General features: G+C 31.2%; 6 protein-coding genes and 1 pseudogene across 10 annotated transcripts in view; 2 read left to right on the top strand and 5 right to left on the bottom strand.

The window, feature by feature from the left end:
- Nucleotides 1-1,992: 1,992 nt before the first annotated feature.
- LOC137819358 (probable linoleate 9S-lipoxygenase 5) lies at nt 1,993-9,288 on the bottom strand. Its single transcript, XM_068623174.1, has 9 exons — nt 8,888-9,288; nt 8,099-8,382; nt 7,201-7,441; nt 6,431-6,772; nt 6,093-6,178; nt 5,698-5,787; nt 4,660-4,958; nt 3,829-4,092; nt 1,993-2,987 (listed from the first exon to the last, which is right to left on the bottom strand). The coding sequence occupies exons 1-9, from the start codon at nt 9,105-9,107 to the stop codon at nt 2,210-2,212; spliced, it is 2,604 nt and encodes an 867-aa protein (XP_068479275.1). The 5' UTR covers nt 9,108-9,288; the 3' UTR covers nt 1,993-2,209.
- A 2,062-nt stretch (nt 9,289-11,350) lies between these two features.
- LOC137818487 (serine carboxypeptidase-like 20) lies at nt 11,351-17,067 on the bottom strand. Of its 2 annotated transcripts, none has more exons than XM_068621943.1 (15): nt 16,786-17,067; nt 16,472-16,618; nt 16,221-16,366; nt 15,722-15,798; nt 15,453-15,575; nt 15,242-15,344; nt 15,126-15,163; nt 14,954-15,055; nt 14,400-14,480; nt 14,074-14,319; nt 13,245-13,310; nt 13,052-13,173; nt 12,185-12,298; nt 11,947-11,992; nt 11,351-11,584 (listed from the first exon to the last, which is right to left on the bottom strand). In XM_068621943.1, exons 2-15 carry the CDS (start codon nt 16,615-16,617, stop codon nt 11,501-11,503), a joined length of 1,494 nt encoding a protein of 497 aa, XP_068478044.1. In that variant the 5' UTR covers nt 16,618; nt 16,786-17,067; the 3' UTR covers nt 11,351-11,500. The 2 variants fall into 2 exon arrangements, with proteins under 2 accessions (XP_068478044.1, XP_068478043.1); XM_068621942.1 differs by having other exon boundaries at nt 16,875-17,067.
- Nucleotides 17,068-24,060: 6,993 nt separating this feature from the next.
- Nucleotides 24,061-27,903, bottom strand: LOC137818862 (small ribosomal subunit protein eS6-like). Its single transcript, XM_068622491.1, has 6 exons — nt 27,752-27,903; nt 27,580-27,644; nt 26,523-26,580; nt 26,307-26,415; nt 25,757-26,029; nt 24,061-24,591 (listed from the first exon to the last, which is right to left on the bottom strand). Exons 1-6 carry the CDS (start codon nt 27,755-27,757, stop codon nt 24,353-24,355), a joined length of 750 nt encoding a protein of 249 aa, XP_068478592.1. The 5' UTR covers nt 27,758-27,903; the 3' UTR covers nt 24,061-24,352.
- Nucleotides 27,904-31,713: 3,810 nt separating this feature from the next.
- LOC137818860 (G-type lectin S-receptor-like serine/threonine-protein kinase RLK1) lies at nt 31,714-34,367 on the bottom strand. The gene has a single exon (XM_068622488.1). The coding sequence runs from the start codon at nt 34,300-34,302 to the stop codon at nt 31,768-31,770; it is 2,535 nt and encodes an 844-aa protein (XP_068478589.1). The 5' UTR covers nt 34,303-34,367; the 3' UTR covers nt 31,714-31,767.
- Nucleotides 34,368-44,547: 10,180 nt separating this feature from the next.
- Nucleotides 44,548-47,365, bottom strand: LOC137818861 (G-type lectin S-receptor-like serine/threonine-protein kinase LECRK3). Its single transcript, XM_068622490.1, has one exon. The coding sequence runs from the start codon at nt 47,198-47,200 to the stop codon at nt 44,762-44,764; it is 2,439 nt and encodes an 812-aa protein (XP_068478591.1). The 5' UTR covers nt 47,201-47,365; the 3' UTR covers nt 44,548-44,761.
- A 2,930-nt stretch (nt 47,366-50,295) lies between these two features.
- On the top strand, nt 50,296-56,962 carry LOC137818964 (uncharacterized; annotated as a pseudogene).
- Nucleotides 56,963-64,512: 7,550 nt separating this feature from the next.
- Nucleotides 64,513-71,784, top strand: part of LOC137818768 (gamma-tubulin complex component 2) — a 9,698-nt gene continuing 2,426 nt past the window's right edge. Inside the window, exons 1-16 of one of the 4 annotated variants that reach the window (XM_068622371.1) lie at nt 64,513-64,769; nt 65,462-65,596; nt 66,103-66,234; nt 67,566-67,649; nt 67,728-67,826; nt 67,944-68,035; nt 68,630-68,702; nt 68,788-68,940; nt 69,083-69,202; nt 69,310-69,363; nt 70,429-70,512; nt 70,670-70,744; nt 70,831-70,962; nt 71,045-71,170; nt 71,248-71,355; nt 71,668-71,730. In XM_068622371.1, coding sequence (XP_068478472.1) covers nt 64,707-64,769; nt 65,462-65,596; nt 66,103-66,234; nt 67,566-67,649; nt 67,728-67,826; nt 67,944-68,035; nt 68,630-68,702; nt 68,788-68,940; nt 69,083-69,202; nt 69,310-69,363; nt 70,429-70,512; nt 70,670-70,744; nt 70,831-70,962; nt 71,045-71,170; nt 71,248-71,355; nt 71,668-71,730 — 1,593 coding nt within the window. In that variant the 5' untranslated portion in view covers nt 64,513-64,706. Of the gene's footprint in view, nt 65,078-65,461; nt 65,597-66,102; nt 66,252-67,565; nt 67,650-67,727; nt 67,827-67,943; nt 68,036-68,629; nt 68,703-68,787; nt 68,941-69,082; nt 69,203-69,309; nt 69,364-70,428; nt 70,513-70,669; nt 70,745-70,830; nt 70,963-71,044; nt 71,171-71,247; nt 71,356-71,667; nt 71,731-71,784 lie in introns of all 4 variants that reach the window. The other 3 variants (XM_068622373.1, XM_068622374.1, XM_068622372.1) reach the window with 3 other exon arrangements.

Genomic DNA, 71,784 nt, shown 5'->3' with positions numbered 1-71,784 from the left:
AGATCTTGGAGACCTAAAATATTTTCTAGGGATTGAATTTTCCCGTTCCAAAGCTGGTATTTACATGTCCCAAAGAAAATATGCGCTTGATATTTTGCAGGATACGGGACTCACAGGTGCTCGTCCAGACAAATTTCCAATGGAACAATACCTAAAACTCACACCAGACGATGGAGAGTTATTAAAGGATCCAGTCAAATACAGGCGACTCGTGGGACGACTGATATACCTCACGGTTACTCGGCCTGACATAGCATTTTCGGTTCGGACCCTAAGTCAATATATACAGGATCCACGGAAACCTCATTGGGATGCCGCAATTCGAGTTCTAAAGTACATCAAAGGATCACCAGGACAAGGATTGTTATTGCCATCCGAAAACAATCTGACATTGACAGCTTATTGCGACTCAGACTGGGGAGGTTGTCAGACAACTCGGAGATCAGTATCTGGATATTGCATTTTTCTTGGTTCATCTATTATCTCATGGAAGTCAAAAAAACAGACAAACGTATCTGTTGCAGGATTTAAAGGTGCCATGTAACTTGCCAGCTCAACTTTTCTGTGACAATCAAGCGGCATTACATATAGCAGCAAACCCAGTATTTCATGAACGCACAAAACACATTGAGATAGACTGCCACATTGTGCGAGAAAAATTACAAGCTGGGATAATCAGTCCTTCATATGTACCGACACAGTATCAGCTCGCAGATATTTTTACGAAGGCATTGGGCAAGGAACGATTTTTGACGCTACGACACAAGTTGGGGGTTATTGATCTTCACCTACCAACTTGAGGGGGAGTATTAAGGAAATAATAATTATAAAATTATATGCAATTATTGTATGCAATATTTGACGATATTGTACCCAATTATATGCAATTAATTTAATAATTATAGAATCTCATGATTAGTATCCTACCTAATTAGATTGTAATTTGGGAGAGAGAAACTTCCTATATATTTCCTATACATGACTGATGTAATATACACATATGAGAATAAGAAACATCTTTTTTTCTTACCATTTTTTATCATTTTCTTATAGTAACCTTTCGGATTGGTGCTTCCGGTAGTATGAATGGCAATGTTAATCCAAAATAAAACAAATGTAGAACATCCATAATTAAAAAACCATTCCGGATCCGCCAATTTGTAATTCAAAATATGCTTTCTGGATTCAGAAATCCATAATTGAAAAAAATCATTCCGGATCCACAATAGAAATTAGGCTTCCAGATTCAACAATTCGAAAATCAACAATTTATGCAAACTTTGCTTCCAGAACACCCCTCATCCAGAAAGCAACATGATTCACTTCCGGATTGATGAATCCATAGCACACTCTTAGATCCCGATTTCAAATAAAAGGTGAAAATTAGTTTCAATATTTATAAAATTTTCGGGGTGCAGAAAGAAAAAAGTAGGGGTGTAGGAAGAAACTGTCTACTGAACTTTAGATATTGCATTTTTATTTGTTTCTTTACATTTCCCATTATTTTTCTTTTCTTTCATTTAACTTTTCAATTTGTCTTTCACAGTTTTAACATTTACTTTATATTTTAATTTTCGATTTTATATGTAAATACTTTTGCAAGTGAAATTATCTACTTGGCATAAAATTTTAACTGTGAACATAATGGAAGGAAATATTTTACTCTTTGACTATATTCTTATTTCTCAAAGGTTTAATAAGCTTTAAATGGGAAGTTCTACAATAAAAATTCCCAAATTTATTACTTAACTCAAATTAAAAGCTCTCCTGGTCCTACATTTAAACACAATATTTGTGTGAATTTGTTTTTTTTATCAAGCACAAATATTTTAATTTATTTCATGTGTTTATATTGAAATTTTATATATTTCACTTGCATGCATTTGTGAGATATCTAAGTACTGAAAAAATATGCAAAAGTTCAATACAACTATGAGACATAGAAATATGTAACACAGAAGCATGTGCCTTGATGTACCAAAAATAGAAGTTGCCATAAAGAAATGATATTGATATCATTTTTATTTGTAAACTATAAGAAGCAACTTATAATTTCTCTTTTGTTTTCAGAAATGTTCTAAAGTTAAAGTTTGCATTAAAGATCTTAATAAGTTTTCAATATAACAACACCAAAAACGTTTAAAGAAATACACATAAGTTTTATCCATCAACAATGAACACTTGGTGCACACAAAGCTGTAACAAGAAGTCAAATTGATATGCTGTTAGGTATTCCCCTTCCTGTGATTCCACTTGTTGAGGCAGAAGAAGTAGCTGCATCAGGGTACAAAAGAGTGTACTCAATGTTTGCAGGGCCACGTCTATTCTTAAGCTTAGGATCCCTATTCCTTTGCATGATCCTTGCTTGAATCTCCTTTAAATCTTGTTTGAACTCAGCAAATCTGTTCTGAATCACTTCATTGTCTATCCACCCTGGTGATTGCTGGCATCCCAAGTAGACCTCATCACAAGTGTGCCTTGAGAGAACATCCACCAATGCCACTGCAAGACTAGTCTCAAACCTATCAGGAAGCATCTTGAGGAAAAACTTATCTGGGTCCTTCAGGAACTCACCAAACTCCACTGTCCCTTCTACAGGAACAAACTTCCTGCATAGTGTGGGGCGGTTTGGAGGGTAGCCACTGTATGCATATTGACCATAGTTTAGAGATGCATGTTTGGCAGAAGCAATCCATATGAGGGTTGTTAGTGCTTCCACAAGGCTTGAGAGTGTTGTCATTTGGTCCCACCCTGTGTCATTGTGTTTGTCACCATGCCCTTGAGTTCTGATCTCTGACCACCAGGCTTGCACTTCAACATCACCCTCAATGGCCTCGTTGTCTTTGTAGAAGAATGAGCAAAAGTCTTTAACCCATTCTTTGATGGCTACCCATATTTCAAGTCCATCAGTGGCATAGGGATAGTCCACCAACAGAAGCTGAATCCCTGTGGGGTTATTCATGTCAGGATCTTCTACAGCCATGCCCCTGCAAAATTAGTTGTTGTTGGATTAGCCCTGCATGAAGGTAAAAGTAATGGAACCTCTATATTTTCCCACCCGGATTAAACTATTCACCATGTTACTCTAGTTTTATGTTCTAGTCTATATATGAGAAAACTGTAAGTTCTAGTTCTTATATTATGCATAAAAGTTAAGTTTTCACCCCAGTTGTTAGCACCATAGAAAACTTACTGGCAATGTAAAACTACTACAAAGACTTTTTGATGATGACAAACTGCTACAAGAAATAAAGGGACCAAGTGAGTAATCTTTTAGGTTAAATGAGTCATCTGGATTTTATTGGTGATACTCATTTAAGAGTCAGTCCTTCTATATAAGAAACTTAAGTTTTAGTTCCCAAAAGGACATATACTATAGGGACTAGAACTTGGAAAACATAGTGCAACAAAAAGGACCAATGTATAATACTAATAAGGATATATAAGGACTAAAACTTATGTATTTATTTTACACAAGGTTTGATTTGTACATTGGTGTCACATACATGAGTGTTGTTAATTTAGATTTTTCAACTATCATTAAAATACTTAATGTTTCTGCAATTTTATATTTTGTTTGTAAGATTGGTTAAAGTTTTCTTGTGTTAAAAAAGTTAGATGCAGGCGATGCTCAGTCATAATTTGCTGTTTCCTCTGCACAATTCAGGGTTCCATAGTTTTTCTATTTAAATTCTTGCTATAAAATTACAAACCTCGCCAAATCAACTTGTAAGGTGAAGTTTGCACCCATTTATACATTATAATTTGGTCTTTATCTCTAGTCAACGTGGGTTCTTCAATAATTCTTAATGAAGGTTTGTGATGTACCTTTCGAGTAGATCAGCAGGGAGTCCTTGCTCATTGAAGCTCCACTCTTTATAGAGGTCACATGAGATATGCATACAGATTTCACCTGGAAATAATATTCTCTCGAGAATTCCTCCAGAGTTTAAAAGGATGAGTCTTGCCAGGGCATTTATGTGCATGGTATCTTTGAAATGAGGATTCAACAACCTATGGATTGGATGCATAACACTTAGCCTTCTTTTGGTGGCAATGATAAAGGGTTCAACAACTGCATGGGTGCATAACCTGCATAAGTTTTCATTGCATAATACTTAAATGCCCAAGAAAACGTGATAATAGAATAAGTGTACTACTGAATTTCTTTGTAGTTCATTATTTTCTCAAATAAAACAATATTTCTTTTGCATTTGAAGGCAAATGTTTCCTCAACATACAAAGGATCCTTTTATTTAATTTCATTGCACAGTTGAAGTATTCATTGGCTACTAGCTATTGTTCTTATGCGTGATAGAATGAACAAGAATTCTAGAAACCATAATTGGGAAAGGATTACAATATTAGAAATTTTAATATTCTGTGAAGGATTGTTATTGGCTTATTGCACCTAAATTTTGACAACTGAAAAGAACAAGGAGTCTTAAAACATGATCATTCACTTAACCTTAAATCTATCAAAAACAAAATCTTTTTCCTTTCTTTCTTATCCCTGTCACATGATTTGACATTTTACAGAAGGTGATGCAAAAAATGAAATGTACAGAAACTAATGTAAAACAAATTATTTTCAAGAATCTATGTAGAGTGAAAATTGAGTTAGTAACTGTGATTGCAGAAAGATTTCATTCAACTCACCAATGGCTAATTAGTTGATGATAAACAGCATCATTAGCTAAAACATGAGTTTTAGCAAGCTGCCAAAGTGCTGCTTGTGTTCCCTGCTTGGCTGGAAGAAAAACTCTATGGATTTCAAGGTGAGGAGATGGGCCTGGCAAGCTAAGTTCTATTGCCAATGGCTTAAGCATGCCATCACTCCTTAAGAATAGTAGGGTCCTTGATGCATAAGCACATACCCCATTTCCGTTTATTCTGTTCAAATATGGAATGAGATAGTCATGGTGGTTCAGCATGAATATTCTTCCCTGCTCCATTGCCTACACAATTTTATAAGGAAAAAGAGGAAAAGAAATAAATAACACCCCCATTGAAGAAAAATGACCCTTAACTACCAGTCAATTTAGCCAAGTTTTAGTTTTCTTTGTGCTTTATTAACTCCAATAAATGTAATGAGCAAAACTCCAATAAACAGTTACTGTTTGTATTCTCCAATCAGATTTGGAGTTTCATCTCTGTAATCTGAGTAACAAAAGTCCATTAAATGTCATCATATATTACTAAGGTGAAGCTTCAAATGTGATTGGAGAACAACACTAACAGTACCTACAGGTCCAATAGTATCTAAGTTTTCTTCTAATACAACATGCATGCAGAAAGTTATAATCTGTGTTATTTAGTGGTATTATTTAAAATAGGATGGTATAGATTATAGAATGATACTATGTTTCAGTAAGGAATGGAATGAGTATCAACATGAACAACTCAACCACTTACTCTATTTCCTTAACTAATCATCTCATCATAACCTACACTTCAAATGATTGTTGTGGCAAATATCTGAACCATGATACTTATTGTTTGAAAAGAACTTAAAGTTTTACAAATTGCATTTTAATTTTCTAATTTCTTAGCTCGTGAAAGGTTATAAAAAGTAAATAAGAATTGTGACCACAACTTGAGGGTTACAACTTGAATACTATTTAATATCTTCCAAAAGAAGTAAGAAAAAAAGGTTTATTTTCTCAATGTCAAAGCTTCAAGACTTTGACTACTTGCCTGAGAAAGTGTCCATCCTTCTAGCTTCTGTTCTATGATTGATTTCTGTATTGAACTCGGTACTCCGTATTTGTTTTGAGGTGGAAATGTCTGGAAGGAATATTGAAACCAACAATAATTAGGTTAAAAGTCACGAAATGGTTGTTTCAATTAGACTTTTACAGTTAAACTATTGAAAACCACTCTATGACTTTTACAAAATATTATAAAAAACAATAATTTTACCATACATGCAATCAGATGACAATGTAAAAAACCTTTACACTGACACTGAATTTGTAATTGTGTTAAAGGATTATATGTTTCCACTGTAAGAAACAGTGTTTTGCTTTTATGTATCATCATATAACATAGCAGAGTGTTTCTAAATCCTAGATCATAAGTGTATGAAGTACCGTTAAGCATTCTATTCTGGTGGGGTGAGTTCCTGCAAGCATTTGTCTTCCAAACTCCATATCATCTTTCCAAGTCAAATCATTTTCTGAAAAGCAAAAGATCACAAAAAACAATGTCATGAAACAACTTAGCATAATTAGTAGTATCTTTGACAAAACAACAATTCTATTCATTATAAGAGAGAACTCTAGAAATTTAACTAGGTTACAAATTTCCTAATGTGTTGCCTTTCAATCTATGATTTATTTACTGTACAACTGATCTCCTAAATCAACTGACATTGTAACCAACTAACTGAAATATTATATACAAATAAATGGTATCAAGTTTTCTTTACCTGATATGATTTGAGGGATAGGCAATTGTTCACGATTTTCCATGTTTGCAATAGTTATTTCCTTCAAGTATGCAAAAGGTATCAGTTTCTTTAAGTTCTCTTTCATCCATCCCTCAATTGTTTGGCTCCCATTGCTAGAAAACATGTCAAGTAACTCTTCGAATGATTGAAAGTTTGCAGAATTTCGCTCTGGTAATAATTCTGCTTTTGGTGACAAAAAATGTACCATAGCATGGAAACAATTTGATTTCAACTCCTTCAATTTATTAGGGGCAAATCTCTCATCTGATGGAACATATATGCCAAAGTTCATTGGTTGTGGCCGGCTCTCACTTGATGGACCTAAAATTTCCCCATATACACATGAAAATAGGAATCAGAATCAACTCAAAAGCTACTCTATATATTGCAGACACAATGTAACACATACTCTTAAATTTCAAAGGACTATATTCTTATTTAGGTTCATTTTTCCACTGAGGTCCTCCAATCACAGATGCAAAGGCAAAAGTACCAATGGTAATGAAACTTGAAATGTTAAGACTAGTCTGTAAAACAAATGTATTTTCTGAGGATTTATCCTTTTTATTGATGTTCTATAAAGTAATGAAGTAAGGGTGCATCCATCCTTGATTTAACAGTACCTTGTTAGGCTTAACCAACCTTAAACCAAGGGTATTAAAGCATGTTATTAAGCTGCAATTCCACTGGTTCATGCCAATTTAGATTTCTACCTTGAACTGAATCTAAGGGGAAAGTAAAGTAAGTACCTGCTGCACTCAGTTTTCGACCTGTTCTTCCTCTACGAGGATATGGAAAAAACTTTGTGCCACCAAGAACTGGTCTAAGGTGTTCAGGACCTTTTTCAGGATCTCCAAGATCATTATAGTAGTCATAGTCATAGATTCTATCACATTCCTTTCTTTCTCCAGTTCCATTACCCCTCAATTTATCAAGCTCTTCCTTTCTTAGTTCCACTAATGCTCTTGGCGTCTGACTTGGAAGATAACACTGTCACAACCACATAGTTATGCACTTTCATGTAACATAAAATTTCCAAGTATAATAGGAAAACAAGATTAAACTAATCATTTGGTCCTACAACTGACACTCATTTCAGAATCAGTCCCTGCCTGAAAAAATATGTTTTAGTCACTACAAGACAACTTTTTGGTCAATAAAACATTAGAAACTTAGGACCTATTCAGATAAGTTTCTCCAGAAGAACTTAGGACCTAAAAACTGTTTTCTGCAACAACTTCACACTACTTAGCAATTAATATTTCATTGAAAATCTATTATATTTTGAAAATAGTTCCCAATAAAGAGTTTAAAAACCAAAAAACAGAAACAATTGGGAAATATTTTCTCATGTAGTTTTGTTGTCATCTTGTTTAATCTCTTACTCAACTCCATACCCTGCTCTTTGCCTAACACCTTCGACCAACTGTGTAGCAACCTTGTTTAGTTACATCTTGAATACTAAAAAAACTATTGAAAATGTAAATCAACACACCCTTAGTAATAGCAGGACCTATATGTACTAATAAGGGCATTTAAAGAAAAGAAAAAAGCTCAAGGTCTTCTTTTCATATAGGGACTAGTTCCTGCGTAGTGTCACTTATGATCCAAATGATTAGCTTAAAGAGAAAATAATATAGAACATACTCTATTTGAGAAGAAGAGTCTATCAGATTTGGTCTTCTTTATTGGATATATCCATGAATTGATATCATAGTGAATGATGCCGTTGCTAGAAGTCTCAATAGATGCAGACTGAAGGAAGAACTTCTTCTTGTACTTGTTTTGAATAGCAAAAGCTCTTGGAGTTCCAAAATTTGAGTCAACATGTATCTTAATTTTATATATCATGGTTTGTGCATCATGGCTGTGTTTCATGCTCTCTCCTTGCTTGAAATATGCTTTCTCGCTCAATTTCCCTTTACCAGTCTCTGTCCAGTGCAACACAAAGTTGGAAACACAATATGTTCCCTTTATTAAAACATATCTTCCAAATATACTAAACCATGCAATTTAAACAAGTTCTTATAAAGCAAAAACAGTTAACTTTTAATTTGTTTTCTTAATTAAAAAAGTTATAATCTAGTATTCATGTTTTCTATATATAGCCCCTCTCATCAAGATGGTTTGTTCATACATTTTTGTCTCTCTAAATATCATGAATTTTTCTCAGTTTTACCTTCACTTTCAAGAGCTAGAGGGATGGATCTAGACAAGCATAGGATGCAACCTTCTCTCCTACCAATCTTTACATAAAAAATTATCATTTTGAAACTTACTGATGTATACAAGTCAAAGTTTCCTCCCAACACACCCTCTAAGACAGTTTGTTCATCATTTTTGGAGTAATACTTGCTTATTTCCAAAAGCTCTTTTTCTAAAAGACTATTTCTTTTGAAAAACCAATGTTATGTGTATAGAAAGGTGTGTACTTACCAGGATCAACATCAGTCCCACTATAAATCTGAACAGAAATTAACTTTCCAGGTATGGATTTGCTTTGGTTGTGTGTGATAATGAACTTCCCCTTGAGAGTTAGTTGTTGAGTAGCTTGGCATATAGGATTGAAGTTATGAGCAATTTTGGTTGTGACTGAAGAAGAGTGCCTTCTGGGCACACTACTTGAAGCCATTTTTGGCACTTCATTCATACTCATACTTCCTTCTTACTTTGTTGGTGTTTCTAACAAAAATCTGCAATAACAGCATCTGCATGAGCCATAGTAATCAAATTATGGTGCTGGTTTAGTTGTGTTCAATTCAAATACTTGTCTTCCTGTTAGTAACATTGCATCTGATACCTTACTTTTGTCTTCACCATGAGGTTTTCTTGTGACTAAGAAAATGGCACCAACTAGTTTCTTTAAATTTTAAGTTTTCATTAAGATTCTAAAAACAATCTTTCCTAAAACATTTCAAACATTTTCGTTTTTGTGATCAAAATTTTCATTATGAAGTGTTTTGGAACTTTTTCCAATGTAGCAACTTCTCATATCTTTTACTCTAATAATAATAATTATTCAAATAACATAGTTTATTATACTAATTTATTAAGTCATTGTGAATTAGGTTTTCGGACAACCAAATTCTAAATGTGAATGAGTATGATTTTACAAGAAAATTAGTTAAACAGGATTCTAGTTTACTTTCTTATTTAAAAATGATGGAAAAAGAATTTATCATTTTGAGATTTTAAAAGGTAATTATTTAAAATGTGGAAAATAGTCCTTTTGCAAAAACATATTTAAAAAAATTATAGAGAACATAATAATTTAAAAAATAATTATTTAAAAAAGAAAATTTGTTAACAAAATTAACATTTATAAATTTTGAAATAATTTTGTTTTGTAATTTCAGCACGAAAGCTTCATTAAAAAAAGGAAACGATTTTTTTTAAAAGTAGTGGAAATTATTTTATATAATTTAAATTCTTGATTTGTGAATAATAAATATAATAATTAAAATATTTATAAATGAATAATTATTTTTTAAATTAATTAATCAAAGAAATTATATAAGTTATGAAATTAATTATTTTATAAAGAACATTATTTATTTATTTTTATCCCTGTTGTTATTATCGTAATTATTTTAATAATTATGTCTACGATTAAAAATAAATTTAAAATTGTATAAATAGAAAGTTGAAAATTCACAGAATGCATTAAATATAAGATTAATTTTTACATTTTTACATTTTACATTTACATTTACTTATTTTGTATTTTATGTATAAATAAATAACTATTAGTATTACATTGTTTAATTGAATACAAAACTAAATAATCACTTCTCTAAATATTTAATTTTCTAAACAAATTAAATTTCCACATTTTTTATTTTTTAATTTTTAATTAACTAATTCTTAAAACATTTATTTTTCTAAATACTTGTTTCTTGAATTATAATATTTTTAAAATAATTATTTCTTAATATAATTAGTTTTTCAAATTATTTTTAATATATATTTAATCTTCTAAAATATTATTTCTCAATATATACCTTTCTAAAATTTTATTTTCTAATATATAACTTTTTACGATTTTATTTAAAATATTTATTTATTATGTTAAAATCATCTTCTCTTAATTTTTGAATAAAAAAACAAAAAGAAATGAATGAAGAATAAAAAAAAGAAATTAAAATCCAGTTCAAAATTCGATTCCTCAATAACTGAATTCTAAACTAGTTTTCTAAGAATTTTACATCCAAGTATCGAATTTTGAAATGAACAATAAACCAATGGCAATTGCTTCTTGCACCATATCAATGCACCCAATTTTAGTTGAAAAGACGAAAAAGCCCTTCAACAAAATGGAGTACATCTAAAAATACATTCTGGACTCTTTTTTTTCAGAAATATGTTTCCGAATTTTTTTTCCAAAATAATTTTTTTTATTACGAATTTTCTTATCGAAAATGGGATTTTAACTTTTGTTTCTGAATTTTTATTTATGGAATTTAATAATCTCCTTCGGATCTATTTTTCTAAAATATATTATTTTCAATTTTGAATTTTTATTTCCGGAAAAAGGGCATTTTTGGAAATTTAAAACTGCGTAGGGTGCAGGTTAAAAAGATTAGGTGTAGGAAGCAATTGTCTAAACTAATTGGTAAAAGAAAAGTAGAAGTGTGTTAGTTTGAAAAAAAACCGTATTAATTTTATGATTTATTCTTTATTTTCATTTTAGAATCAAATTTTCTCAACAATTTCCAAAAAATTCTAATACACTCAATTTGTTAAAAGAAAAATTGTTTTAACATTAAAAAGATATTTAAATGTTTGAAAATATTAATTGATGATATTGTTTTATCTTCATTAAAATTATTTTCAAGTCAAAATCAGTGAAAAAAGAATTTACCTAAAGTTAATATTCCAAAATTATGAAAGACTTCTACATAAAATATAACATCTAGTCTAGTTTAATATTACTGATATAAACATAGAATACATGTATAAATCTGACAGCAAACATCCAGAAATCATCATTATTATTAATAATAAATTGTATAGAAGATCAGAAGCACCATTGTGTTTCTTGTTTCTTTCTCATATTGGAATTCCAGCCAAAAAGCGTTTGTAAAAGTCCAATGCCTCTACTGGTTTATATTCAGGAACAGTATGTCCAGATCCCTGCAACCAAAGTAACCAAATATTATAAACAACTCAATCAACAATAAAACTATTACATAGTTTTTGAAGTCTATAATTAAAAATGTCACATGGCATTATCTGTCTTAATCAGTCCCATTTCTTATTTAATAAGACCTTCATAATTTCATCTCATCATGAGTTTATCAGAAATTTGTATGCATAAACACTTATCATGAATTGAAAAGTAATCATCTGAATATGCTTGTATGATAAAAAAATTATTGTTTATGTATTCTTAAAGAGGAATTTCAGGTGAGAGGTAACACATGTTGTTATCTTGATCCTAAGCATGGGCAAGGTTAGCTCAATTCTCTTGTTTTATATGTTATGTATGGACAAACCTTTATGGTCAGAAAAGTAAGGTTTTTGTCATATCCTTGTGTATACCTGCAACCAATCAAGACAAGCAATTAGATGTTTTATCTTTTGTACTTTTGATCAAACATGTTTTGTATTCTTGCATTTTTAAAATGATAAATGTTGCTTGTTTCAAAAAGGTTGTTTCTTCCATTTAACTTCAAATATTTTATGATTTATCAAGTAGGGATAAGAGAACAGGGAAATGGAACAAGGAAATACCCAGCAACTTGACCATTGGAAGACCATGGCCTCCATTCATCAACAATCTTGTATCCAATCGATCTTGTCCAGGCCTGACTCCCAGTATATGGTACACACATGTCATGATCACCACTGCCAGAAACATGAAACTTTTAAATTTTCTACCAATTAACACCATGAAGCATTTACCAAAGATAACAGCAAAAATAAGTAGACATGCAATGAACTGTGACAAGAAAAGTTTATCAAGTTAAGAAAGTAGATACTAGCAGTGTCAGTCATTATGTGGTCATAATCATAACATTTGAGAGCCTTAGTTATTTTTGACATCTTCAAAAGTTTTCATTCTACCTTTTCAGAATTTTCTCAAAATGGAGGAAATAGCATAGAATTCTAGTATGGTATTTTCCAGAAAGACAGTTTTCTTTCTGTATGTTCAAACCCTTAAATACACTTGATTCCTGCAGTTCTGCAATGGCTGTGAAATCTAAAATGTTAAAGAATCTAACAATGTACTTCTTTTGACATATTCCATGGCATAAACCTCAAAACTCGTTGTACAAATGCATCATAAGACAGAGAGGAAAACAATAAATAGAACAAGCATATAGCTTTGTGAAACTGATTAGAATTTAGCAGCACATTTGTTGACATTCAAATAAAGTAAACGGTGATTCAACAACACTCTCCAGTGGCTATTCTAAAACATGTTCACCTATGTATTTTCCTTTGGTAAACATTGGCAGAAAACAACAGGGACTATTGCATCTGAAAAGGTGTCCAAATTTGCTTTCATACAATCAACTGGGACAGTTAATTGCCTAAATTATTGCAATGGAATATTCTCAGTTACCAGAATATAAAAAATGTTATCTGGAAATTCACCTGAATATAAGTGCTCTATAACCTTTGGAAGTTAAGTTCTTGTGGTAGTTGATCATGCTCCCAGCATCATGATCAAAGGTAATTCTGTCTGTGCAAATATCCCAACTACCTATTTCACTTTCCTGTTTCATCAGAAAGATCACAATTTAGTGTTTTCATATCTAAAGTTTAGGATTCTTACAAGAAACATCACCTGTGCAGCATGAATTGCTGTCCTGACTGCTTCATCGTTCAACCATGCGTTTGCAACCACGTCGTCCTAAAGATAGTATTACATCTTGTTACTAGCTAAAACATTCAATGAAAAGGTGATAGATACACTAAAAATGATGCCAATTATAACATGAATGTAGACCCCAGGAACATTTTGACCAAAGCAGATATGATAGCATAAGACAGACTGACAATAATATTGCCCCTTCAACATTGAAATATTTTGTCACAAGCTAGTACTTTACTTCTAAACCAAATCACAACAAATGACACAAGAATGAAACAAGTTGTTGTCAGAAATATAATAGCTTTGATTTTTGGTAGGGAATGAACAATAACTTCAGATAGTTAAAGCCCTCAATAGTAATGACATTTAGAAGGTAAAACTTAGTTTTCTGTGAACTCCATTATGTGCCAATGGAATCTGGCATATCCTTATTTGTTAGAAATGTTTCCAGTATCGCTTATTTCTAGTCTGAATTGAGAAACAAGCATTACTTCAAATATATAAGCTTTAGAACAATATCGAGGACACTTTTAAGAGTTTCTCTAACTAAGTTTGGCACATTCTCTTTTTCAGGACTATTTTTCATCAATTTCTAATTCAGAAATCACCACTGGTTGTTTTAAAGATGAAAGAATTACAAGTTCTATTTTGATTTTGGCAGAAAGGAATCAACAGTTCTGAGGTGTGTACAAGTAGCCATGAACTTCATGAAATAGTCAAGCAAAATTAAAACCATTTGGTAGTTGGTAAGTAGATGTTGAATGGTAAAAATAGATACATAGATAGCAGCGATGGAACCTACCGTGCATGGTGGAGAAAGCTGCAAATTCATCAGCTGGGGCCAAGTTGGTACAATTCCATCTCTCACAGGTGCTCTTAGGGGCCAAGCACGACCGAACATTCTTTTCCTCACTGGGAAAGGTTTTTCAGTCTCACCCAACTTCCGGAAGCTAGATGGCAACCTAATATAGGATTCTGTAATATTCACTGCCTCTGTGCCATGATAGCATGGTTCTAGGATGTTGTAAATGTTAACCCCATCAATCAACTAAAACAACAAGAATCATCAATGAGTTCCAAATTCACTTAGCTCATTTCTTGCCAATCATTTATATATAGTTAAATCACCTTATCAACTTTTGCAAGCTTGATAAAACAACTTTCATTGGTTGGATTATAAAAATTTCCGTTGCACTCACTGGTCACCTCCTGCAGATAGTACCACTTATTAAATGAAACATATGTATATGACAACAAAGCATAGCAAGCTTTCAAACAGAAAACAGACTCGTTAAAACCAAAAATTTAAAGTTCTAAACGTGTTCTTAAATAGTGCATGGTAGACTCTTATCAGTCTACAAATTGGGTTTACGAATCGAGTTTACAGAACTCCCACAAGTTTGAGTAGACTCGTGAATCTGATAACCTTGGTGCATATTGCTTTGTAATACATATTGGAAAGTTTCCTTAATTGCAATCAATATCATTCCTAACCCGCCTAAGTTGGAGCTTCTTCTGTCTGGCATTCGTTGCAGTCTCCAGCACCTTCCTTGTGCTGGGTGTGACTAAGTGTGTTTAGTTCCACATCGTCAAATTTTACATATTTTATAAAACAAAGACAATCAAATAATATAATGGTCTATTAATGGTGACCTTTGCTATAATGAGGGATTAATTTTCACCTCAAACAGGTCATCTGAGATAAGTCCCATCCCATGTACAAATGGAATAAGAGCATTGCCATCAAATTGTTCATCTGTGACACCATTTCCAACCATGTAACCCTGCACACAATGACCATGAGATTGCATCCACAGGTTTGAAAACATAAATTGAGCCATCAAAGATAAAGACCTTGAAATTTAGCTTGGGCTCCACACCAGCCTCAATTCCTGTGGAACATCAAGAAACTGCATCTTATTTCTGACTCTATCATTCAAAACTTTAAGAACACAACTTACAACTACTACCTTTCACAACTTCAGAAGCAAGTGTAGGCACATACACTCCTGCATAGGACTCTCCAGCAATGAAGAACGGGTTGGAAAGAAACTCAGGGTATAGTTCAAACCACTTTTTTTTAAAACACACAAAAAGGTATATATGTTAGAGAATTGTGATGAACACAAACTTCTTGATTCAAATATTTACTCAGTATCTCCCAGTTGTTTCCTTAATTACCTTAAGGAGAAAGTCATGTGAATCAGAGGCAGTCTGTGTGTCTCCAGTTATGTAATCAGTTGCATTCTTTGAGTATGAAAACCCCACACCAGCAGGAGAATCCAAATATATAACACTGGAAACCTATAATGCAACACAGAATTGATAACAAGAAAACACAACCACTGAATGATTGATGAATTACAGAGACTGAACCCAAAACATAACTGTAACACAATAAACCATCATTCTTCCCCATCTAAATTCCACACTGTTTATAGAGTACATACCTTTGACCAGCTGTATGGATTGAGGTGTAGTGTGGGAAGACCCCCCTTTGTCTTTGCTGCCTCAAAATTAAAAGGACCTGAAACACATAATTACTTGTCACATGATCCATAAAGTAAACCTAGGGACAACAAATGCCTCTACCGGAACCATATTTTCAGCTGAAGGCCTATTAGAACAGCCATCAAATCTACTTAGAAGAAAGTACCAGCTATTCATTAAAAAATGTTTTTTCTTGTTTTGCATAAGTATCTTTCTTCAGAGATAATGATGTTTGAAACACAGTCAAACACTAAATGTGAAACATCTCCTGGCAAGGATTCAAAACCATGATTCATCACATTGTCAGAGATTAGCCTCACTAGGCCCAACTACAATTGGTGTGAAGAAAACACTACGGTGTGAGTAATATTTAATCATGTCTAGGTCAAAATTCCTAATGTTCTTCCTAAACTCTGTCAAAAGAAAAAAGGGCAGTGTAGAAAATGAACAATTAATTACCATGCTCATACACGAATCCATCAAAACTAGAGCAGCCAGGTCCCCCATTAAGCCACAAAACCACAGGGTCCTCAGAAGGTTTACCCTGTGATTCAACAAAATAGTAAAACAAGTTCTTCCCATGATTCTCACCCACTGTCACATACCTTCAACAATCCAAAAACTTGAGGGTTAACAACACTGATTTCCCAAAGGGTCAACATTTCAGAAAACAAAAAGACATATTTGGAGAAAATAACAGCACTTCTCACCCAGCATAGTGCTTGGAAGGTAGAGTCCCACTGAAGCCAGGAACCTGTGTCACAGTGGCACTTTCTGGTGCTGATTGTGTTGACACAAAGCACAGGAAAATATGAAGTAAGACCAAACACAAGCACATAGTACCACAAGACTCCATCCTGCTCTCAGTCAATCAAGAGAAACAAGGAAAATAAAAATATCTGAGAAAATCTTCATAAATTATCATAAACAGCTAGTTTGAGGCTCAATTTATAGAAGAGTGCTATATGAAGCAGAGATAGGTCCACACAATATTTCATTATTACAAGTTGCAAAACGTGTGCACCTTGGTTATCTTAGAAGCCAAGAGAGTAGTTACTCATATAAAGAATAGGAGAGAGAAGAGAGATTGCCCAATAAGGGTACATGCTTAACTGAATTATGAAGACAACCAAAGTGGCTTTCTAAGAATGGTTGATGTAGAAAAAGTTTAAGGTTATTAAGCATGCTGCAGAAGCAGTTGAATGTTCCATGAAGGCCCAATAGTTGAGAGAGAAACCAACCAAGATAAGGATTTGGTTTGCTGCAGAAACTGCTTTCTGTATTAAGCATTGGATCTATGGAAAATGTTAAAGAAATCCAAGTCAAGGGATTTTATATTAAGTCCTTAATCATGACTAAAAGATTATATAAAAGTGAGTTTATATTTTAATTTTTTTAGTTTTCTATTTAATTCTCATTTCTCAATAATTTAAAATCATTGTTTTGGAATTATCATGTGATGCTCATTAGTTATTTGTGAGAATAATAGAAGGACAAGTTATGTCTCTTTCACCTACCACTAGAGGAAAACAATGAATGAGAATTTTAATCTTAATTTTTTTCATCTTAAACATTGTAAAAGCATTAAAAAAGATGTGACTATCTTTATTTAATGGGCATAAACAATTAAGGAACATTTAATTGCAAATTCATAACAAGCATTCCATTTTTATTGTGTTTCAAAGTAAAAAATTAAATAAAAAATATACTCAAAAGTAACATAAAAGGACATTTAATATGCATTATTTGGAAAACAAAATACATTAACAAAACATGTATGAAAATGGAAGAAACATGATCCATCAACTCTGAAATCTGAAATCTAGTTATATGTGCAATAACAATGATGCAAGATTTGATGTCATAAACAACTACATTGAAAAAATAAAAATGTGGTCCAATAAATTTTATACAATTATATTTGTATTATCTAAGATTCATTTAACAATATACAGTAAAAATGCAAGAAAAGACATACATGAATGGGTGGGTCTTTGGCATTTTCTTTTAATTATAAAATATTTCATTTGAAACGTGTTCACTATTAAATTAGTAGTTTTAATTTGAAGAGTTTGGCTATAAAAATAACAATATTTTATCATTAATCGTCTAATATATTAATCTAACAAGATATGTTAGCCTTCTAAAGTATTTATTTTGGAACACTATAATAATGCTAAACTTCTATAGTATTTAAAAATATGCTTTCCTTTTTAGGTCAAATATATTATTTCTATTTTCTTAGTTTTCATTGTGAAAATTATTATATTTTTATCTTTTAAAAAATTTGAGTATTGTTTATTGCCCTTTCAAGTAGTTTTTTCCCATCATGCTATTTTAAGAAATAAAAAATGATTGCATTTATAATTGGATGATATTGTTTATTTCCCCTTTAAGTAGTCTTTTTTTTTTCAACATTGCTATTTTAAGAAATAAAAAATATTGCATTTATAATTGGATGACTTTATCACCCTTTCTTTCAAGAAAATCATGAACTAAAAACCAATTTTTAGAAACCAAAATAATTAGTTGCAATAGTAATTAAATTAGAGACCATTTTATAAACTAAAAAAAATTGGTTTCTAAATTAGTTTATATTATTGTTAAATAGTTTCTAAATTGGTATATAAGGATTTAGAGACCAAATTTAGAAACTAAATAATTGGTAGTTAAAACATTAGTTGTTAATTAGATACCAATTTAGAAACTATTTAACAATAATATAAACTAATTTAGAAACTAATCTTTTTTTTAGTTTTTAAAATGGTCTCTAATTTAGTTACTATTGTAACTAATTATGTTGGTCTTTAAAAATTGGTTTCTATTTCATGATTTTCTGGTAGTGATATTGATTTATTTTATGATTGATTTAGTAAATTAAAAAATATTTATTAATGTTAAGGAGATGAATAATTGAACATTGATATAAATTAATGGTTTCAACGAAATATATTTTAAGGACAAAATATTCACAGAATTTCAAGTTTTAAAGTGGATTATACTTTATATATAAATAATATGTGGTTTCGATTGGATGTCAAACTAGTAATAAATATATTTTTTATTTTATAAAACTTTTTTTTCATTTTTCTTGCCATTGTTTACTAGACTCTTAATATATTTTTTACTTTGAATGTGAGAATTTAAACACTATTGCGTAAACATTGAGGTTGAATAAAAAAATTGTCCAACTTTAATTGCTTTTCTATTGGAAGGTGTGTATCATTACTACAATAATACCATTAAAAGATTTTATATTGGTTTCAAAGTCAATGTCAAATTCATATTTTAATATTTTAAGAGTAATTATGTACATAACTAAATATTGAACTATATATTGAATAAGATGTTAGGGTCAAGAATTTATTTGGTTGTAACTCCACAAAAAATACATCTTATCAATCCTCTAATTTTTAAATAATTCATTTAAAAATTTGAAATAATGAAATTATTTCAAAATTAGATGTTAAATTTACATTGTCTCTTAGTGTAATTTAGAGAAGAAAATGAATAGTTAAGATGTTTTTACGTGGTTCATAATAGTAAAACAACATTTACATATTGATTGTACATTCCAAGTGCTACAAAGAAAATTTCTTGTTATTTACTTCCAAATTCTTAGTACATAAGATTAGTTGTAAAGTTGTGGGCTATTAATGAAAACACAAATCTTACAAATTTCTTTTAGTCTAATATTAGTTGATTTATTTTAAATATGTTTAGTCAAAAAAAAAATCTCATATCATAAACAATTAATTTTAACATGAAAAAAAATATTAAACGACATTACATTTTTATAATTAAAGAAAAAAAGTGTATATTATTCCAAAGAGACCATACTAAATGTTTAGGACAAGTAATAAAAGTATATATGACTTATTTCACTAACCTCACATTTTCATTGGGTATAAAGACTTAAACATCAACATCTTGAACTGATTCAAACATTACTCTAACTAAATTAGATGTCAAAGATGATGGTTGAATTAATCCCTCATGAACTCGTCCAATGACCGGTAAAAATAATTGAGTTATATCATCATCAATGTATAGGCGAAAATTAACTCAGTTAATGTTATGTTTAACACTTAGTTAACTCATAATTAATCCTAGCACATGGTTGGTTCCCTAAAATTATGGAAAGACACATGGTAGATCTTAAAATTAAGGAATATTTCATCATTTCTAAGAAGCACATGTTCATGGAAATGTTAAAAGTCATGTGAAGTATATACAATCATCATTATACTTATGAAAGTGATATGTGTTGGTTAAAAACTCTTTATGTGACTATTATAGTTATGAATTTCGTCCCACACGTATCTCTTTAATTGTATAATATTACATAAAAATTAAATATTTATCCAAGAGTTTACATAATTGTATAATATTACATAAAAATTAAATATTTATCCAAGAGTTTACAAAAATTGTGAATTTTTTATATCTTCTTATTTGAACCTGTCTCTTTTGAATCTTCCATAAAAAATTTATGGAGTCTTCTTTTTTATTTTCTTTTTATTTTCTTTTCTTTGCTTTGTTTCTTGTATGTGTTCTTTAAGTTTCTTTTCTCCTTTTTTTTTTTTTAATTTCTTCCTATTCATGTTTACTCTCATCCCCATCTAGGAGAAAAATTGTCTATGAAATTTCAATAACCTACATTTTTTATAAGTTACAATCATTGAAGTTGTGACTATTATTTAGCATACCTACAAAACAAAGAAATACAAGTATTATTTCTAAAGAAAACAAAATTATTAATAATATTTACATATTTCATTACCCTTTTGTATTCGTTGGTCAAAAACAAACCAATGCATTCTCAAAGTTATGAACTATTTTTCAAAATCCTTTGAATTTCCTAAACTTATATGATTTTTAGTAAAAGTTTTTCACTTAAATTATAATTGATAAAGTTTCTATGCAAAGAATCTTTACAAAAGTAAAAGCATGTGGTTTTCCCATAAAGTTGCACACATGGTAGAATGTCATCTCTCTTCTATGATCTGCTTTTCCTCTCCCCAATTGATTTTGACATTGTTCATAATCTTTTGCACTTTGATAAGAGGGAAAAGTTCTTGAACCTCTTCTTCTTTTTTCATAATAATATTTTTTTTTCTTCATTAGAAAAAAAGAATAACTTTAGAACATTTTTATTCTTCTATCTTCCTTTTCTCTTTCTTATCTTAATTCAATCAATTTTAGTTTTTGTCATTGCATCTCTTATTGGAGCTCTTGCATAATCATTTTCTCCTCTTCTTTCTCCACACTCCTCACCATTTTCCATTGGCTTTTATAAAGGCTTGTAGACATATTTGTAAAACAATTCAAAAACAACACAAGAAAACAAAAACATTAGAATATGGGTTTGTAAAAAATTTCCTAATACTCTCTTAAGTGTTTTCACTCAAAAAAGTGCTTCAACTTTTCTGTAAAAGATGTATTAAAATCTGCAAAAGGTGGGTTTCTCTCAAATCACTCGAAAAGAAAGCTCAAAAGTTCTCAAAATTTGCTTCAAAGTTCAAAATCATGGAATACTTTCTGTCCAGTGAAATAAAAATAAATCTAAATGCACTTAGAAATCTTTAAAATTTGAAAACTCAAGATATAAACTAAAAGGAATCAATAAAAATAAATCTAAATACACTTAGAAATCTTTAAAATCTGAAAACTCAAGATATAAATCGAAAGGAATCTATGGAGAAAACTGATTTCTAAGCAAGAAAATGACACCAAAAGATATGACAAATTACCTAAAAATTACAAACAAAAAGCTTAAAAAATAGACTTACAAAGGCAAAATTTAAGCAAAAAATTTAACAGTAGGATTCTTGTTAAATATTATAATGAAAGGTAGCAAAAAAATATACACATTAAAGGAGACAAAACTCATACAAAATAGTTGGACAATTTGACAATCCCAACTCGAAGTCAAATAGTCTATTGATTCAAGAAGTTAGGAAAAAATAATCATAAAACATCAATTTTTCAAGTGATTTTTCTTCTAACTTTTACCATTTTTTTTAAACATTTCTTGGTCTTTTAAGGCTTGAATGTGTCTCAAAACTGCAAAGTAGAATGTCTAAAGATTGATTTTGTTTAAATTTTTTATTCTTGAAAACAATCACCACGTGAACAACCAAAAGAAAATGGTGACTTGCATCTAAATATTAATGAGTCTCAAATCTTCCAAAAACATGTTCAATATTACTATTAGCTAATCTTTCATGAAATATTTAATACTTTCAAAATTCTAGAAAACTTTAAGAACAAAACAAAAACTCAAAGAACAAAGCAAGACAATAAAATAAACCAAACATCAACTTCATACCATTTTCCTTAGAAAATATTTGACCAATTGACAATATATGGATACAATGACTTGACTAATGGAAGAAGGAATGAAACAAAGAAAAAAATGTTCTAAACAACATCAATACTATTGACCAAAGGAGGAGCACGAGAAAGAACAAAGAATCACATCCAAATAGAATTAGGTTTCATACTTGTTCTTGAAGAATACTTGCTTAGAATGTGATGAACACCTCCTTAGAATGGGTAGGAAACTCTTAAGGTTTTCAAAGTGAATTCACAAGAAGAACTTCAATCAATTTCAAAAAGTAATTTTTATAGGGGTTCACTCACATGCCAAGGTTTTGAAGAGGAAAAAACACCTCAAGAAAATATTAGAAAATCCAAATGCAAACATAAGTACTACTTAAGTTAAAATTAACTTAACTAATTTTATGTTAACACTTAGTTAACTTCTAATTAATCCTAACACATAAGTGATTTCTTAAGAATAGAAAAAAGCACATAATAGGTCTTAAAATTAAGTAAAAACTCATTATTACACTTCCAAGGAGCACATGTGTGAGAGGTTAAGAGTCATGTGAAATAGTTACAACCATAATTACATTTATAAAAGTGACATGCGTTGATTAGAAACTTTTCATATGACTTCTACACTCATGAATTTCGTCTCAAATGTATCTCTTGATGATTTTTGGAATATAGAATATTAAAAAAGAATAAAAAATATTTTATAATCTAAAAATTTACAAAAAAATTGAGAGTTTTTTTATATCTCATTCTACTTAATTCGCCTATTATGAATCTCCTTGAAGTCTTCATAAAATCTTCTTTCTTAATTCTTTTATTTCTTTTATTTTCTTTGCTTTACTTCTTTATTTATTCTTGAACTTCCTTTTCCCCTTCTCCATTATATTTATCTCTATTTATATTTGTACAATGTTCCATCAACCATATATCTATGGTGTTCTCTTCACTTTTTATAATTCTATTCATTCAAGTCCATTATGAGAAATAAGGGTTTACCATTTTCCAAGTTGAAGTTCCATATTTCTACCAAAAACTTAAGAAAAGTGTCTACAGTTGTACATCCTATTTGAATTAAGATTCCTATTATTTTTGTTTTGTGTAGTCATCAAGTTTCCTACCTATTGTAGAGTTCTTAGGAAGTGAGTTACTAAGTTGAAATACCCCTCTCATTTACAAGTATCCCAAGGTTTCCATTTTTAGACATCAAGATACCTGCTCCTATTAGTTCACACTAGATGGAAGAATGCTTTTCATCCTAGTGGTATAGCTCTTGCTTGAATCAACACAACTCATCATTAATGGATTTATCAAGATAGTTTATTAAGTTAAAAGTAAAGTTGTTGTTGTGACCATATTAGCCACCATATTAGCCACATTGTCAAATTGGTATTTTGCCCAACATTTATCTGGTTATTCCAATTTTATAAACAGAATCTCATCAAACCATACAATTTATTTTCGAATAAAATGGATTTAAGATTTTATTAAAAAACAAATATCAATTATTAATTATGGGTTCTTTTTATTTGGACTAATAATTTTGAACTCTATTTGTGTGAAATAGAATTATAAGATAATTACATAAATATAAAGTATTTGAGTGCAAACATTAGTGATGAGTAAAATACTTTTTTAATGTTCCTTTTTAAAATTACTTGGATTTTGGGACTTAGAGTAAATTCAAGAAATAGATTTCCAGTCTCAGTCCCTAAAACCAAGATTTGTACTCTATCAATCACTCCCTTACTGTTTTCTAATACAAGACACGACATAAATAAGAATTTATAAAATGCAGTGTTATGTTTCTGCTAATAAACTCGTGAATTGACAGTTTCATAATATAATACATGTTTAACAATGTATCGGGAATATAACATAGGAAATAAGAAAACCCATAAAACAACTAGGACCAAACACAATTGCAACAAAAGGCTAGCAGACAGTTTTCCCCATAAAATAACTGAAACAAAATGTTGTGTTCATATTAATCACTGAATAGACATAAAATGAAGAGTAAAATATATTCAAGTTCACAAATACGAAATGCTACATAGTACATACTCGAAAGGGTACAAAATTCAAGCAGGCAAAACTATTCAATTAGGTCACCTCAAATACAACGCCAAGAAACATTGAATATACTCAAGTGTGCTTAAATAGCAAAATCATAAGCATAAAGCAGCCATCATGGAGTGACACTACCAAAACTATGATGAGATTCATCTTCACCATATGCGAGAGCAGCTGGCCTATGCGGCAGAAGGCTGCTTAGAAACACTGGAAATCTTGGACCTCCTCTTTGCCAAACTCTCACTGCGGCGTTCCCTCTGCTCCTTCAATCTGGAGGCAAGAAGTTTCTGATAATCAGCTGCCTCCGACTTTGCCTTTGCAATTCTCTTCTTCTTATCAGCAATCCTTGCGCGCTTTCTTTGCAGTGTCAATGGAGTGACAAGTCGTTGAATCTTTGGAGCTTTGCTCACCTTTTTCCCTGAAACCAAAAGTCCGTTATTGAGAATAAAATACATAATATGACCAGTTTAACTTTAATTCGATGTTGGAAAAGGAACCAGTTTCTTAGCACAGTTAAACTGTTGTTTCACAAGGAATGAAGTCAAACAAACGTAATTATCTTTTATTATGACAATAATAACATCTAATAAACCAAAAGACAGAAGAAAAATTCCAGAAAAAGAAAATACATGTTCAGCACGTTTTTGTTAATGCAAGATACAAAAACACATTACATTCATTGTCACTGACATTGTGTGTTTGACAAGCGGATTGTCATTGGTCAGGCTGCCGCTTGCAGCTTGTTGTCATGAAAAAATTAGTTGTTAGTTTATGGGTGTGTGGTCAATTATACTTTTAATTTTGGGGCTTGCATTGAATCAGGTATTTGTGATCTCCTAAATTTGGGCACGGGTTGGTTTCAAGGATTTTTATTTTGGTTGGTTGAATCAGGTATTCGTGGTCTCTTAAATTTAGGCAAAGGTTGGTTTCAAGGATTTTTATTTTGGTTGGTTTACGTAACCGGTCTCTCTTAAAATCTTCTTCACACTCAACTGATACCACCAGGTCAGTACAAGAAAAGCAGTCCCCATAGTCCACCTGACAAAACCCAACACACCACACCATAGAATAGCTGCCTGTGAGAAATCCCCCACACTGCTACAGTGTTTAAACAGCAAAACAGCCACTACTTCTATGGAGGCTACATTGCTGAATTGTACGTCAACAACCAACTACTGTTTGATGAATGTGTAGCAACAGTAGCCACAATTTTCTTGTAATTATGGCTGTATGATTTGTATGTTTAAATTGAAGCTTATATTTCACTGTTAGCTACTTGATTTCAAAATGCTAAGCTAATGTGCGTAAAACATATAAAAAATCCAAGTATACATTTATATATATATATAATATCTACAATTTGATATTGATCATGATTCTTAGGATTCAGTACGATTCCACTTCCAAATTAGAAAATAAGCATTCTGATTCACGACATCCCAATTTTACTATGATGGGCTAAGGTTACTCATTTTCTCATTATTATAATAAAACCATTCATTCTCTCAAATCCAATGGCAGATTGGCTACATCAATTATAAGACAAGACCAAAAAACAAATTTACAAGCACAGGGAAAATTACCAGCTTTTGTTGTGAAGGTTCGACGGTATGTGTTGACATACTTCCTCACGTCATCTTCCTTAGACAGGTTGAACAGCTTACGAATCTTGGATGCTCTCTTTGGACCTCTCATTCTTGGCTTTTCAACGTCAGTAAGCCCTGGTAAATCACTTTCTCCCTTTTTCACAATTACCAAGTTCAGAACAGAGAGATCTGGGCTGACAATGCACCCACGAACAGACTTCCTCCTACGCTCTCCATTGCGCCTTCCATACCCACGGAAGCAAGGAGTTCCTGTTTACACAATCAATGCAAGGAGAATTAATATCCCTCTGGATTATCTTCAAAAGGCATAAAGAGAAATGCATCTTCCATGAATGGTTTCCTTTATTACATCATTTAAAGCTTAAAAAAATCATATAAGAAGTTCATAAACAAAGAATTGCACGTTATGAATGACAACTAGAAAAATTACAGTCACTGATAATGCAGATCAGAAGGTTGCCCAAACTCCACATTATAATTTGGTAAATCAGCACAGTATAAAAGTAAAGCTTCATTTTTGTTCTACCTCTGTGGAGTAAAAGACGAACACGACCAGGTGTTAGCACTCCCTGCTTCATTGGGAATCCTTGTTTGTCACAACCACCAGTGATTTTGAACACATATCCTTTAAACTCCTGTCAGTAGCACAATCGTAAAATAAAACAGATCAATTAATTAATTATTGATGCTCCTCAAAAGATATTGAAACAGGTATATGAAGGCTTCAATGTACAGAACATACCTCACCCAGAGCATCTCCATGGACTTCCTGTGAAATTCTCTTGTCCCAAAATGCTCGCCTGCAATTTTCAAAAGAACATTTTAAGAGGAAATCAAGTCACACGGCCCAATATTTAGCACAGGATACAGAAGTACCTAGGTTGCATGGCAGAAAAAATAGAAAAGTACTTAAAAACCGGGAAAAAAACATGGTTTTCAGACTGTGGCTTTCTGTCCAAATGGTAATACTGGCAAAAGGATAAAATAAAGAGCAACAATGCAAGCAGCATGCATCCCACTGGAAGCTATCATGGTATTTGCAATAATCACATTACGGGATGAGAACAGTGACATGGAGCAAAGCCAACATGGTTCAGTGTTATCAATGTCAGGTAACGGATACAGCAGAAGACCAAAATTATGCATTAGAAACACATCATCACGGCCTTTGGCAACATCCATAACAGGCCTCCCTTTATAAATTGCCTATTGCAGTTGGCAAACAGTCTGCCACGGTGCCACCTCCAATTTAACAACACTGGTGAGGTCTAAGGACATGGATGCATGCATCATCATTTTCTTGTCTTGATCTTCAATTAAAAAATTTGGTTGCAGTTTCTTGTGTGCTTACAGTACTGCTCTCCAATTAGAATAGTTATTTCATCATAACAAAATATACTGCCCTCTAATGATAAATTAAAGGTCACCTAACCAAGGTGAATCTCTAATTCTAATTGGCAAACGGCATGGAACGTACGCTAACCACATATAAGTCTATCCGTTGAAGGATATCCAACTAAACCCACTTCCACTTCAACACTTTACTAATGATTCTTAATTTAAGATTCAACAATAAGCATAACTAAAATACATACTTAAAATAGAAAAAATTATATCGATAGAAAGCTACACCAGTCAACTCACTGCAGAAAACACCCCTAACCCCTAACAAACGTGTAAGTGAACTTAACATCTTTTAAACTCAAACTACAACCAGCTTTTAACACGGAGAAACACAGCACAAATGCAACATATAACATTTAAAAACCAAAATAAAAACAAAAAAGTGGAGAACTTACAGCTTCAGATCGTCATCGATCTCGAGCTTCTTCTGGCAGCCGGTGGTTGGATTTGCAATGTTGAACTGCGAAAAAGATAAAAAAAAATAAAAAAAATAGGGAAATTGAGAAACTAAGGAAGGAGACATCGAAGCGATAATATTGGATAATTATTAGGGTTTGAATATGTAACCTTCATTGTGCAGTCTCTTCCTGCGAGCCAGCGAACGACCGATGCCTCTGCTCAGAGCTTCAACACTCAAAAATGGCGCACGAAATTGAACTAGGGTTTAACCCTGCTTTGTGGGTATTATGGGCCTGGAAATGGGCTAAAAAGCCCAAATTACATTTTTCAAATTTTTTTAAGTATTACTCGTATTTTAATTTTAAGTTAAACAAGTTTTAGATTCTCAATATAATATTTAATTTTGAATATCCAATTACTTATTTTTAAAAATTGGTTAATTAAAAGTTTAATTTATTTATAGAATTATTTATTTATATTTTATTTTTGATATTATGTTATTTCTTTAACTAATTTTTGAAATATTTAAAAAAAGTATTTTAATTTTCAAACTTATTTTTTTATCATGTTAATCAATGTCTTATTTTGATATAATAATGTATATTATTAGAATTAGAATATGCAAAAGAATCTATTTAATAAAAAAATTAATAATTTAGATTGTGGCCACATGTTGCAATAAGAAACTATTTAGCACAACAACCTTAAATTAAAATATTTAATTTATTAGTTACCCTAATTTAAAAAGTTATTCCGAACTCAAAAGTAAAAATCAGTTATATATTAAGAACCTAAAATTTATGTAAGTTTTTAAATTTAATGTAAATAGAGAATGATTATTTTTCTAAAAGAGGAAAGTAAGAATGACAAATCACACAAACTTAATTTCTATGCAATAAGTTTGTACCATAATGGATTCAGGTTAAAGGTTTTTCTGATAAATTAATAATAATAGTAATAATAAATATGTAATTTATTAAAATAACATAATTTTTTAATAATTATATTCTTTTTACTTACTATAAATTTTTAAAAATATTAGTCAATTAGATTTTATTTTTTAAAAAAAATGCATCCATTTTAAGAGGTACAAATTATTAGATAATGTAAAGTTATTGGCAAAATAACTTTCAGAAGGTGTTTATTCATGTTTAAGAATCTTGATTCTTAAGAATCAAAAATAACAAACTGATTAAATTGTATTTCATTTAACAAATGTTTCTAAAAATGTTTATATAAGTTTTCTAAGAAAATCTGTTACTGTTACTAATATTTTTAATTTGTTGTCAAGTTTTAATTAAATGGTATGATAAGAGTAACAAGAAATTTTTATAAAAAAATATTTTAATTTAGGAAAGATTCTTCTGAAAGTAATTTTGTGAGAAACTTAGTCAAAAACTATTTTTGAGAAATATTGTTTTATGACAATGTTATTTAAAGAAAAAAAATTAAGCATGAGAAATATAATTTAGATTTTCGAAAAATTAGAAATCCCTCTTGTTTAAACGTTTCCTTAAAATATTTCTAATATAAGTAAATAAATTTATTATATACTAGCGGATATTCTCTTTTTTAAATTCAAATAATGCAGTTTAAAAAAAGTGTATAATTTTAAGAGAATATAATTTTAAAAGAACAATTTAAAATTAAAAAAATGTATATTTTAATTATTTTAAATGAAAATTTACGCAAGACAAATTATACAATTACATTTTTTATTAAATAAAAAATTACTTTATTTATTAAAAGATAAAATGATATAATTTAAAATTATAATAAAAGCAGTTAAAAAAATACATTCCTTTTATATAATAACTAGCGGGAACACAGGTACTGACGTGTCTGTGTATCCGCATTTTTTATTTTTGTTTCTTTAGTATTTTTTTATTTTTCAAAAATAATTTCTCTTAATAAAATTAAAATGAGAAATTAAAAAGTATACAATTAAAGAGTAGTGTGTATCCGCATTTTTTATTTCTCTTTTTTTAGTATCTTTTTATTCTTAAAAAACAATTTCTCTTAATAACATTAAAATGAGAAGTTAAAAAGTATACTGTTAAAGAGTAGGTTAATAAAATAGTGGAGAGCGGTCATTAAAAGTTACATATGGCAAAGAAAATGAATGAATTTATTTATTTACATGAAAGTGAAAAGGAAAGAGAAAAGAAAGTGAGAAAGTATGGTAAAAAAAAGATGTACTGGAGAGAGAAAGTGGGGAGTAGGTATCTATACATGAGAGAGAAAGTGGAAAGTAGGAAACATGGGTTATGATGTAGTGGAAAATCATAAAATCCATTTCTTAAATCAATTTTAAAATTCTACAATTTTAATAAAAGAGAATATTAGTTTAAATAAAAAAAAAAGTAACTTAACAAATCTCCACTCTCCCAAGGTGGTCCAACAAATATTACAAATATCTTTAATTTTTTATTTAATAAAGAAGAAGATCTTTAAAAGAGAAAAGTAACTAATCAATCTCTCCACTCTCCAGTTAAATAATAACAAATAAAATAAATTTTAAAATTATTTTATTAATTTTTGAAATTATAAAATGTCCAAATAACCAAAATAAATTAATACAATAAATTATTAAGTAAGGATAAAATGGAAAAAAAATTAAGAGCAGTTTAGAGGGGAATAAGAAATTACACAATGACCATAATATAATAATAAAATTAAATATTAATATAAGGATAAAATAAGAAAAAAAATTAAGAACAGTTAAGAGGGGAATCCCCTTTATATATAGGTATAGATAATATAAATTATTAAAGAATAAAATTATTTAATGAAAATGACACTAAAAATATTTTATATATATATATATATTATATAATGGTATAGATGTGAAAATAGTCATAGTTTATTCTCTTTACTTTTATGAGTAACACAAAGAAAAAATTAAGAGAGAGAAAATAAATTTTTTTATAACTATCTTAATTATAAAAGTGTGAAGAGAGTCAAGGTGAAAGAAATAATAAATTGACAAAATAATATGTTATATCATATTTATATTAGTAATTTGTATGGTTTTTAATTCAATAAAAAAAACTATATGAAATCCGTTGTGAAATTATTTCGTACATAGATATAAATCTATATTTATTTGTTTTTTTATTATAACTACATTAATATATTAAAAATGTGTGATTTTAGTCTTATTTAATATTTTATTTTTATATAATAAAATATTAATTTAATTTATTATTAAAATATTAAATGGGTTAATTTGTTTAAAAAAAAGAAGTTGTTTTCGCAGGTACTAAAAAAAACAAGTAAGAGTTAAGTTTGTATACCTATTAGTGAAAATTATTTTTACACGTTCAGTAAGAGTTAAATATTTTTAAACTAATAATTTTACCTATTAGTATCACTTTTCATGCAAATTAAACACAAATATACTCAACCAAACCATCAACTTTCCCCAAACTTCATCAAATAAACATAAGACAACCTATCACAAATCTACTGAACCATAATAATCTCGTTAAAAAAGTTTGGATGAAATTTTTATAATTGTTTATAAATGTGAAATATGTACCGGTTCTAGCAAATGAATCTCAATACTCAATATCGAAAATATGATAATCTTGTTAAAAAAGTTTACATCAATTTTTTTAAATTGTTTATAAATGTAAAATATGTATCGGTTCGAGTGAGTGGATCACAATACTCGATATCGAAAATCGATCGACCGAATAAATTCAATATATTAAGATAAAATAAAATAAAAAAACATGACAAATCAAATAATATGGTAAAATCCGATAACACTATAAATTCAATAATGTTATTTTAATAAATATATGTATTAAGTATGTCTCAAACAAAATAGTTAACTATAAATACAATAAATAAACATACATGGTTATATATATAAGAGTAAGGTACACCTAATCTTTTGCAAATTCACTTCTGAGAGAGTATGAAAGAGCAAGTACAAAAAAGAAGACAAAAGAGGAGTGACCAAAGAACAACTGAGTAACGAGGAGCAATTGTTTAAACCGGTGAGGAGCAATTGTTTAAACCGGTAAAAGTAATATCTAAACTATATAGAAGTATATGATAGAAAATAATATAATATAAGAAAACTTCGTAATCTCATGAGAATAGAGACAACATAAAATTAGTAAATAAGAAAGATGTTTTATTTTGATATTTCTTGATGTTAAATAAAAAAAAACTCAGGGATTTTGAGAATGTCTACTAAATTGTGAGGGGAATGGTGGAGGTTGTACTTCAACAACACCTTCAAGCATCTGTGTAACTTTTCTCATGGTTGGTCTAAGACTTGGATCCTCTTGGATACACCAAAGGGAAATCATCATCAACTTCTTCATGTTCCTTTTGTCATCCAATGCCTCCTTGTCATCTTTAACCAAGGGATCAAAAGTGCCTCTTGAGTAGCAATCACAAGCCCAATCAGTTAATATACCCTTCTCTTCCTCCTCTAGATCCATTTCTACATTTCTTCTGCAGCAAATGATCTCAAGCAACAACACCCCATAACTAAACACATCCACTTTGGCTGTGATAGGCATGTTTTTAAACCATTCAAGTGCCACATACCCCTTTGTTCCCCTTATGGCAGTGTTGGTTCTGCTTTGGTTCATCTTCAAGAGCTTGGCCAATCCAAAGTCAGAAATTCTGACATTATAGTACTCATCAAGGAGTATGTTTTGTGGCTTTATGTCACAGTGGATAATCTGGGTGATGCACTCTTCATGCAAATATGCTAGTCCTCTAGCAACCCCAAATGCAATCTCTAACCTTAGTTTCCACTCAGGTTTCACCTTATTGAAAATAAGACTTGCCAAAGTGCCATTGCTCATGTACTCATAAACCAACAATCTTTCCTTTTCAGCCTCACAATAGCCTATCAACCGCACCAAGTTCTTGTGATGAGTGAGACCAATGACATGCAACTCATTCTTGAACTCTATCTCAACCTGTTGGAAAAGCAAAGTGTTCAATTTTTTCACTGCTATTGGAATTTCTGAGCCTATGTTTATGACTCCTTCATAAACAACACCAAAAGACCCTCTTCCTAACTCTTTTTGGAAATCATTTGTAGCTCTTTCAAGCTCCTCATAACCGAAGCAACGCAAGTTCGTTTCAAGGGCATTCTCACTTTTGCCAATTCCTCTATGCTTCTTCTTGTACTGAAAAATGAAGAAAAGGCTCATGCATAAGGCTGCAATAAGCATGACATTGAGAAATGAAGAGCTTCCAAAAAGTACCCAAGCAACCAAACTCAAAGAGCTCTTACTATTCTCATTCACTTTGGCTTGTGGAACAACCAAAGAGGAATTATCTTTCCTCACTTTGATGAAAGTCTTTGCACCATTAAGTCCAACATCAACTCTACCATTTGAAAGAGGCAACTTCTTCTTGAAGCAATCATTACCTGATTTGTAGATGGTAACTGCACACATACAATCTTCTAAACATGACTGTTTACATTGTTCCTCAGTAAAGGGCTTAAGAAGCACATAATCTGAAAGTGGCCAATCTGTATTTATCAACATCTCAAAATCATATTCAGCTATATCTTCTTTTCCAATGAGCTCATCTTCTGCACATCCTTGTATGAAATCTGGCTTGCAGCTACCATAGGGGTCATTAGGATCAACTAAAGAGTACCATTTTGGGCATTGGCAACTTGGCCTTTGATTACTTCCCAAGGTGCAGACACTATTGAACCCGCAAACACCACTACCTTCAGTAGCAAGCCTACTGAGACATATGTTATCTGGCTGAGACCAAATAGCACTCCAACCATCACTCCCAAGCAAACTCTTTGAATGTTGATAGAGTGTAAACACCCCATCAAAATTAAGAGTTGCTCTGAAGTAAGATTGATCAGTAGAGGCTCCACTCCATGTTGACAAGTTGTATTTCTCACTGTTCTTCCTCAAAACATACACATACCCTGATGGTTCAAACACCAACCGAGTTCCAGGACTTGATGTGTTGGACTCTTCAGTCCTACTTTCATAGTAGTTTTCATTGGCATATGCAGAGGGTGAGTTTAAAGCATGAATGGAAAGAATGCCATCCATTTGAAGAAGCATCTCAAACCTTCCTTCTGAGTAATTTGACTCTAGAAATCTTGATGAAAGCCTCTCACCCTTTTCAAGAGTTTGTGAGGGCAGCAAGGTGTCCTTTGGATGCTTAAAAGTCTCCCACGCACCCTGATGATTTTCATTAAGAAGCACAAAGTTTCCATTGTCCTTTAAGAAACCTTGCTGAACTTTACCATCAAGGCTCTTAGTTTTCCATAACTGCTCACCATTTGGGGCAGTGAGGACTAACCCATCATCATCAATGAGTTCAACCTTTGACCCCTTTGGAGCAGGACTGTCTCCATTGGCATACCAAACAACAGTCTTGTCAGGAATCTTAGCATACCAAATGCAAAGTAGGAAATGATTAGAGTCCTCAAGTGGAAGAAAACCAAAGGCAAAGTGACCAAGAGGTGAAACCACCCACGTTGAGGAGTTGTTGTTGCTAGTTGTTTCTGCAAAAAGAGAATCACCAACTGTTATGTTTCTTCTGGTTTGGTTTATCTCACCAGAAGATGAAACTACCCCTGAGACTTTGCTAGTTTCTTTAAGAAGAGAGTGATCAATGATTTTGTTGCTTCTGGTTTCAGCTACAACAAAGATGTGTAGCAGCACCATTGAGCAAAGAAGAAAGGCAAACAGAGTTAAAGACATGACCACCTAGAATCAACAAATTGGATCATATGTTCATTGAGATTTTGTTTATGTAAATCATGCAATGTTTTTCTTAGCTGCTTAGGATTTTATTTATTCTGTATCAGACTTTCATATTATTAAAATACATAATCGATATTTTTATTAAATAATCAACTAGCACTTTACCAATTATAATGAGTATTTATTTATTTAATACAAGTTAAATCTACCTTTAATTTTACTTTCTATTAGTCAATCACGACCCAAATGTAGTGCGTATCCAACACGAATGAACCAATATAACTAGCTATTTATTATTGCTTTAATTTTTTTTTTCTACATTTGAATTCTACTAGTGTTTCACTTTTTCCACAACATTTATTTCGTTTCATACTAGTCATACTCTTGAAATAAGTTAAGACATTACTTTAATAACATAATATAAAATTTAATTGAATTATAAAAATAAAAAAATATTTGTTTATCTTAAAAGTAATTCTGTATTCAATAATTTTTTAGAAAATTGTTAAAATAGATTTTTGTTAAAAGTGTTGAAAAAAGAACTTATTACAAAAACTTAAAAATAATGTCATATAACAAAAAAAATTAAATGAACATGTCATGATTGTGAATTCTCAATTATTATGAATGGATTGGACACGCTTTTGAAAGTGAAAAAGTCTATTTTATTTGTTTGGTTAGCACTAGGGCAAAGACCCATAAGTACATAAGTCTATGCATCCGTGAATTATACGGTTTAATTTTTTACTTTTAAAAAAATAGAATTAGGGATATGTAATACCAAGAGAAAAATATATAACACTGCAAAATGAAAAATTAGCTGGATATGTTCTTTGTGTATTATTTCATATATATATATATATATATATATATATATATATATATATATATATATAATTTAGTTTTAAGTTTCGTAAAATAGGGCAACAAACAACTCTTTCTTGTATGTGAGAAAAATCGTAACAAAAATAAATTTGAATTCTTATCTTTTTGGTTATTTTTTTTTTTCTTCTTCCGGTTGATTTTCAAGTAGGGATGGAAAAGCATAGGTCCGCCCCACACTTGATCCACAATCGCATAATAAATGCGGGTTGGATTCTCTGTCCTGTTCCGTATAAGAGTCAGTCCGCATTATTTTTTTTAAAAAAAATTTAATGAAAATGTTTTTTGACGCACCAAACCTGAATTTGATTCCTTTGGCTAGGATAGATGAATCGGTTACAGACAAAAAGGATATGGATTTTGTTTCAAAGGGTGTGTTTAAGCCATCGTAAAAGAAATTGCTTGCATATTTCCAACACATAATTAAGTTGACAGTTAGGAATTCATAATAACCTGCATGGAGTAGAGCGGCAGTGGAAAAATAGAATGAATGGAAAACCTGAGCGTTGGAATGAATGATGGAAGGAAAGAAAACCTATTTTTTTTCAGTGCTAAGTTGTCAAAGCCAATGTCAAATCCAACAACATTTTTTTAATTATACACTTCACCGATACATCTCTTACGAGTGTCGGTGTCGATACATATATCCGACACGGACACATCTTTTAAGAGAAGTATTCAAGCCTCATAGTCGTAAAGTTTAATGTGACGGTCAAGTAACAGATGTCATATGATGCACATGTGTGTTTACCCTTTCGCCCCTCTATTGTTTTACTACTTTGCCCTTAAATTTTTTTTTACCATTTTTTTATACTAACAAAATTTAGAACAAGACAAGGAAGGGAAAATAGGGAGAGAATTCAGGACATAAAGGTTTTATCTAATATTCCTTTTTTTCCTACCTTCATGATCCTTAAAGCATGTAGTCACCCCACCTTCTGTTAGGCACTTTCTTTTTCTCGTACGTGTGTCCCCTCTTTTATGATCCTATGCCATGTGTCTCATTCCTCCAATCGACTCAAATTCTTTTCCTTTGCTACTTGGTCCTTCACATGTGTCCCCTCTTTTATGATCCTATGCCATGTGTCTCATTCCTCCAATCGACTTAAATTCTTTCCCTTTGCTACTTGTCTCAGTAACAATTTTCTTTATATTTGAGTCCTTTACAATTCCTCCTTCATTGAAATTAACATTGTCATCAAGGTTGAAATTGGGATAATGCTTTTGTATCACTTTTACCTCTTCCCATGTTGCTTCCATTTTTGGCATACCTTTCCACTAAAGCAATACCTTTGGTATTTGTTGTCTAGTTTTTATAATTACCAACTGCCCAACACTTTTATTAGTTGAAGTATTGCACCTTTTTCATTAGTTAGAAGTGAAAAATAGGCATATAAGGTTGTGATGCATCTCCCTGAAATGGTTTTAGTACTGATAAATGGAAGATAAGGTGGATCATTGCAGAAGTATGTAGTTTGAGTTTATAAGCCATCTTTCTTATTCTATCTATTTTCTCAAATGGTCCAAAATACCTCATTGCCGAGTTTTGATTATTCCTCAACACACATGAGTGTTGCTTGTATGGTTGCAACTTAACCAGAACCAAGTCACCGACAAAAAATTCAGTGTGTCTTCTCTTCTTATCAACTTGCATCTTCATATGTAGCTAAGCTCTCTAGATTCTTTTTCAACCGAGCAGAACATTTCTTTGTCCCAATAGCTCCTTAATTGAAGAAGGATCTTAATCATCAAAATTGTATCTTTTCAATGTAGAAGGGTCCCTACCATATATTTCCTTAAAAGGAGTCATCCCTAAACTGCTATGAAAAGTAGTGTTATACCAATATTCTACCCAAGCCAGCACCTTGGACTAGTTCTTTGGATTATGAAATCTGAGGCATCGAAGATACATTTCTAAGCATTTTTTTAATACTTCAAACTGACCATCAATTTTTTGATGGTAAGCGGAAGACATCGCCAAAGAAGTGTCCTGTAATTTGAATAAATGTTGTCAAAAAATGACTAATGAATACTTTATCCCTATCTAAAACTATAGACTTAAACATTCCATGAAGTTTGACAATATTTTTCATAAACACCTCAACCACAATTCTACTATTATAATTTGTTTTCAGTGCAACAAAATGGCCATATTTTGATAGATGGTCTACCACCATTATTACAGTGAACCCAAATGAATTTGGCAATCTTGTAATGAAAACCATGGCTACCTCTTCCCATATTTGAATTGGTATCAATAAAGGCTGCAACAACCCTGTCGGGGGCATATTATGAGATTTTGCTTATTGACAGACTAAGCATTGTTGCACAAATCTAATGACATCAACGTTCATACCCTTTCAATGAAACTCCTTTTTCAGCCTGGCTAATGTTCTTTTGATTCCAACATGTCCCCCCATTGGAGAAACATGATATTCCACCAAAATATACTTAATAAGATCCCGATCAGAAGGAACAACTACCTATTTTTTCCATTATAATATTCCTTTTTTAATGACAAAATTAGGGTTTATACTTTTATTCCATATGCAAGCTTTTAGTTGTTGTAATAACTTTTTGTTTTGCTTCAATGCTTCTTTTACTTTTTGTAAGAAAATTACTTTGGGCTCAGACCAAGCTAACATAATGGACCTTGAATACCATTCGTTGTTAAATTTTCCTTTCCTGTTTTGTATTCAATATGGAAGTCAAAGCCCAAAAACCTTGTATAACCATTTTTCTTGTTCTAATGTTTGGATTGACTGATCTATGAGATGTTTCAAACTGCTTTGATAATTTCTGATTATGAAATGATGACCCAATAGATAATGCCTAAATTTTGCTAATGCTTTTGTTATAACATAAATTTCTTTTGCGTATGCATACTGGTTTTGCATTCTTGGTGACAACTCCTTAGAAAAATAAGCAATCAAATGTGTTTTCTGGCTTAAAATTGCTATAATTCCAGTTCCTGATGCATGTGTTTCCAAAATAAAGGATTGAGAAAATTTAGGCAAAGTTAAGATAGGAGTTTGAGTTACTACTACCTTGAGTTCCTTAAAAGCTTATTTTTTTCTTAGCATTCCAATTGAAATTGTCCTTCTTCAACAAATCAAATAACGGTAATGCTAGGGTAGCATACCCTTTTATAGTAACATGTCAACCCTAAGATTCCTCTCAATTATTTCCAATTCATAGCAACTATCGAACAAGAAACTATATCACCAAATAATCAATCTCCCTCACACCAAAGGAACATTTAGATAGTCTAACAAACAATTGTTATTGTTGCAAGATTTGTAATCTTGTCTTTAAGTGTTGTAGATGTGTGTACCAACATGGATTGTAAACCAAGATATCATCAAAGAAACCCAATACTAATTTCTCAACTATTGCTGAAAGATCTTATTCATGAGGCTCTAAAATGTTGTTGGAGCATTAATCACCCCAAATGGCATGACTAGCCATTCATAATGTCCTTGGTGTGTCCTAAAGGTTCTTTTCATCCTATCTTCTAGCCTTATAAAAATTTGGTGATAGCTAGACCTCAAATAGAACTTAGAGAAATATTGTGCTCCATATAATTCATCTAGCAATTCATCCACACTTGACATTAGAAAAACATATTTTATTGTTACTGCATTTAAGGCTCTATAATTCGTGCAAAACCTCCAATTCTCATATTTTTTTTCTTAACCAATACAGTAGGAGAAGAAAATGGGTTGTTGCTTGGTTTTATGACACCTTATTTCAACATCTTTTATATCATATTTTCAATATGATTATCGTGGTTATGTGAGTATCTATATGTCCTTACTTTCAATGGTTTAACTCCATGAACCAAGTTAATCACTTGATTTTGATGTATTTATGGTGTAGGAGTATAAAAAACCATTCTACAGGTTTGCAATAGTAGAAAACAAAATACTTTTAAATCTTTAAAAACTTTAGGCATTTTCAACCTATTAATACAATAAATCAATCTATTAAAAATATGTACTATAGTCAACAGACTTTAATAGAAGTAATTTTAACTAATTAAATCTTGAATCAACTAATTAAAAAAATATAGCAAATTTAGAAAACAATTTTTTTTAAGAAGATAGCTTTTGAAGTCTTGGACCATAATGTAATGCAAAGATATACATCAAAATCTACCTAAACACACAAGCAGACACACAACTTCAAATCTTCATGAAAGATTGGATTCATCAAAGCAAGATATTCTTAGTCAATAAAACTGATAACCAAATTCAAATTGGATTCCCCGGCAACGACGACAAAAAGGTGTAGTATAATTGTGGTCAGATGATCACAAGTCGTCTCCCCAAAAATTCAATAATGAAATCAGTGCTCAAAATTTATCTGCAAGCAAGAAAAGTTAACAACAATAACGATAAAAAAAAGGTCTTTTTTTTTTAAATTTGTGTAATAGTAACCATAAAATAAATTATTAAAACAACCAATAAAAATCGATTGATCCCGAAGTTCTTCCATCATTGAATTCTTCACATGTTCTCTAAAGATTAGTCATTCCTCAATCCTCAAATAGAGTTAAACCAAATTGAACATGCACCAATCTGATTCAACTTGAAACTTACTAGTAAAGTGTGTGTCTACTGGTTTAATCAGTACCCACTTTATTCTATGTGTATACTCCATGGGAATGTTTATCTCCTCTCTCTTAAATCATGCGCCCAAGAAATTAATTAGAATAATACGAACTAACTAAGAAACCAAATTTTAAGACAAGGAAGACTATTAATCATGTGTTCAAGTACAACCTCTCACAAAACCAATTTTTCAGGAGATTAGAATATCAAAACAACTGCTAAGAGAATTGAAAAAAAAATATTATTGATCAAAACCTCATAACTTAATAGGAACGTACAAAGGAATCAACAAAAAATGTTTAACCTTCCATGCAGAGACAAAAATAAAAATAATACAAAAGGAAAATAAAACTAGGTTTCAATTATCAAATCTTTACTCTCTCTATTTCAAATTATTAAGCAGGTATCTTCATTCTCAACTAGTCTAAGATTTTATTATCAATTATTTTCCTAATATATTGTTTCCAATTTGTCTTCAAAATTGCGGATTGATTTTAATTGATTCTAGCACTAATGTGAGATATATTGCAAAAGATTTTATTGAATAATATCTACAAAGTATATTTGCTCTATTTTTTTGAAGAGTTTTGCAGAGAAAATTTAGTTGCAGGATTTTCAGGTAGAAGATTTGTTTTCAATTCTTTTTTTGAAATAATTGCGTGTTTAATTATCTAATTCTTTATCTCAAATTTTATTTTCTGTTTTGATTAAAAAAAAACAACTTGGGTTAAAAATACAAAATTAACAGAAATAATAATTAAGGTCCAAATAAACCTAATCATAAGAATATTAATTAAAATAAAGAATTTATTCATAATTATCGTTTAAAAATATATGATTAAAGTGGTTAAGTGTGATTAAATTTATGTTCAATCCTACATCCATGGAGTATTCACAAGTCAATTTTGGGAATCCTGATAAACATTTAGAAGGAAAAAAAAGTTTAAAAAATCTTATGCGTACAAAAAAATTAGATTTGAAAGGAGCTAGTATGAAATACTTTCTATAGTTTATTTTAAAATTAACTAATTTTAATTTGTAGACAAAAGTATTTTTAAACATACTTTTAGAACCCATTTAAATAAGCTTTTCTATAAAAAAAAGGTTTGAAACAAATAACCTTTATAAATTAAAACTAGCTTATCTGCCAGTTAAACATAAAAATTCAAAAAAATTATATGAGAAAACTTTTACAAATTAATTCATACATGTGTTAAATTTAATTTATGGGAAAATTAATTTCAATTTTTTTTTCTATTTTTTTAAAAGTCTTATTAGAAATTATTTTTTTTTTATAAAATTTTCGTGTTAGGCATCACTATGCCATTAGAAGTTAGTTTAAACATGCTCTTAATTAACTAGAGTTAAATTATTATTTAGTTAGTGAAACCATTGTTTATGTATGCATGTAATTAGTTTATGATAAAATTATTGTTCATTTAAATATCTAGTTAGTGTTAATTAGTTTATGTTTGCCATTTGTGTAGTAAAACCATAACATTTTTTATGGTTGCTTAATGTTAATTAGTTCACGTTAAATTATGGTTATGATTAGATTGCTTTATTTAATTTCTATATTAATTTAAATATTTTTAACCAAAAATCAAACAAAATCCTCCGTAAACATTTCTCAGTTAAACTCCTCAATTTTTTTAAATATATTTTTGTCAAGACTTTTTAAGAAAAAACAAAAAAGTTTGATACCAAGCTAGTCAACATTAACTCTAGGATCAAAGTGCGTCAATTTCTTCCTGCACCCCTACATTTTTCTTCCTGCACCCCACAAGGTTGCAAAAAGACAAAAGTGTCCCTATATAAATTGTACATTTTTTTTTGTATTCTGGATTATGAAATCCGGTAAATTTTTGGATTGGCGCATCCGGTAATCTCCCGGATTGATGCTTCCGGTAGTACATGAATGATAGTGTTAATCCAAAATAAAAAAATGCAAAACATCCATAATTGAAAAAACCATTCCGAATCCACTAATCCGTAATTCAAAATATGCATTCCGGATTCAGAAATCCATAATTGAAAAAAATCATTCCAGATCCACTAATCCGTAATAGAAATTAGGCTTCCGGATTCAGCAATCCAGAAATCAATAATTTATACAAACTTTACTTCCGGAACATCGCTCATCTGGAATGCAACATGATTCACTTCCAAATTGATGAATCCGTAGCACACTCCCAGATCCCGAAATTGTGGGGTCAGTTTCGGAATTTACAAAGTTGTGGGGTGCGGGAAGAAACTGCCTCAAAATGCTAATCTTAGTCATTATCAATGCTTAGTTGACAAATCTTTCTGAATAGCATTTTACTTTAATTTTAAAATACTTATTTTATAATAGAAAGTAAGGTGGGTCATTATAGTTTATGTTAAATAATATTTTTTAAGATTAAATAATATCTTTAAAATTGTCTTGTATTGAAATTAGTACTTCTAAGAAAATTTAGTACTATTTATACTTAAAATTGAATGAATATATGAATTTCTTTCTAATAATAATTTTATTGCTTTTGAATTAACCGTGTTGACATATAATATTTAGTTATATATTTACAAATATGTTGGTAAGTGGCATTATCGAAATAAGTGATTATTTTCTTAAAATGAGTGATTATTTTCTTAATATAATGTATTATATACTTAAATAATCAGTTATTTTATATTATTTTTCAGTCAAAAAATTTATTCATAAATTAATAATCAATTATATTAAGCAATAACTAATTATCGGGTAACCTTAACTCAATTATTTGGCATTTAGTTGATTAAATTATAACAGCTTACATTCATATAATTCATAATCAATCATCTTTGGCTTTTAATAATTTTTTTGTTATTGGAAAATTTAGAAAAAAAAATGATTTACCTTTCTGTCTGTTTATTACTAAAGTATAGTCTAGTCCTTTCACATTTATTGTGTTACTTTATTTATTTTTAATTCATTTTTTGTTTTTTTGAAAACCATTGTTTAAATTTAATTTTTTTAAGGAAAAAAATTATTTATTTATTTATTTATTTTCTCGCCGCCTATTTTAGATATTTTAGATATCCCTATTTTACTTGTTCGTCAATCTTATTTATTTGTGTGACTAATTTCCAATTTTAATCAACTTTCCATTAACTATCTTATGTAAGTGATTTTTTTTTTGTTTTTCTTATTTATTCAATATATATTAGTTATGCATGTATGCTTATTGAGGTATTTTTTCTTGGTGAATATTGGGATTTGTCTATTTCAATAGGATGAAAGATTAACTCCCAAAACACTTTTAAGAGAAAAAAAAAGGATTTTTTTTTCTTCAAAGATAAAATTAATTTGTACAAAAGGTAAAAATTTAATGTAGAAAAATTGTACGAAAGAGTCTTATAAATTATCTTATACATAAATTAGTTTTAATTTTTGAAAAAAAGTATTTTATTTATTTTTTGTCTGAAATTATTTGTGAAGAAGTTAGTTCAAACTATGCATATATAACTTTAAATTTAGTTATTGAATTGTTACTTTCCCTTCTAATTTGTTCCTAAAATAATAAAATTATTTATGTAATTATTGATATATGAAAATGTTTATTATTTTAGTTTAATGTTTGTAGGAATGACAATGCGAGCTGACATGTTTCGCATTGGCTTGTTTCACTTTTTCCGTAAAATATAGGTCAAATTGTCTCGTCCCGCATACGAAATGCAAGTTGAGTTACAGACCAATTTGCATAAAAAAATGTTTTATTTTTTAAAACTAATGAAAATGTAAATTTTCAATAATTTTTTTTTTCATTTAGATGAATTAGGTAAATTATTTCAAAATATTATTCTCACGACACATGCGTAATAATATATGGATAACAAAAATTATTATGATGTTCTGATTTTCAATGAAATTTTGATTTTAATTGTACTAATAAATTTACTAATAAAATATTTTATTAAATATATACATTTTTAAGGTAATACATGTAGATACATTATTACTATTCTAACTGAAAAATAGTATAAAATAATATCTATAATGTTATATATATAATACTATATTTAAATTTTATTATAAAAATGACTTAGGTCCGACTACTACATTGGATGACTATCGAAAGCTAAACAATCTATGAATTTTATAAAGACAAAAACACACTATTAAATATAAAAAAAAATATTTTCGTCTTACTGAATCTTGTGAATGTGTTATGAATTATGAAGTGAGAGAAGTTTCTTCCTGCACCACATACTTTAAAAAATAATCAATTTATCCTTTGACATTTTTTATTAAACGTTTTTCTTTAATTTCGAGATGTGGAATCCAGATAATTATGAAGTGAGAGAAGTTTCTTCTTGCACCACATACTTTAAAAAATAATCAATTTATCCTTTGACATTTTTTATTAAACGTTTTTCTTTAATTTCGAGATGTTGAATTCAAATACTTATCGTGTTATAGAATTTGAAAGTTAAAATTTGTATTTTGGATTGTAGAATCTGGGATGGATAATTTTGGAATTTCTTATAGTACGAGGAGGATGGATGAAAAAATTATGGGATAAAAAAAAATCTATACTTGACTCATGAATTCTAACAACTTTTGTTGCAAGTGAGTGTTGAACATGAAAATCGATTTTCAAAACCTAATTTCAACATTTTGAGAGAAAAAGAGTTATGCATATCTGGTTTAGTTTTATGTGCTATTGCAAACAATTGTTCAGAATTCTGCTATCTGAGAAGCTTGTGAAATTGTAAGATCTGAGTATAATGTAAGTAGTTTCTGCTTCATTTATTTTGCTTAGATGGTTTATTTAAGTTACTTACACTTCCTCAATCCAAAACATAACAACTTGTTTACCAAACTAGTTAATACAAAAGGGTGAATTGATCTTAAAAACCCCAAACTTGTCACTGCAAATGAACATACATACCTCCAAATCCTACAGTTCACAAGGAATGTAGATAACACAGGTAACTGATTAGTTTAGGGAATATTGAATACTAACTTGTGAGGGACATGGTGGCACCTCCACTTCAACAACACCTTCAAGCATCTGTGTCACATTTCTCATGGTTGGTCTAAAACCAGGATCCTCTTGCACACACCAAAGGGCAATCATCACCAACTTCTCCACTGTCTTCATGTCATCCAATGCCTCCTTATCACCCTCAACCAAGGTATGAAGAGAACCTTCAGAGTAGCAGTCATAAGCCCATTCACTTAGGATTGCTCTGGATTCATCTTCTTCATCAAATTCTACACTTTTTCTGCATGAAACTATCTCAAGCAACACCATCCCATAACTATAGACATCCACTTTAGCCGTGATTGGCATGTTTTTGAACCATTCAAGTGCAACATACCCTTTTGTTCCCCTTATTGCAGTGTTGGTTCTGCTCTGATTCATGTTCAAAAGCTTGGCCAATCCAAAGTCTGAAATTCTTGCAACATAGTAATCATCAAGGAGTATGTTCTGAGGCTTTATGTCACAGTGGATGATCTGTGTGATGCACTCTTCATGCAAATATAGAAGTCCTCTAGCAACCCCAGATGCAATTTGTAGCCTCAGTTTCCAACTTGGTTTCTCGACATTAAAAAGAAGACTTGCTAAAGTGCCATTGCCCATGTACTCATAAACAAGTAACCTTTCTGAGTCAGTCTCACAAAATCCAAGTAAACGAACCAAGTTCTTGTGGTGTGTGAGTCCAATGATATTCAGTTCATTCTTGAATTCCTTCTGAACCTCTTCCAAGAGAAAAGTGTTCAATCTTTTCACCGCCACACGAGTAACAGAACCTATGTTGACGACGCCTTCATATACAACGCCAAAAGCTCCCTTCCCTAGCACTTTGCCAAAGCCATCAGTGGCCTCTTCAAGTTCCTCATAAGTGAAGCAACGCAAGTTGGTTCCCACAGTAGTGCCACTTTTGCCATGTCTTCTAAGCCTCTTCTTGTACTTGAAAACATAGCAAGTGCTCATGCAGATTGCACAAACCAATATGAGATTGAGAAAAGCAGAAGTACCAAAAAGCACTGACAGAACCAAAATCAAAGTATTCCTATTGTTCTTCACAGTGATTAGAGGAGTAATCAAGGAGGAGTTGTCCTTCCTCACTTTCATGAAGGCCTTTGCACCATTAAGTGTGGCATCAACTCTACCATTTGAAAGTGGCAACTTCTTCTTCCAGCAGCTGTCACCTAGCCTGAAAATGGCAACATAACACATACAATCTTCCATACAAGATTGTTTGCATTGGTCTTCATTAAAGGGTCTTTGAAGCTCATAATCTGAAAGAGGCCAATCAGTATCTGTCAACACTTCAAACTCATATAGATCCTTTCTTTTACTAAGATCACCTTCAAAACATTCTTGTACAAAATCTGGTTTGCAACTACCATAGGGATCACTAGGGTCAGCCAAGGAGTACCATTTTGGACACTGACAAGTTGGTCTCTTATCATCTCTTAAACTGCATATGCTATTATATCCACAAACACCACTACTTGCAGCAGCAAGATAATTCTTACAGATATTATCTGGATAAGACCACACTGGGGTCCAACCTCCACTGCCAGAAGAACCCTTAGGATGTCGATAGAGTGTGAACACCCCATAAAAATCAAGAGTTGCTCTAAGGTAAAACTGAGTGGTGGAAACTCCAACACCCTCTTCTGACAAATTATACCTTTCATTGTTCGCTCTCAAAATATACATATCTCCTGAGCTATCAAACACCAATTGTGTCCCAGCACTAGAAGTGTTGGACTCAATGGTTCCAGTTTCATAGTAGTTTTCATTAGAATACCCAGATGGTAAATTCAAAGAGTGCATCACAAGATTACCATCATTTTGGAAAAATAGCTCAAACCTGCCCCTGTTGAAATCATTCTCCCTAAGCATAGAAGAAAGCTTTTGGCCCCTTTGCAGAGTCTGATAGGGCAGCAAGGTGTTTCTATAATCCTTGAAACTCTCCCAAGCACTGTTGGAGTCACCATCCTGAAGCACAAAGTTTCCAGTGTCATTAAACAAACCCCTAGAAACTGTAACACTGGTTCCAGTATTCCATAACTTGTCACCATTTGGGGCAGTGAGAACCAACCCATCATTAGCAGTAAGCTCCACCTTTGAGTCCTTTGGTGCAGGCTTTTCCCTATTGGCAAACCAAACAATGGTGTTGCCTTGAATCTTGGCATACCAAATGCAAAGTATGAAATGATCAGGAGAGTCCTCAAGTGGGAGGAAACCAAAGGCAAAGTCACCAGAAGGTGATGAAACCAACCATGGGGTGGTGCTTTTTGCTGCAGTATAAGAATCACCAATAGCTAAGTTGGTTTTTGTTTGGGCTACAACAGTGATGAGTTGAAAGGGTAACAGAATGATTGAGAGGAAGAGAAAGGGAATCAAAGGGGAAGCCATGGATAGAATCAACTTGGTCCTTACATTTTAGTTAGGCTCATTGATTGATGATAAATAGGAATGCAGTATGATGGTGGTAAAAGTCTTTGTCTTTGTTGAATGCATGAGATGGACTTGGTCAATTTGGACAAAAAGTAACACCAATCACACACATACACACACCTCTCCAACAATGCTGTGGAAATTTCTTCCTTCCAAACATTGACATTGACATTTAGAAACCATTTTCCATAATAATATTATTATTATTATTATTTTTTTTTTTACTTAAAAGTCACGAAGTTAAATTAGATCGAAAGATATGATATTAGATTCATTTAAAATTTATTATAACAAAATATTTTTACCTACCTTATCGACTTATCGAAGTATCATTATCGATGGTATCAAATTATCCATAAATATTAAAGTATATTTTTTAATATTTAAAAAAAATAAATCATTATATTTAAAACAAGTAAATCATTAGTCTAGTCTCCACAACTTTTAGAAAAAAAATAAAATTTAGGAGAGGAAAGAATATTCCAATCATGAAAACTTTTGGTCTCTAATAATATCTCATAGTAATTTTGGTTTTTATATTATATAAAATTCAAGAAAAATTCATAATTTTATAGTTTTTTTTTAATTATTCATAAGTATTTTGTGTTTTTTTATTCTAATTTAATTATGAGTGTTACTTGTTTTCTCTGATTATTAATATGTCATGTTTAAAGGAAAACTAAAAATAATTAAGTGAAAATTAAAAAAAAAATAGGGATGATAAAAAAAGGAACTTAACAATCAATTACGAATAATTAAAAGTTAAGAAATTGAAATTATAAAAATAAAATATCTATAAAATAAAGTTATTATTAAGGCTAGAAATTAAAGGTATTTTATATTTATTTAATCTTAATGAGGTGAATAAAGCTTAATAATCTTGTGAGATCTAAGAGTGTTACTTACTTCACATAACAAAGGTCATAGTTCGATTATACTACATTTTTCTATTTTACTTTATATAGACTATATTATATATTACAGGAATCCTACTTATATTACATTTCACCTTTTTAAAATTTAAACAACTAATTTAATTAATTATTATATTTAAATATGAATATTTTAATGCTATTGATTAAATGATAAATAATATTATAATTCAACGAAGAGATTGATAGCTAAAGAAAGTATAGGAATATGAATATTATATTCAAGGAATAATAAAACGTGTTCAAATCAAAACTTACAAAAATAAATCACTCAATGATTATATTAAATCTCAAACGAATATAAATCGTTCACCATATAAAATCACCAATTTTAAACATCGACATAATTTTTTAACTAAAATATCAATTTCCATTCTAATATTCATTTTAAATTTCTGATATAAATTGAAATCATTTTCAAATACTAATTTCAATATTAATCTAATATTTAAATGTAATTAAAATATAAAGAAAACTAACATCTAATTGATAAAAAAAAACTATAAAGTAGTGTTGTTGCATGAGGTTTTTGGTTTCAAGCTACTGCATATTTTTCAGTTTTATTCTTCAAAAATTATTTAAATGCACATGGGTCCCACAGTTTTCACTTATTTTGATGAATGAAAATATACATGCATGAAAGAGTGATTAACGTAACAAAGCAAATATTTTCTATTATTTTCATCATATTTGTTATATTTAAGGTTAGAATTAGAAAAAAAAGGATTTTTAATTTTTGAAGGAGAAAAATCTATTTTGGTAACATGTGATATTATGGGTTAAAAATTGATATAAAATATAAATATTTAGTTATTATACGAGGAATTTTCGGATTGAAGGTTTGTAGTATCTTAAGAGAGATATAATTGTGGAGATTAGAAGAATCAATTTATAATGATGTTGGATAAATCAAGAAAGGAAATATAATTTTTATGAATATTTAGTTATTGAGGTTGATACTTAGTTAACGGTGAAATTCTTAAATTTATTCAGATAATTGTTTTTTTTTGATTTTGTGGTTTATAAATTTATTGAATGGTGTAAACATATTTTTATATACTAAAGTGTATTGGGATTTGATTTTATCGGTATAAAATATATGATATTTTGAGTAAAATTATTATATTATTTTAAGTATATTATTCTGGCCCAATGATGCATTAAGGAGTTGGCATAAACAACTGACAAAATATATTAAAAAAACAGTAATAAATATAAAAACAACTGACAATATAACTAAGTCGGTTAGACGTATATATTTATTCTAAATGTCCACATCTCTAGAATAAATAAAGGATATATTAACATAATATCTTTATGTTTATTAATTTCTAAATGAGGATCTATACTATAAAAAGGTCCTTAAGACTCTAATCAAAGATAAGTGTTATTCCAGACACTATACTCATACTTATATGTTCTCATTAACTTGATCGTTGAAGTCTTGTAACCAAGTGGAACTCTCTTCATTGTAGATTTCAAGCATCTCAAAGTTGCAACAACAGAAAAGAAAAGTTGACCCAGAATCCACCACTACTAACCGATCAAGGTCAGTTGACGAGAACCAATGTAGTTTTGGATGAAGATTATTTTAAAAAGAGTAGATAGATTTGGTGGACAACTAAAAGTTTTTGTTTATAAAAACTTATTTGTTTTACAAAATTTTATTTTTTATATTAATGAAAATAATAATTCCGAAGGTCCTGCATTGTGAAGGTGCTGCAATCTTCATCATGTGCATTTAAGTACTTCTATAAGAATAGTATGAAATAGAAAATTACCAACTGATGAAAATTTGAGAAAAGAATAGTTTTCCTAGATTCACAATGGGGCAAATTCTTAAAGAGATTCACAATGGGGCTATTCTTAAAGGGATCAAAATTGCTTTGCTTTCTTCAGAAAATCATATTTAGTCTTATGCTCTATTTCTTTGAACTATTTTCAAGTTCTTATTTTTAGTAGAAATCAGTAGTAACATATTCTCTATTTCTTACATTTTCAAGAGTGCCCTTAGACTTTTCATCTCCTTAACTTGATCACCCTTTTCTGTTATATATATTAACTTTCTCTAACCCTTTGGTTGTGATTGTGAGAAGTGATCAAATAGTTGTAAGTTAGAAAATGGGTACACCAAAGAAGCACATTGAAGAAATACGAAGGAACAAATTTTCCATTGGCAAAGATCCAAACCCTCTGATAGAAGATTTGCACCAAGCTGTCAAAAATCTGTCTGTTGAGCTTTATACCAAAGATGTTCACTTTCTGATGGAACTCATTCAGGTTCCCACTTACTACTTAGCAGCATACATCTCAATGTTTCAATGTGTTTCCCCAATAGCAGTTCTACTTATTTATTTATTCAGTGTTAGATTGAATGTGTAATCCAACGTAAAAGATGCTAACAGAAACTTGCAAGGAGATATAAGTCACCACCTTAACTTGGTGCTTTCTGTGTAGGTTGTGTTGACAAAATAACATAGAGAATCATTTTGATGTAGTATAGTATTTTATTATAGTATTTTTATGTAATTTTTATAATACTGTTAACATAATCTGAATTATATTTTGAAAACTTTTCTCTAAAAATGAAGTTCCTTACAATTATTTATCTACTTTGGACGTGTAGAATCATTTTGAATTGTGGATTTATCCATTCATTATATTTGATAGGGCTGCTTCACAATGTAAAGTTAAGGCATGTTAATGAAATCAGAAAAAAATTGCTGCCTATGATATATTTTCTCTTATTTTTGTGTTCAATTTGTTGCTTCATGTGGTAAATGATTAAACTGTTAGATAATATAACACTATCAATCTACTGTTACTTTTAACAGAATGCAGAAGATAATCTGTACTCTAAAGGAGTGAAGCCGTCACTGGAGTTCATCATAACTTCCAAGGACATTACAGCTACTGGTGCTCCAGCTACATTACTGATTTTCAACAATGAAAAGGGTTTCTCCCACAAAAACATTGAATCTGTATGCAGTATTGGACGGTCCACAAAGAAAGGCAACAGGAGCAGTGGTTACATTGGAGAAAAAGGTACATGCTTTCTCTTGTCTGTCTCAAAATCTTGTTACAAAGATCTTGTTTTAAGTGAAGAAAAAATAGTGTTAAAATACCAGAATGAATTATTCATACATGCCAACAACGTATTTGAATTAATGCAATGCCTTGTCATTAGAGTGTGCCGGTGTGTTTGATTTTTTTTGGCAGTCACAATGTTTTAGAGAATAATACTGCTTTTGTTGTGAAATATATGAACTCAAATTAACATTGGTCATCTATTTGAAAAACACCACATAAATGAATTTGCATGATTAATATAAGAGATTTTTCTGAGTTAAAGGTGGTGCATTGCATGACATAATTTTCCCTTTGGTTGACTTGTAGGAATTGGGTTCAAGAGTGTGTTTCTGGTTACCACTCAGCCATATATTTTCAGCAATGGATATCAGATACGCTTCAACGAGAAGCCTTGTCCACAATGTGGCCTTGGGTATATAGTTCCTGAGTGGGTTAAGGAGAAGCCAACGCTTCAAGACATAAAAGACATATATGGTGGTGGAGTTGATTTGCTTCCAACTACAACAATTGTCTTACCTCTGAAGCCTGATAAAGTCACTCCTGTGAAACTGCAGCTCTCAAACTTTCATCCAGAACTTCTCTTGTTTCTTGCGAAGATCAGACATCTTTCTGTAAGAGAACTTAATGAGGATTCCAAGAAAAATAAAGTTAGTGCAATATCAATTTCAAGTGAGGTTAACTTTGTTTCCAGGAAAAACATGAATGCTGAGTCCTACACTTTGCACTTAACCGCTGCGGAAAATGGTGGTTCCGATAAGGAATGCAGCTACTATATGTGGAGGCAAAAGTTTCCTGTGAGGATGGAAAATGTGGTGGAAAAGAGAAAGGATGTGGAGGAGTGGGTTGTTACATTAGCCTTCCCACATCAGGATAGGCTTAATAGGGGAATGAGCTCATCTGGGGTCTATGCTTTTCTTCCCACAGAAATGGTCACTAATTTCCCATTCATAATTCAAGCAGATTTTGTCTTGGCATCTTCTAGGGAAACAATTCTCATGGATGACAAGTGGAACCATGGAATACTAGAATGTGTTCCAACAGCTTTTGTTGATTCATTCAAAGCGCTTATCTTAGGGTCAGATCAAGCTCCTGTATCCACTCTGGCAAACATGTTCAAATTCATTCCAATCAGAAGTTCTTCATACGAGAAATTATACTACGTGAGGGAGAAAATAAAAAAGAAACTGCTTGAAGAAAACATAATTCCCATAGAGACTTACAAGGAGCAGAAGCACTTCTGTAAGCCACGTGAAGTAGGACGGCTTCTGCCTGGGTTCTGGAATGTTTTGAATGATGCTCGGGCTGAAGGAATACACTTGCACAACCTATCTTCTTATGATGAAAGGAAAATCTTGAGTTGTGCTCTTGATATGAGTGAGTATGACCTCATACTCGAGTTTTTAGGTGTAGAACATGTTAAATCTCCCTGGTATGAAAAGTGCATTAAGAATTCAGTTCTTGTGGATAGATTATCTGAAAAATCGTATCTCAATCTTTTACTCTTTTTTTCTACAAATTGGAAGTCTTTCTTTGATGGGTCCAACATGGCGTACATTCCATTGCTTAAGTATGTGTGTTCTGATGGGAGTGTATCGCATTGCAGTGTTTATGATTGTAGAAAGGGGTCCAAGGAATTGGTTCAGGCAGATTCTAAGAAGTCTTGTCCTCAATCTTGGTTTATTAGTTGGAACATGGAATTTTCTTGTGTAACCGATCAATATTTTATCCCTGAACCTACTCAGCAAGCTATCTTAACTTTTCCTCAAAGGACTACTTTGCTGGAGTGGCTAGAAAATGAAGTCAGATTTACTACTTTGAATGTGTACGATTTTGCAGAAAACCTTTGCATCTCCATATTAAACGACTCCAAGCTTGCCATTATATATGCTAATTTCCTGTATCATTCTTTTTCCAAAGATTACATTTCCAGCTTTGAAGTTGACGAACTCTGTAAGTCTATGCCAATTGTGGACAAGTATGGCAATGTGAATACATCTAGAGAAAAGGTTCTTTTGCCAGCTAGAGTAAGCAATTGGGCAAAGTTGATGGTGTCAAATCCTTGGGTGAATCAAAATTATGTTGAGCTGAGAGAGGTATACTTGAATAGGTCTACTTATGCGGGTCAATCTACAGACTACCAGAAGCTCATCAAATTCATGACTGATCACCTCGGTGCTTCTGATATTCCTGATTTATACCCTCCCAATGCTGGATTTTCTGCGGCAGATACACGACTTACAAAAGAGAATGCCTTTTTGCTTTTGCATTGGATTAAGAACCTAAATTCCAAGTCAGATGGTATACCACAGAGATTCTTAGAATGCATAAAGAATGGCAGCTGGCTCAAAGTTACAGTCAATGGATGGATGCCACCTTCAAAATCATTCTTTATTGAATCATCTTTGGGAAGAATTCTGGAAAGTTGTTCTGCTCTTGTAGACATTCCACTCGTTGATGAGACGTTCTATGGAAGTAGGATACATCAGTATAAGGAGGAACTGAAAATTGTTGGTGTGATGTTCAGTTATGAGGAGGCTTGCGAATTCATTGGAAAAGAATTAATGAATAGAGCAGAAAATTACAATTTAAGCCGCAATCATGTTATTCTGATTCTTGAATTCATTAAATGTCTGAGGGAACGTATTCTTCCTTTAGACAAATTTGTTAACTGCGTCAAGAAAGGTAAGTGGTTGAATACATCTCTTGGTCTCAGGTCTCCTGAGGGATCTGTGTTATATGAGGAGGAATGGGAATTTGCAGCACAAATTAGTGCTATTCCTTTTATTGATAGAACTTATTTTGGTAAGGAAATTTATAATTTCAAAGAGGAGCTTATGTTGCTTGGTGTGATTGTTGGCTTTAGTAGTAACTATCATCAAGTTGTCTTTGATCATTTAGAATTACCATCAAACTTTGCCATTTTGAATGCTGAGGCGTTTCTGTTGTTGATGGAATGCGTAAAGTTTTCCTCTGCCTCGGTTGAACTTGTGAATTCAATCAAGACTTCAAGCTGCGTGAAGACGAACATGGGTTTCAAATTTCCAGGTGATTGTTTTTTGTCTGATCCTGTATGGGGCTGCATTTTGGAGGTATTTGGTGGTCTTCCTGTGATTGATTAAAAATTCTACGAAGAGAGGATTTTCAGTTACAAAGGTGAATTGAAGCAAATAGGGGTGGTGGTTGACTTTGAGGAAGCTATCAAAGGATTTGTTCGTCAGTTCAAACAGAAGGCATCCAAAACTTCCTTTAAACAACAACACGTGAAATCGTTTCTTTCATGTCACAGAGTGCTGAAGGGAACTCAATATAAATTTCCTGCTGATCTCTTAGAGACCATACGAAATGAGAAGTGGTTGCTTACCAGGAATTGTGGTTATAGTGTTCCAAGAGATTGCATTCTTGATGGTGTGTCATGGAAATCTATTTCTTCAATAACTTGTCTTCCTTTCATTGATGACAGCTTTTATGGTACAGAAATTCATGAGTACAAGAAAGAGCTGAAGAGCTTTGGTGTTGTTACTGAATTGAAAGATGGGGTGAACTTTGTGCTTGAACATTTAAATTTTCCTTCAGATCCCTCCACCATTGCTCCTGAAAGTGTCTTTTCTTTTTTGAAGTGTATTCGACTTCTACTCAAAGGGGCTGTGTCGCCCCTTGATGAAGCCTTCAAAAAAAGATTGTCTACAAACTGGTTGAAAACTCATGATGGTTATAAGTCTCCAGATCAGTGTCTGTTGTTCTATTCCAAGTGGGGTGTGTACTTCAAGCCAACTGATGGGCTTTTCATTGATGCCAATTTTTATGGTCCCCAAATTGCATCTTACAAAAAAGAACTCAAAGAAATAGGAGTCATTGTTGACCTTGAGGAAGGATGTGTTTTGGCTGCTAAGTACCTTGACTCTGTCTCCGATGATAACACTATTGTGCAAATATACAGGTACTCTCAACTCAAGCATATTTTTGGCTGCTAAGCAAATAATCTCTCAAGAATATATTTTTTTGTCTTTTGTGTTCAAACTTTTGTCCAAGGATTTATTACTATTTTCTCTTTAATAAGATTATTTGGGTCACTAGATGAAGTCATATTATAGAATTTGGATTACTGTGAGTTTCTGTTATAGAATTTTCGAACTAAAAGGAATCTCTATGTGTGTGTTAACTAACATCGAGGTAGAAAATAATCATTTATTATTGTCAACATGTTCTTTTGTTACAGACTTATTATATTCTTTACTCGATCAGATTCCTGATATTTATTTTGGGTCAAATTATCACAACATTTTGGATTTTATAGGTACTTAAGTGAACACCGCCAAACTCAGGATGTAGCAGCAACCACTAAGATTTGGATACTAGAAAGTGCAAAGTGGGTGCATGCAAAAGAATGTGTGATACATGATCCTGATAATCTTTTTGCTTCCAAATTTTATGTTCTAGAAGATATCTATGATAAGAAGATTCTTCCCTTTTTCTCCTCAGACATGAAAGTCAGGAATAAGCCCTCAGTTGATGATTATGTCAACCTTTGGAATGAATGGGAGAGTTCAGTGGAACAGCTGTCATACGACAAGTGCCATAAGTTCTGGTTATATATGTTACACCATTTTACCTTAGATACTGAGAAAAAACTTTCTAAAAGGTTCCTGAAGCTTCCTGCTACTTCAGGCAACAATGAGATATTCTTGCTAGAGAAGAAAGATGTTTTCATTCCTGACAACCTTCATATGAAGAGGCTATTTGAGATGGAGAAAGTCTTTGTCTGGTATCCTCAGGACTTGGTGCCGTCATCTAGGAATGATTTATCTGATTTGTACAGAAAGATTGGTGCTCGAAGTGTATCTGAGTGTATATGCACTGAAGATCCCTCACTGCCGAATGTTGTTGAACTTAAGCAGATTGATGCTGCTAATGTTTGTAATGTGAAGGTGTTGGTGAAACTTATTCTTGGTTTTCTTGCTTGTTCCAGCCTTAAAATGGAACCAAACAAGAGGCATGAAGCTGTCAAAGGTCTACTCAACTTGAGTTTCTTTGAAATCAAAGATTCAATAAATGTAAGTTATAGTTTGTCATTATCATCAGGGAACATCATTACCAAAAGGGAAAACAGAATGGTTCGTTGGGAGAGTCAAAGTTCAATGTTTTTCACCCAAATGAACTGGCATGGTGAAAATGCTGGCTTGGTAAAGTATGCAACATATTTTTCAGAAGCCATATCAGAGGGTGTTTTGATGGAGAATCACGATCATGTTGCTCCACTCTCTGAGCTCATCAGGTTGGCTCTTTTGCTGAAGTTCAATGAGGAGGCAATTGACTTCCTCATGGACTCCAAGAACTTGCAGATTTTCTCTGAGGATGATGACTTCCTCAGTTCTGTATTTGGATCCACAAGTATTTAAGGTATTTTTTGTTATCATTTTATATACTATTTACAATTTATTGATTTTATTATTTTTAATTTTCTGATTCATAGTGTTGTTTTGTTTTTTCAGCAAAGTGTTTCTATGAGATCACATCCAGAATTTTGTTGAAGAATTGGAAGAGATAGTACTCGCTGGATTCTGAGCCATACTTACATATATCTCTAAATGAATGTTTCATTATCTTTTTCAAATTTGTTCCTTTATTTTTGCCTGTTCTAACTGTAAATAGTTCGATTAATTTGCTTGTGGAACCTTAAAAAATCCTTTGTTTGATACCACATGCCCCAAAACTTAATTTCTTTCAACTTTTTCTCCTGTAACACACCAAGTACATCTCTCATGTATTTTTCATGCTCTTCATAAGATTAAGTATATGTGGATATGATATATAAAGAGTACTTTGTTAAAGTAAGGACAATTTTATTCATGAAGTCCATAAATATTGCAAGAGCATTAATTACCTCAAAATAAATCACCTACATATTTGTAATGACCATATATGTATACACTTCTTAATTTTATTTTAGAATATGCATTATTTTTTATTTTTAAATAAGTATAAATTAAATCTATATTTTTACAAAATGTAATAATTATTAAATTCAAATTTATCATAATATTTAATTTATGATAATGATTATTAATACAAATATATGTGTGTGGTTATAATGACCTAAAGTTAGAAATAATATTATTATCACGCTACAAAAAATTGCATTAATTGTAGTGGTTTTAATACTGTGGTTCTACACAATTGTTCATAATTCTCAAGTATCAGTCAACATTAAAATCTCTTAGAATTTGAGTTAAACTATTTTTTCCTTAACTCCCTTATATTTGGCATTGACAAATCTAAAAAGATTATCTACTTCGTAGGATGGTACAATTCAGGCAAAGTCAAGCAAATATATACTATCTAAAAAGACATAATTTAGAAATGCTCACCATGAATAAAGATGTTAAAGTTGATGAAAATGTTTATTGAAATTATAGGGAAAATTTGAAATACACTGCTTGAGAGACATGCACACGTTTGAAGAGAGTGAGTCATATTGAACTTTGAATTGAAATATGTTTTATGAACAATTACTTTAACTTCTTGGAACGGGTCAAGGATAACTAAAAAAAAACAGAGAGAAGTGTGACTAAAATTCCTATTTCTATTATTATATATATTTTTTTCTATGTATCTATAAAATTAAAGCGAGCATGGTAAAACAAAACTAATGAGTACTACTCATTGGTTAAAGATTCAGAGGAGTAAGAGTGAGTCAAAATTATAAATCAAGACTTACAATCAATATTGTTCCAACCTCATGTCCATTAAAATAATATTATTATGGTCAATCATTGCATTCGAGATATTGTTCGTTTTGAAATTCAGAGTTCCATCACGGTTTTGTCTGTAAAAGACGTCTTAGAGGGTTAAGGGGGAAGACGTATTTAAATTGTCCTTCGCTTTTACTCCTAAGCAATGTGAGACTATTGGGTGTACCGGAACAAGCCTTAGTCAAGGGCTAAAGGAACGATGATTCGTCTTTGGAACCACTTTTCCATTCCCATAAATGGTGCCAACATTATGATTTCAAGTCCATTGAGATAGCACCACTAGGGTCAATCATCGCATCCGAAACATTGTCCGTTTTGGAGCTCGAAGCTTCATCGCGACTTTATCCTTGAAAGACATCTCAGAGGGTCAATGGTGAAAGGTCTGTTTGAATTATCTTTTATCTCGACTCCTAAACTATATGAGACTATTGATTTGTATCTAAACTTAAATATGATACTCGTATTGTCTCTATATCTTAAATTGTCTTATCTAAATAGGAAACAATATGAAGATAATGATGATGGTGTTGAAAAGTATTGAATGTAAACATTTGAGATGACCGATCTTGACTTGATGAAATACCTCTCCAACAGAAAGGTTAAACAACAAAAAGAAAAAATATTTTAAGATATATTGAGACTTTACTAAAAAAGTTCTAAGATTTCCCATTGAAAATTTGTTACTACTCCCTAATGCAAAGCTACAAAAAGATGCAAAGCTACAAAAAGATGGTATAGCATTTGATGTTAGCACATCACGCTACAAGAGTTTAATCAGAAACTTACTAAACTTACTATATCTAACAATCACAAAACAATTATTATGTATGGTACAAGTCTTCTATCAATGCAAAGAGCAAACCAAATACATTTTAGAGCAACAAAAATAATTTTAAGATATCTCTGAGACATAAGAAAATACAGTATACTGCCAAATCACGTAATAATCCATAATTGTCAAATATTAAATTAAGTTATATATAGTTTATTTATATATTAAATAATCGCACATGAGGTGTTGGTTTCAAGCTACTGCATATTTTTAAGTTTTATTCTTCAAAAATTATTTAAATGCACATGGGTCCCACGATTTTCACTTATTTTGATTAATGAAAATATACATGCATGAAAGAGTGATTCACGTAACAAAGCAAAAAAATTCTATTATTTTGACCATATCTGTGTTATATTATGGTTAGAATTAGAAAAAAAATGATATTTAATTTTTGAAGGAGAAAATATATTTTGATAACATGTGATATTATATGGGATAAAAACTGATGTAAAATATAAATATTTAGTTAATATATAAGAGGAATTTTCGGATTGAAGTTTTGTAGTATCTTAAGAGAGATATAATTCTGGAGATTAGAAGAATCAATTTATAATGATGTTGGATAAATCATGAAAGCAAATGTGATTTTTATGAATATTTAGTTATTGAGGTTGATACTTAGTTAATAGTGATATTCTTAAATTTATTCGGATAATTGTTTTGTTTTTGATTTTGTGGTGCATAAATTTATTGAATGGAGTAAACATATTTTTATATACTAAATGATATAAATAGTTGAGTGTATTAGGATTTGATTTTATCAGGCATAAAATGATCTGATATTTTCAGTAAATTTTTTATATAATTTGAGTATTGGTGAACTAGAATAAGAAATGGATATTGAAAAAACATAGTGTAATTTTGGATGAAGATTATTTTAAAAAGAGTAGATAGATAGTGGAGAACTAAAAAATTTTGTTTACACAAACTTATTTTGTGTAAATACATTAAAAAAATTTATAAATATTAGTTTTATATATGTCATTTAAAGAAAAAAAGAAAAAAAATATATTTTATTATTTTAAAAATTGTTACACACTTATATAATTATGTGCTATTAATTATAAATATATATTAATTATAAACTTTTAATTGTAATAACAACAATAATTGTAATCATAAAAATAATGAAGTAATCCATGAGTGCCCTTAGACTAACTTGATCACTCTTTTCTGTTTTATGTATTAACTCTCTCTAACCCTTTGGTTGTGATTGTGAGCAGTGATCAAATAGAAAATGGGTACACCAAAGGAGCACATTGAAGAAATACGAAGGAACAAATTTTCCATTGGCAAAGATCCAAACCCTTTGATAGAAGATTTGCACCAAGCTGTCAAAAATCTCTCTGTTGAACTCTATACCAAAGATGTTCACTTCCTGATGGAACTCATTCAGGTTCCCACTTACTACTTAGCAACATACATCTCAATGTTTCAATGTTTTTCCCCATCTTAGTGTTCAATGTTGTGTTAGCAGTTCTACTTATTTATTTATGCAATGTTAGATAGAACATGTAATCCAACGTAAAAGATGCTAACAGAAACTTGCAAGGAGATATAAGTCACCCCCTAACTTTGGTGCTTTCTGTGCATTTTGTGTTGACAAAATAACATAGAGAATCATTTTGATGTACTATAGTATTTTATCATAGTACTTTTATGTAATTTTTCTAATATTGTTAACATAGTCTGAATCATTTTGAATTGTGGATTTATCCATTCATTATATTTGATAGGGCTACTTCACAATGTAAAGTTAAGACATGTTAATGAAATCAGAAAAAAAATTGCTGCCTATGATGTATTCTCTTATTTTTGTGTTCAACTTGTTGCTTCATGTAGTAAATAATTAAACTGCTGTAACTTTTAACAGAATGCAGAAGATGATTAATCTGTACTCTGAAGGAGTGAAGCCTTCACTGGAGTTCATCATTACTTCCAAGGACATTACAGCTACTGGTGCTCCAGCTACACTACTCATATTCAACAATGAAAAGGGTTTCTCCCCCAAAAACATTGAATCTGTATGCAGTGTTGGACGCTCCACAAAGAAAGGCAACAGGAGCTGTGGTTACATTGGAGAAAAAGGTTCTTGCTCTCTCTTATCTGTCTCAACAAAAGATATTGTAATCTTGCTACGAAGATCTTGTTTTCAGTGAAGAAAAAATAGTGTTTAAATACCAGAATGAATTATTCATACATGCCAACAATGTATTTGAATCAATGCAATGCCTTCTTATTAGAGCATGCCGGTGTGTTTGATTTTTTCTTTTGGCAGTCACAATGTTTTAGTGGATAATACTTCTTTTGTTTGTGAAATATATGAACTCAAATTAACATTGGTCATCTATTTGAAACACCACAGTAATGAATTAGCATGATTAATATAAGAGATTTTTCTGTGTTAAATCAAGTAGGATATTTCTTGATTCTTTACCAAACTCTGGAAACTCATCATCAAATTTCTTCCACTGAATAGAATCAGTTGGATGTCGGTACATGCCATTACATTTTCTCTCGTTTACATGCCATCTAAGATTCTTAGCATCGTTTGGGTTTGCAAACAAACGCTTCATTCTTGGAATGATGAGAAGATACCAGATAACCTTCATTGGGGGTCCATGCTTTTCTATATCTTCAATAGTATCATCATCTTTTTGTTTCAACTTATAACGTGATAACCCACACCTCGGACAACTTTTCAACAATTCAAAATCTTTTCGGTATAATATACAATCATTAGGACATGCATGTATCTTTTTATACTCCATACCCATTGGACAAAGAATCTTTTTGGCCTCATAATTACGATTAGGTAGAGTATTTCCTTCTTGAAGCATATCCTTCAACAACTAAAGCAATTCCGTGAAGCTTTTATCAGTCTATCCATTTATTGCTTTTAAATTCATTAATCTTAACACCACCGACAACCGTGTGAAGTTAGTTGATCTAGGATACAATGGAGTCTTTGCATCGCTTGACACACTTCCATATCCATGCGCTTTTGCAAAAGACTCAGCTCCTACATCACGAATCATGTCCTCCAACCGATCATCATCTACATCATCGTGTACTGCTTCATCCATGGTGGACTCCACGTAGTCTTCAGTTACGGAAACACGTGGTAAATTTAATAATTCACCATGCCATGTCCAAGTTGTATAAGATCGAAGAAACCCATCACATAGCAAGTGCTCTCTCATTATATTAACATCCAATATCCTTCCATTCAAACAGTTAACGCACAGACACCTGATATTTGCTCCATCATGACTACTATTAATCGCATTACGTTGTACAAATTGTATAAAATCTTCTACTCCTCTTTCTTACTCGTCACTTATACGAACATAATTCATCCAATTTCGATCCATTATATATATTCTGGAATGGTTAGGATTTTTCAATCAGTGTTCTATGTCGAAGATAACATATAAAGTAACAACTAACTACTAAATAATATAAATTTTAATATAAATTACATAATACAAAAAAGAACAAATTCAAAATATAATAAGTACTAATACTAAATAATATAAATTTTAAAAAATACAAATTATAATACATAAAAAAACATACAAATTCAAAATATAATAAATACTAAATAATATAAAATTTAAAACATACAAATTATAATACATAAAAAAAAAAAACAGCACACCAACCTTGTGTGTGAACCAACGTTGGTGGTGAAGAGTAGCAGGGGAGCGCGAGCAACAGCGGTGGTAGCAGAAGTGGTGGCGGAGCAGCGACGGAGTAGCCAATGGAACAGTACCTTCGACCACCAATGCAAGGAAACAAAAACAATTTATAAAACGGGCATTTGTGAAGATGGAGAGGAATAAAACGATTCAAAAACTTACAAACTTATAATGAAGACTACGAAAGAGATGAACTTCTTCGGCCAACACAATGAGAGGCAAACATAAAAAGGATGAATAGTGCAAACGAGAGGCAAGAATAGAAAGAAACTACGAAAGTGGTGAGGCACGCTAAAAAAAGTTAGGGTAAAAAGGATTTACAAATGCGGTTTTACAAATAGCCGCATTTGTAAATCAAATTAATTTAAAAAATGTCATTGCGTTTTTTACGAATGCGTTTAAGCGCAAAACCGCACTAAATAAAAAACATTCTTTTCTTCATTTTACATTAGTGAATTGTCATAATTCTCAAGTACCAGTCAACATTAAGATCTCTTAAAATTTATTATTTTCTCAACAACTTCCTCACATTGGGTATTGACAACTCTAAAATGATTTTCTACTTCGTGTGGTTGTACAATTTAGACAAAGTTAAGCAAATACATACTATCCAAAAAGAGATAATATGAAAATTTCACCATGAATGTTAAAGTTGATGAAAATGCTTATTGAAATTATAGAAAAAATAAACATTACAAAAAGCAACTTCATTATTCCAAGCTCAACAAGATACTTAAGAAGTGACAAAAGATAACTATATTCTTCACTTGAGTTAACTTCTAAATGAGAAAATGTGTGTGTATACATACTTCTTAATTTTAATTTAGAATATTCATTTTTTTAAATAAGTATAATTTAAATCTATATATTTTACAAAATATAATTATTAAATTCAAATTTATCATAATAATTAATTATTATAATGATTATTAATAAAAATATGTGTGTGGTTATAATAACCTAAAATTAGAAATAATATTATTATTACACTACAAAAAATCGTGTTAATGGTAGTGATTTTAATATGGTGGTTTTACAAAATTGTTATAATTCTCAAGTACAACTCAACATCAAAATCTTTTTAAGTTTGAGTTAAAACTAATTTTTCCACGACAACTCCCTAACACTAGACATTGACAACTCTGAAAAGATTATCTACTTCGTTCACTTTGCACTTTAGGCAAAGTCAAACAAAAACATATTATCCAAAAAGAGATAAGTACATCCATTCATTAGGAAATTACATAAAAAAAAATTTAATGCATCTTACTTAATCAAGATCTTTAGACACAAAAGGATATCTAGAAGAGGTAAAACTTCTCAACTAACTTTCTTGAGAATCTATACAAAGAAATTTAAGAAGAAGGAGAAGAAGAAGAAAATGAGATCCCATGTTGTATTGTGGAAAAAACTCTACTGAAATTTTTGCTTCCATTAAAAACTTCATAAAAGAACATTGTTCATGTTTTATTAATTAATAAGAAAATATTGGTTAAATTCTCTATATGTGAATGTACGATTATCCTCTCTAATGAACCTCAATATGATCTCTTAATTATCATGCAAAGTATTCCTGTATAACCATATCCAAAAGTGACTGTTTGACAAAAATTCCCGATTATTAGTTATGAGTGGCAGTTCAAAAAAATACTCATTTTAATCATAAGTAACTTGTGTATAAAATATTTTGTTTAAATTGTGAAAAAGTATTTGGGGAAGACTTAAATGACTTGTACCAAAAGCTTATTTAATTCAATTAAATAAATATAATAATTATTAATATTTGTTTTTCTATTTAATTTAAGAGATAATGGAAAGAAAAATTAAGATTAATTTCTATAAAATTAATATTTTTTTTCTTCATTCTTCAATTTATTAAATTTTAAAATGTTACTCCTCTTGATGGAACAAAACATGTCATAAAATCTATGGTTAAAAGGTTGATTTCTAGTTCAAACTCCTCAATCTGTGCATAACTCCATTTCTCCGTATTGCTTGTACAAAATTCAAATTCAAAACACTCAGTGAACAAAGAAGTAGGGGTATATATAAAAGGAACCCTCAACAAAATTTCATTCTGTCCCACAACACTTTCCCCACTCTTTTTCCTTTCAATTCTTCACTCTTCTTTTCTTCTCCGATCTACACTTTTCCGAAATGAACCAAACCACCGTCGCCAACTTCGAAAAACCAATAGGATGCTACTCTCCATCGGTTCAAGTATTTCTCATTTCTTCACCTGTTCCTGCTATTTAATTGCTCGCCTTTTGATTTTCGTAACTGAATTAACTCGCATTCGCAAATTTTAGAGAGAAGCATAGTTCGATCGATTTTCGTAACTAAATCAACTCGAATTCGCAATGTTAGGGAGAAGCATTGTTCGATCCACTGCTTCACTGCTTGTGTGTGTTTTCTCTCATTTGTTGTGATTGGTTGCGGATTTCCGGTTAGGTCTTGGCTGCAGCTTCAGGTTTTTTTCTCGCTTTGTTGCGTGGATCGGCTCATGTTGTGGACAATTTTGACCTAATGTGAGGGGAAAATTTAAAACTAATTTCGCAGGAATTTTTGTGTATTTGTTTAGTTTTAATAACGCTTGTGTGTTAAGGTGCTAGGAATTCAGTGAATGTTAGTATTTGTAGTGCCTGAGTGATGGAGTTTTCTTTATTGTTTTATTTTTTGTGATAAAGAGTTTTTGAAGTGGCAAGTGCCGAGTGACTGAATCTGTTTTTGTGATAAGAGAAGTGAGATTTGTTTTGTTAGTTCTTGTGTATTCATACGTGTGATAATATATGTAAATTCTGCTTTGTGGAAGTTTTTATTTCAAAGTACTGTTGATATAAGCATTTATTGTCCGACAAGGGTGTTAAGCTTTTGAAGTTTCAGCTATTTGTTTGTTTGCTCCTGAAATGTAGGAGCTTATTGTTATTGATGATGTGCTCTCGGCCATGGTTGGCATTGAAGGACGGTACGTCTTAATCAAAACAGTTCGTGGAAAGAATGATGATATTTCTTTCCTGGTCGACCCATCAATGGATTTGGCCCTGCAGGTGAGATTTATCATAATTTCTGTTACCATATTTGAGCTTCAATTTTAACATTGGAAGTGCTCTTTACTCAACTTTATGGGGTGTTCAATATGTACAGTATCGTAACGTACTGTTTTACTAGAATTTTCTTTCAATATTTCTAACTTGTAAATGTTATTATTTTAATGCCATAGACTCTTGTTCGGGATGTGAAGCATCTATCTTATAATTCAAATCATGCATTTCTTTTACTGAAATTTATATCTTGATTTTTGGCAGAAGTTCAAATAAAAAAGATATTTTTTTCTTCAACCAATTATGAATTTAAGTTTTCACCATCATTTAAAAGTTTGACCTGCAATTGTAATTGGGCCCCCAAATTGTGGATGCAATGAAGACACAAAGTGGTAAGCTAAAGTAAGTGGAACGGATAATAGAACTATTCTGTGACTGTGTAACTTTAGATTATGAACAATGTTGATGATGAACTTCATGTAACTGTTTCTGAGACAGTTTGTATATTGCAGGAATTGGCAAAACGGATATTTCCTCTTTGCAAGAGTTTTTTGTTGATTGACCAGTTTGTGGAGTCAAGGTCTCAGTTCCAGAATGGCCTGGTTAATCATGCTTTTTCTGCTGCACTGAGGGCACTTCTTCTCGTAGGTTTTCCTGAATAGTGAGTCAGTTGGTCTTACATTCTGCATGAAATGGTTGATTGTTACTTTATATATGTGTATTCACTTTTGTAGCAGGAAATAACCTATTGTTGGGCTATCATATGTTTTGAATGTTTCTTGTATTGTGCTTTCTATTTGCACAAGGTCTGAGTATTTTCATCTGACATTTAGATTGAGGTGTCAATAGAATACGTTGAATTATTTTAGTATGAAATTACAAATAATTACCAAAAAGGAAACCAATGCATGAGGCTTCTATCTAGTGTGGTTTGGAAAGGGTAGATGTATTCAGCCAGTCAGCCCTATTCCAGCAAGGGGTGAGGATGCTTCCTAAATTTAAATTTTACCCTTAGGGGACAAGGCAACAACCTTACTATTGAAATCCCACATCGGTTAGAAATATATGACCAATTTAGTTTTTGCAAGGCTTGTGTAATCCTTACTTTGTAAGATGGTTTTTGTACAATTGAGTTAATCCTTTAGCTCTAAATCTAAGATTATCAGAGCCTATCCTGGATTTGTTATTGGACAACCTGTATTTGCCTACACTCTAGATGTCAATTGCTACTTCCTAGTCATTGGGGTTATTGTTATTGGGCAACCTGCATTTGTCCACTCTCCAAATGTGTAGTCTTGGGTGGGAGGGGGGCACGTGGAGATCCTGCATTGACAGTAGATATGACCGATTTAATGCATGCATAGCTTGGGAAATCCTTAACTCACAAACTAATTTTGTTGAGTTTAGTTAGGTCTTAAACTCCAATTATAGATACTTACCATTGTTCCAAGGCCTTCCTCCCAATAGAGTATCTCAATGTAACCAAAATTGATGTCGGTTATGCTTGACCATAGCAAAGTATTGGGAACAATTACCTTTTCCTCTTTTCTAAACAAAAATTAGTAAGATGAAATTACTTAACCAGCAAGAGTGCAAAGGTGAAAGCTCAAAAATGAAGGGTGGTGGGGGGTGGGTGAGTACAGGAGATCAAATGGAAGTTAATGGATATTGGCTACCATATATTATTATATTTGGAACTAGTCAAACCTGGCCATAAAAGTTTAGTGTAAAACTGTCATTAGAATAAACCAACAAGTGATAATTTTTAGGTAGATTCTGTTGATTGCCATGTCGTTCTGTATTCTTGTTCCTTTTGTGTTGGAGTTTCTTGCAGGTGCTTTGTTCTGGGAAATAATTTGTAACAGAGTATTGATGCTTTCCTTTGTTGCAGTTCTGCCAAATCATATTGCTATGATTGAAATACACTATTTGTAATTAGAACATACTTTTATATTCATGGGGTTATCTTTACCAGGATTACCAGGCTATGGTGGCTCAGCTTGAACACCAATTTCGGCTTGGGAGACTTTCCCTTCAAGGATTGTGGTTTTATTGTCAGGTACAGATTTATCTTTCTTGAGTTCAAGTAAATATTTTCCAAATGCTTTCTAATAGTTATTTTAATGATATTTTTCAGCCCATGATGAGGTCAATGCAGGCATTATCCACTCTCATACAGAAGGCTTCAGTCAGCAACATTTGTGGGTCTGCTGTTCTTAACTTACTTCAGAGCCAGGTAATGAAGTTCCCTTGTAATTCTTACCATTCTCTATATAAGTCAACACTTCATTTAGTTTCGTAAGTAAGTTTTTAAGCTCTTAATTCTCTCTACTATGGCCTCTACTCTATCTAGGCAAAGGCTATGGCTGGGGACAATGCTGTGCGGTTGATGCTGGAGAAAATGACACAATGTGCAAGTAGTGCTTACATGAGCATATTAGAAAGGTTTCTCCTTGCTCTTCATCCTTCAATATCAAATATATAGGTTGCTTTCTCTAATTCAATTTATCAATTCTGATAATGTATTTATAATTTTACCTGTATCTTTTTCACAAACAATACAAGTAAAACTTGTATTAGTCAATGGTTGTATTCATTAATTACAGCCGCATACTCAGACATATACCCTTTTCTTGATCAAATTAGTCTGGCACCAAACTTTGATGGAAACACACCATCCATGGTTGCATCTCTTTTTAGTTTTTGGGCTTCTATTGATCTTAGAGAATGGAAGTTATTGATGGAAGAAAGTAGAAATGTAGAAAGTTGAGGTTGGTTAACTAATTATTGTCTTTTCTTTGGTTTGGATCTTTAAAATAACCCAAAATTAGAGGTATATTTTGGCACAGGAGTGGAAGATCATCATTTTCTTTTTCTCGTCCCATTCCCGTACAAAAAGGCCTTTGGTGCAGTAAAAAAATTATTTAGCACTTTCACATAAAATTTATCACTGTGCTGACTTCTCTTGTTAATAAGCTTTAGTTGACTCTATTTAGGATTTAATTTTCTTTTTAATTTGGGAATTGAACAATGCTGCAGATGGGTTTATGAAGGTGTAATAGATGATCCTTATGGTGAATTTTTCATCGCAGAGGACAAATCTCTTCAGAAGGTAGATCAAAATCTTTATAACGTATAACTACCCAAAATATCAAAACCTGTTTTTTCATATAGTCTCAGTTTAAAATTCTCTATAGGAGAGTCTCACCCAGGATTATGAAGCTAAGTATTGGCGACAACGTTATAGCCTTAAAGATGGAATTCCTAGTTTCCTTGCAAATATTGCAGGGACAATTTTGACGACAGGAAAATATTTAAATGTCATGAGAGAATGTGGACACAATGTTCAGGTTTGTCACTGTTGTGTTTGTACTTTGTATTTAGAATTAATTTTTTGTTTTCTTTGACTTAAGATCAGATGGTGGTAATAAAAATATTTTATTTTTTTAAAAGTGATTGCTTCACTGAATACAAGTACTTTTTTTACGTTAGGTCCCTCCATCAGAAAATTCAAAACTTATGAGTTTTGGATCAAATCATCATTATCTTGAATGTATTAAGGCTGCTTATAACTTTGCAAGCAGTGAACTCTTGAATCTCATTAAGGAAAAGGTGAGTTTTATATGGTGATAAGTTTCTCAGCTTACATTTTAATACTTTTGCAATAGTTATTGTTAAAATATCCTAGTTGTGATGGTAAAGTGTGTTCCTATGTTTAGTATGATCTAACAGGAAGGCTGAAGTCAATTAAACACTATCTTCTTCTTGATCAGGTATGATCATGATCATCTTTGTCAATTGTGGAGACAATAATTAGCTATGCTGGCAAAACAAAACTGGCTATTAATTTTCTTAATTCTTTTTTTGATATATTTTTACTAGTAATTACAAAAGATGACACTTTGTTTTCAGTTATTTTCTGTCACAAATTCTTGGAAATATAAAATAAAGTGGTACTTTTGCAATTATTAACAAGAAATATCAATGGAAAATGAAAAGAAAAAGTAAATCAAATGCACCCTAATAACTGACTATTTTTACTTTGAAGGCATAAGTTTGAACGGAACAGAATGATAAACACAGTTCTAAATGCAGATGTAATGTTTGTTGCAATGCTTGTACTTGGGTTTTCTAAACAAATACCACTTGAATATTTTCAAATTGCAGTAGAATTTTTAGTCCTTGCTTTATGATCATGATTCAAGAGATTAGTCATAAAATTCAGTAATAGATGGATTTAAACTTTTGATGGGGATAATGTCATTATGATTTGACAATTTTTGTTGAGTAGAAGAAAAGGGAGAGAGGGCTATCATATGGAAAAGGGAGGTTTTTAGGAAATTAGGAACAAACTAAGCTTGGTATTCAAGAATCAAGCGTGTTCTTTTTGGCTCTTGACCATACCTAAGATTATCGGGTTGACTATCATATCCATAGGGCTTTATGTAAAAATTGAAGATGACCTTATGATTATTTTCATCATAGTTACTGTAGGCATTGTCATCTATAAAAAGAGGTTTTATGTTAGTAACAAGCGAATTGAAAGGAAGAAAAAATTTCAAATGGAAAATCATTACAAAACTTGTCTATTTCTGAAATTTGGCTTGACCAAAAGTTACAATGGTTCCAAACTGATCATAAAACCATGTCTTGTGTGAGCACATGATAGGCCAAGTTCTGAATCAGGAAGTTATTACATAACTATTTTTATATTACAGTCAAATTATGCATTTATATGTGATTGCATAGATGCCTCTCAAAGAATCAATTCCCAATGATAATGTACATTTCAGAAACACCCTTTTTTCTTGGATCGTACTCATAGTTTTACGATACAGGGTGATTTCTTAGTACATTTTATGGATATTGCACGGGATGAACTAGCAAAAAAGCCTGATGAAGTCTCAGTTGAGAAGCTGCAGGTATAGTAATGAAATATCCTTTAATTTCCCATACCATTTTTATTCTCCATGTAAATTCAAGTTGCCAAACACTTGCCTATTTAATTTTGAAAGGTATCTAGATTCTAATTATATGTCTTTCCTTTTCTCTTGTATGTTTTTCCTATCTTCTGTTTAGTCACTTCTAGACCTTGCATTGCGTACTACAGCAGCTGCAGCGGATCCTTTTCACGAAGGCTTAACCTGTGTTGTGGCAAGTAACTAATTAAGTTTGTAAGAAACTCTTTTAGAGGCGTAAATGTCAAATTTTCACACATGATGCAAACATTTCACTTCCAGGAAAAATCTTCTTTGCTTAGAAGGTTGGGAACATTTAATGATCTTGAAGCTAGTCAGAGAAGTTCTAGTGATAATGATTTGGAGGAAACTGTTAGCATCACTGGACTTGAAACATTTGCACTAAGTTACAAGGTCTTTTCTTTTCTTTATATGCTTATGAAAGTCTTCCTCCCGTTTGCATCATTAATGTTTCTACTTTTGGTTCTGGTTTTAGGTGCACTGGCCACTGTCTATAGTATTATCACGTAAAGCCCTCACAAAGTACCAGTTGATTTTTCGTTTCCTTTTCCACTGTAAACATGTTGACCGTCAGTTGTGTGGAGCGTGGCAAGTACATCAAGTATGTTTATAGTGTCCTTACTTTATTTGGTCTGTCGTGTTCATTTCCATTCACAGCATTTTGGTTCCATATTGTAGGGAGTTCGTGCTCTCAATACACGCGGAACTGCTATCTCCAGATCATCTCTTCTTTGCCGTAGTATGCTTAAATTTATTAATAGCCTTCTGCACTATCTGACATTTGAGGCAGGTTTTATTTTTCTTTGACTTAACATATTAAACTTTGGAGATCTTTCTACTTGACAAAAACTTCCCTTTTTCCATTGTTTAGTATAAGTATGTTTGCTTTAAATTGAAAATTTTAAATCGATATTTTTGTGTTCAAATTATATTTTATGATGATTTTAAATTGCAAAAGATTAATTTTAATATTGGTTTTTGACATATATAGGATTGGGTACTGGTTTAGCCTTTTCTTTTTATAAATTTGGTATCTAAACTGACTAGCTTAACATTTAGGCGGGTTCTTGGTTTATGACCATTTACCTTATTTTTTAGGTTGTTGAACCAAATTGGCATGTGATGTATAACAGACTTCAGTCAGCAAATAGCATAGATGAGGTAAGTTATTGTGGTCTTACATTTTAAAAACTGATGCATACCTCATGTTATGTG

The sequence above is a fragment of the Phaseolus vulgaris genome, chromosome 10 (assembly GCF_000499845.2).
Source record: "Phaseolus vulgaris cultivar G19833 chromosome 10, P. vulgaris v2.0, whole genome shotgun sequence".
Taxonomy (NCBI): domain Eukaryota; kingdom Viridiplantae; phylum Streptophyta; class Magnoliopsida; order Fabales; family Fabaceae; genus Phaseolus; species Phaseolus vulgaris.
Note: the sequence above shows the minus strand (reverse complement) of the source record. Positions and strands in the feature narration are given on the sequence as shown.

What these genes read in the sequence shown, in the direction of transcription:
- LOC137818487 (XM_068621943.1), bottom strand. Translation starts at nt 16,617, where the DNA reads ATGGAGTCTTGTGGTACTATGTGCTTGTGTTTGGTCTTACTTCATATT. An exon ending in AGCCCAAGCTAAATTTCAAG is followed by an intron (nt 15,056 to 15,125) that starts GTCTTTATCTTT and finishes CATTGTGTGCAG; the next exon opens with GGTTACATGGTTGGAAATGG. An exon ending in AGCTTTCTCCACCATGCACG is followed by an intron (nt 13,311 to 14,073) that starts GTAGGTTCCATC and finishes TACTATCTTTAG; the next exon opens with GACGACGTGGTTGCAAACGC.
- LOC137818861 (XM_068622490.1), bottom strand. Translation starts at nt 47,200, where the DNA reads ATGGCTTCCCCTTTGATTCCCTTTCTCTTCCTCTCAATCATTCTGTTA.
- LOC137818860 (XM_068622488.1), bottom strand. Translation starts at nt 34,302, where the DNA reads ATGTCTTTAACTCTGTTTGCCTTTCTTCTTTGCTCAATGGTGCTGCTA.
- LOC137818862 (XM_068622491.1), bottom strand. An exon ending in ATCGATGACGATCTGAAGCT is followed by an intron (nt 26,581 to 27,579) that starts GTAAGTTCTCCA and finishes TGAAAATTGCAG; the next exon opens with GCGAGCATTTTGGGACAAGA. An exon ending in AACCTTCACAACAAAAGCTG is followed by an intron (nt 24,592 to 25,756) that starts GTAATTTTCCCT and finishes TTTTGGTTTCAG; the next exon opens with GGAAAAAGGTGAGCAAAGCT.
- LOC137819358 (XM_068623174.1), bottom strand. Translation starts at nt 9,107, where the DNA reads ATGAGTATGAATGAAGTGCCAAAAATGGCTTCAAGTAGTGTGCCCAGA. An exon ending in TGGGACTGATGTTGATCCTG is followed by an intron (nt 8,383 to 8,887) that starts GTAAGTACACAC and finishes TGCACTGGACAG; the next exon opens with AGACTGGTAAAGGGAAATTG. An exon ending in TATCCCTCAAATCATATCAG is followed by an intron (nt 6,179 to 6,430) that starts GTAAAGAAAACT and finishes TTTGCTTTTCAG; the next exon opens with AAAATGATTTGACTTGGAAA.